The sequence below is a fragment of the Emys orbicularis genome, chromosome 24 (assembly GCF_028017835.1).
Source record: "Emys orbicularis isolate rEmyOrb1 chromosome 24, rEmyOrb1.hap1, whole genome shotgun sequence".
In the NCBI taxonomy this organism is placed as follows: domain Eukaryota; kingdom Metazoa; phylum Chordata; order Testudines; family Emydidae; genus Emys; species Emys orbicularis.
This window is the reverse complement of record NC_088706.1, coordinates 8,142,229-8,213,548: the sequence shown is the minus strand read 5'-3', so window position 1 is coordinate 8,213,548 and position 71,320 is coordinate 8,142,229. Positions and strand designations below refer to the sequence as shown.

Sequence of the window (71,320 nt, the reverse complement as noted above, 5' to 3'; positions counted from 1 at the left end):
AGGGAGCGTTTTCAGTCATCTTCCTGGGGTGGATCCACTTGTTTTAAACTGGCTCAATTCGGAAGCAGGCCTGAATTCCCCCCCACACCCGCCCTAGAAGAAAGAAACCAACCAATGACTCTACCCCAGCCCCAGAATAATCAAAGAACCCGACTAATTTTGCCCAGGATGTAGCATCTTCCTAGCAACCCCCCTTTTAAAACCCAAGCGACGAGGCGAGCAAGGTCATATCTTGTCTGGGCCCCAGTTCCGATGGCGGGAAAATGTCCAGCTGTTGGGCTCACCACACAGCTTTGTGGCTCGAACGCTTGGCTCGCTCCCCACCAGCCGCCGAGCCAAGAGACGATGTGACCTCGCCCTCCTTGTGGCCCGAATAGCCGGGGCCTGACACTGCTGCAAACAACCATTTTAAAGTCAAGTCAAGTCATTTTAAAGTCCCCGCCCTGCCCATCTCCTGCTGAAACTGACAGTGACCCCAGGGATGCTGAAGCAGTGACCCCTCCCCCCCGCCCGCAAGTAGCTCCCGCCTGTAAATGGGCTGCCCTGAAATAGGGGCTCAGTCCGATTCCAGTGTCGCCGCGGGCTCCCCCACCTCGCTCTGTAGGCGTTGTGTCTCCTTTATGATTCCACTAGTGACAGATGGTCAGGGCGGCTGCTCACGCCTGAAGGGAAGCGGGCTGGCGAAGGCCTGGCTGGTTTGCTGGGAGACCTGGGTATTATTATTATTATTATTTTTTTATTATTATTAATCGATGTCCAGGCTGGGGCAGCCACCACTAATGTCAAGTCTGCGCAGGCCGCGTGCCCGTCCCCTGGATTTTCTGTCTGTAAGGAGACGCCAGTTGAAACGCTGCATTTGATTCTTTTCTACTCTTGTTCAGGATTGGTTGCTGACTAAAATGAACTCAATTGTACGTTCCTTTCCATCTATTGTACTGTAATAGAGAAATGGTCATTTTTGCACTAATAGATTGTTTTCTCTCTGACTTCCGGCATCTGCTCCGTTTACTTGTGTCCGACTCTCATTCCCGTGGCCGCTTCCTCGTGACCATTGGCGTTCACGACTCGTACGTGGCTCCGCCCTCACGGGGAGTCGTGGCTCACGCCCTTGTGGCCGGCTCCTGCATCCAGCATTTCTGCTGCAGTCCCCATGGGAGCGCTAGGGACCCTGAGAGCTCCCTGTATAACCAGAGCTTTCCTAGCGCCTCCTGCTGGAAGCTTCTTCACAGACGTTGCTCCCACCCCAGCATCTGCTGGGGGAGGCTATTCTGGAGACGCTCCGAACTCCCGCCTCTCCTTCCACATCTCCCCTAGAACCCCACTCCTGAGAGCGTCGGCCCTGTAATGGGCAAGGGAAATCAAATGCCATAGACCCACATGGCTCGCCCGCCCAGTTCCACCAGTGTAACAGCTTCCATCTCCCCCCCGCCCCCCACCCCTGAAGGAGCAAGGCTGGAGCGCCGCTACCACTCACCGTCCACTAGGGGGCTCCAAAACAGCAGGGGCTCATGCCCCCCCTGCCGCCCCCAGCAGCCCGCGCGGGGAGGGGACACACCACGCTGGATGGTGCAGTGATCAGGGTGTGAGCCGGGGGCTCAGGGGGTCTCCGTTCCAAGCCAGGGCTGCCACAGCCAGTCTGTGTTGTGACCTGGGGCAAGTAACGTAGGCCCTGGTTCCCCATTGGGCCCTGGGGCCCTGTCTCAGAGGGGGGCTGTGCTGCAGGAGAAGGTGGAACGGGGCAATATAAGTACTGGGAGATGCCGGCTGGTCTGTGGCCGAGCCGCCTCCCCTCCCCCCCGCTCTGCAGTGCCTCCTTGTGGTGGGAGGTGGAATAAACCCAGCTAGCAGTAGTCAGCTGATGGACCCTGCTGAATGGACCATGGGGTGGGGTGCGGGTTTCCGCCTCACCCCGGCCTCTTGCTTATTTATTGGGTGACACACTGTGGCCCATCTTTGCTTATTGTCTTAAAGGAGCTTTCCCGGCTCTCAGCGCTCTAAGCCGCTTGCCGGCGCTGGCCAGAAGTGCGAGGTGATGCTGCTGATGCCGGGCTCGAAACACAAAGCAATGACTGTAATCCTCCTTTTGCTCAGCTTACTGCCTGAGCGGCTGCTAATGCTCCCCCACGCAGCATGTTAAGGAGCTGGGACGGACCCGCTGCTTAGCACGGGCCAACCTGTCACCCAGCGGGAACGCGGCAGCATATGGCACCGGCTTAACGAGCCCCCGGGGGCTCAGCTGCGGGCCAGGAGTCAGCAGCCCCACTGCCGGCCCTTCACAAGAGGGGGCTGCGCATGAAGGCAGCAGGGCTGGCCGGAGCACCGAGGCCCAGTGCAGCCAGGCGTGGCTCTGCTAGAGGGCCCACGGGCCATAACTTCTCAACAGGCCGGGGAAGCCTGGTCCTGAGGCACAGGATGGGGAAAGTGACATGTCTATGAGCAAAAAGGAAACTGAGGCCTGACTTTCATTCCACTGCCCCCCCCTTGCCGCCGCCCCCTCAGCCTGGGGCAGAACCCAGGAGCTCTGCCGCCCATCCCCCCGCCCGCTATATGTCGGCCAACGCAAGCGTCGGTTTCTCAGCAGCGCCAGGCCGCTCCCTGCCTCGGCGCTCGGCCCAGCTCATGTTACCCCATGGATGGCTTGGCCCTGACGTTCAGCCTGTGGGCCCCACTCCACCCCCACCAAGGCCCCCTCAGTTGTGTGCTGCGGCTGGCCGCTGCTGGGGTCTTGCGTTCAGCTGACTCCCCCGGAGCGCAGCCACGCTAGCCCCAGTGTGGCAGCGGGCGGCGTAGCACCGGGGAGTGTGTGTGTGGGGGGGGATGCTGGGGGTCTGCCCGGCCCTGGCTGGCTGAGTGCCCCACGCATTGAAAACCTGCATCTGCTCAGCCTCGGCTGGGGGGGGGTGCTGCAGGGAGGGCGTGGCCGGGGGGGGGGGCATTAAACGATGACAATTGACCATCACGATCGCGCCATCGTACCGCTGGGGAAATCGACGCAGCCAACGGCCCCCCGCCCCCATTTCCGCTGGCCCATGCTGCCCTCCCTCCCTGGCCCAGCTCCCCTGCAGCCGCTTGTGCCATCCTCCCTGCTGCTGCTGGGAGCATTCGCACCTTGCCCAGCTCCCCCCGCCCCCTCCCCAGGCTATTTCAGAGCAGCAGTCGGGGAAGGGGACTGGGCCAAGCCCTGCACCCAGAGGGGCCATGCCTGCGGGCACAGCTCAGCCTGGCCTCCGCTAGATAAACGGGGCTGCCTGCAGTGTGGGCTGTTGGGATGAGGCCCCCGAAAACTAAAGCACCTTCGCAGGCGTGAAGGCCCCCAAAGCACGTTCCTGTCCAAGCAGGTTTGCCAGCGCGGCCGAGGTCTGCAGCCACACCCCTCCCCAGACTTGGCTGCATTTTGCTGGCCGCTTGTGCAGTGCTCCGGCCACTTCTTCTCACCCCTCCCCCGGCCCAAAGGTGAGGCCTGGCTGAGAACAGGAAAAACTGGGCGGGTGGGAGTTTGCCATGGGACAGGCCATGCCAGTGCCTGGGGCGGGGGGGGAGGGGTGGAACGGGACACAGCCGTGTCATGCTTACATAACTGTAGACGCACGTAAGCAGGAACGAAGGCCCCGTCACACGCATGGGATTGGGTAACACTTCCTGCATGCCAATCCCCTTGGCCTTTGACCAGCATGTCTGGCCCCCCTCCCACGAGGCGGCCAATGGCAGATGCTGGTGAAAAGCCATCACCCCAGGTGGACCATGCACCAGAGCCCAGCCGGCCCCTGGTTCGCTAGCCTGGCCTCGCATAGGCAATGCTTAAGCCCCGGTGCCTCTGGGCCTGGCAGTTCCGAGCCCCGGCACCTCTGGGCCTGGCAGTTCCGAGCCCCGGCACCTCTGGGCCCGCTGCATCAGTTATGGATGTAAACAGTTGCTTAAGTCCCGGCCCCGCTTTCATTACAAATTAAGCTCTGGGTGTACTGGATCCTGGGGTAGACATGACAGAGGCAAGACTCAGCAATGGCGACTCCGACAATGCGCGGCAGGGTGCGAATGGGCGAGACGGGAGAGGAAAGATAGTCGGATGGTCTGGTGCCAGCCCAGGCCCTGGGAACTCTGGGTTTCGGTCTGTTTGCTGAGTGACCCTGGGCAGGTCGAATAGACCCACGTCCTCAAAGGGATGTAGGCACCTAACTCCCATTGGACCCACTGAGAGTTAGGTGCCTCAATACACTGGAGGAGCCAGGCCATAGGCTCTGTGCCTCGGTCCTGTCCCATGGGGACTACAGCTCTGCCCGCCCTCCTGGGGCCAGGGGAGGAGAGAGGCATTACAGATTAGCAGGTGCAGTGGGGGGAGACGCCCCAGCACCGGGGAGCCCCTGGCTCACATGGCCCTGAGTGCTGCATCGTCAGCCTCGCTCACATGGAGATGAGAGTCTCTAGGACTACAGGGCTGCTGGTGGGACAGTAACTCCCCGAGGCCCCAGCCGAGAGCAGGGCGCTGCACAGACCCCGAACGAGACAGGCCCTGCCCGAGGGATTGAGCCTAAAGGGGGCGGGAGGGGGAGGAAATTGCTCAAGGATCCAGCGCTGGGATTAGAACTCAGCTCTCCTGCGGCCAGCCCTATGCCCAGGTCAGGCGGCCTCCCTCTCGTGGGGCTCAGCTGGTCGGAAGCTGAAGGCCATGCAACTACAGGGCTAGGTTAGGGGAGTCAGAAGCTGGCTCTTTACCGAGAGAAACGGCTCCCCAGGGGAATCGCCGCAGCTCTGCTCCACCTGCACTGCCTGGGCTCTGCCGCTGACCTTAGACAAGTCACTGCCCTGCTCGCTGCCTCAGTTTCCCCACCAGTACCCTGGGACAATGCTACTGACCAGGGAGGTTTGGGGTTTTGGACCGGAAGTGTTTATAGCCTTGTTCTGACTGGATCCCAGGCCTGTGGTGCTGTTCCTTCAGGAGCTTGCCCAGTGGACACGTGGTTAGAATCACAGCTGGCCGTCAGGGTTAACCAGGGCGATTGTGGTAGCAGGGGGTGGGGCTTTGGTTACAGATCTCACCACCTGGGGGAAGCAGGGACAGCTCCACCCAAGACCAGGGACCCTCTCCAGGGGCAATGCCAAATACCCCATGGCAAAGGCTGGTGCACAAAGCAGCGATGGGGGGGGGCTGGTTTGAGACCCAAACTCATCTCCCAAAGGCCCCCACCCCGGTAATGAGGTAAAAGCCCAGTCAACACTGGTTCTCCACTTGCGAGGCAACTCCCTTCTCTTCACGGTCATTATATAATGCCTGCAGCTGTAATCTTCACTCCATGCAGCTGAAGAAGTGGGGTTTTACCCACGAAAGCTTATGCCCAAATAAATCTGTTAGTCTTTAAGGTGCCACCGGACTCCTCGTTGTTTTTGTGGATACAGACTAACACGGCTACCCCCGATACTTGAGGTAAAAGCGGCAATTCTCAGCCTCTGCCCTCACTGCCCCCCCCCCGTCCCCCCATATCGTGAAGCTAGGACCCTCCTTCCATGGAGACAGCTGGGAAGGGCAGGGTAACCACTGCGTGCAAGGACGCCTTAGAGAACAAAACGAGCCCCAAGCCTGCAGAGCGAGGGGGACGCGGGTGAGAAAGCGGGGAACTTTCCCAGGGAAGGGAAGCAGGCGTAGTTGCATGTATAAGACAAAGCCTCCACTATCGGGATGAGCCCAATCTTCTCGGGACATCTGGCCACTCGCTGCAGAGCTCGGCATCAGGACCATCAGCGGGTGGGATCCAGGCATGAGCCGCTAGTTACATAAAAACCAATCGCATCTCCTGCTGCTTTAGTGTAGCACAGCCAGGAGCCAGGTTCGCCCACGCGTTACGGCCCTACCCCCACTCATCTTGGCAAGGGCCACATTTACTCTGCTAGAGATTCAACATTCAAGCCAGGACCCCTCGAGGCAGGAGGGGAGGGATGTGAGCTAGGCACCGGCCCTTCTTTGGTCACAGGCAGGGCACAGGATGTCCGGAGAGGAGCAAGACAGTGGTTACCCCTCTGGGAAAAAGAAGATGAGGTCTTGCGGGAGGAAAATGAAAAATCTGCTCAGCAAAGGGGCAGGAAACTAGCAGCCGAAAGCCTTAGTGGCAGGACATTTTGAAAGAGAATTTCAACTCATCAGCCCCCCTGCAGCCCTCGGCCCGGTACCCGCCCCATGTACATTTGACCCAGGGGCTGAAACGCATTTCCCCAGCAGCCTCAATTCAAAGGGCACGGACCATGTTAAAAGATTAGTTTGTGTCATAAGCTTCCTATTTTTCGAGGCCGCTATAAGATTTTGGGGGCTTAGCCGGGGGGATTAAAACAGCAAAGTCGTCTTTCTTAGCAAGGCTGCTAATGCCACTTAGGGGCTGGGAGCTGCGATTTTCATTAAGGGCGTCAGGAACAATTAGCAGGGGGAAATTAGGGCAGGGTCTTTCTTAAATAAAAATGGAGGCTTATCCAATCAGTCAAATGAATTTCCAATCAAAGCATTGCAACACCCCCGCCCCCCCGTGCAAGAAGGAGATTTGAAGCCCCATATGTGTAAGCAGCTGCGGGGGGGGGGGGGGGGGAGAAGGAATGTACGTGTGCACACTCCTAGAAGTCAGGAAAGAAAAGGAAGCGGCCGTTCCCAGAGGAGTCATTGCACAGTCCCAGGAACAGACTTTCACACTGACGCGTTGCTGCTTGGACAGCGCTTTAATACAAGGCAGTGTGGCGGTGTATTGCCACGCACGGGGGGAGGGGTCGCTCCATTTCACTTCAGCGTCGCGTGGGGCTACGTCTGCACAATGTTTGTGCTGCACGAGACCTTCCCCCTCAAAGAAACCCGCCCGAACGACTTTACAAGCCAGCCGGGGTCAGCGGCGTTAACACAAGGTGTGTGGGGGGGTTGCGGGCTGGGCATCCGCAGGGAAGGGGCCACCTAAACCCAACAAGACAAGGCAGAAGTAGAACGTTACTACCTGGTTCAAACCAAAATGCCACAAAGTCTCATGGGAATTAAGAGCCTACTAGTGATTGTTCTCTGCAGCACGTTAACGAGTGCTGGGCCCAGCCTGGTTGTATATGGCACGGGAAGAGTTGTAGAAATGTAGAGGCGGACAGGATCACAAGAGGTCAACAACTCCAGCCCCCTGCACTAAGGCAGGACCAAGTCAACCTAGACCAGCCCTGACAGGGGTTTGTCCAACCTGCTCTTAAAAACCTCCAGTGACGGGGCTTCCACCACCTCCTTGGGGAGCCTGATCCAGAGCTTCACTCGCCTAGAGTTAGGTTAGAAATTAGGGAAAACTTTCTAACTCTCCCTGGCTGCACATTAAGCCCATTGCTTCTTGTCCTGCCTTCAGTGGTCATGGAGAACAATTGATCACTGTCCTCTTTAGAGCAGCCCTTAACCGATTTGAAGACTTATTAGGCCCCCGCCCAGCCCCCATCATCTTTTCTCAAGACTAAACGTGCCCCATTTATTCTTTCCTCATCAAGTTTTCTAAACCTTCTCTTACTCTCCTCCAGCTTCTCTCTACTTTGTTCACATCTTTATTACAGGGTGGTACCCAGAAGCCGTGCCGAGGAGAGCAGGACAATTACCTCCCATGTCACTACGACACTCCCGTTAATCCATTCCAGGAGGATACCGGCCTTTTTCGCAGCTGTTCGCACATTGGTGACTCACATTCAATTTGTGATCTGCTGGAACCTTTTCAGCAGCACGGCCACCTAGCCAGTTGTGCCCCAGGTTGGATTTTTCCTTCCTACGTGAAGTTCTTTGCACATCAAGGGTAGCTGTGCTTCCATCCCATGTTCCCTTAGTCGAACAAATACACTTCTGTAGATTATAGAGAGGCGGCGGCAGGGGTCTAAATACCTTTTGGCTCCACCTCCAGAGTGGGTTTGCAGCGGCCGGGGTGCAAATTCTGCCCCAGCTTCCTGGCCCTAAATAGGGGAGTGTGGGCCAGGCTAACCCTGGTTCTCAGCAGCTTAGTCTACAAGGAAACATTGAGCGGATCAGTTGCCCAACTGGAAAACGGTTTTGCTTGTGAACCTGAGGGCGCGGCCCAGGAACGGTCATTAGCAACAGGGCTTGAACGTGGGACCTCCGGCTCTACACCGAGGCCCCTCTACTGCCTGCGCTGACACACCCATGTCCGCTCGCCACAGCTGCAGATGGGTCACTAACACCTATCCGCGACCCAGATGTCTCGGGGGGGGGGGGGGGGGAGACAGAGCACCGCCCTCAAGGGATGCAGGTTACATCATGGTGCTAATCCCTGGTACATGACTGCCCTGCATCCGGCCCCAGCCCAGCAGGAGAATGGAGACAACACCCCATTCAGTCCTTGGCCTGTCTCCAGCGGCTGCCCACAAGAGTGGTGTGTGATGCAGACAACTGGTTATCATGCTAATGCCCAGCCCAGCGAGGAGCTGGGGCCAGTCTCCTCCCACCAGCACAGCATGTTACAGTCACCCCCGAAGCATCAGCTACTGAGCCGAGCCACGCTTGAGCCGGGGAGCTAGATGCGAAAGGCTCTGTGCTTCCCTTTACCGCTGGTGGCTGGTAGGCTGAGTTCCTATCCGATTGGCTGCTTTAACAGCAGTGGGGTGCTATGGAGCTGTAGGGCCCCTTCAGTCTTGTGGAGGCCTCTTGTCTTTTGAAATCAAAACCAGGGAGGGACACAGAAAGGAGCAGCCTGGAGGAAACGCTCCGGCCCGTGAGGAAGGGCAGCCCGTCAACATTCAACCTCTAAAGTCACTGGGCAGGTAGGGCCAGGAGCACGGACTGCTACTGCAGCTCCCCCCTGCCTGGCTGTAGGGAGTCAGATGGAGCGGGGCTACTCGGGGGTGGAGTCGCAAGAGGCCCAGGTCACTTCCCTACCTCTACCCTCTTCAAAGGGGGAGGATGGCCAGGCCCCAGGGACCCAAAGGCAGACCACGCTGAGCTGTTCAGGGGCTGCTCCAAAGCAGAGGAGGAAAAAGCACCCAGAGATCTCCGTGCTGGGACGATCCCTGGTGGCACAAGACTCCCTGGGGAAGTGCAGGCTACAGGTACGGAGGAGCCTGCGAGGGGCGATGGAAGTGGGGTCTGTGCCAAGGCCAGCTGAGCTGCTTCTCCTGCAGGCCCTTGGGGGCGCCGGCGGGAAGGTAGGGGTGGCGCTGGGAGGCCGGCGGGTAGAGGGGGAGAAGGGGGAATCCAGGCTGGCAATGCGCCGAAGGGCCGGGGCCAGCAGGGTGCGCGTAAGGAGGGCAGCAGAGGCAGTGACGTCCTGGGCAGCAGCTCAATCCGTAGAAGGCGTACGGGTGGTAATAGCTCAGGTTCACCGCCATCCTGCATGGGGCAAGGAGAGGACAATCAGACAAAGCCCCTGCTCTGAGCCTGGGGCAGATTCCCCCGAGCTGGCTCGGGAAGGGGCAGATCGCGCCTCCCCTGGCGACCGGCTTGCCAGCGCACCAGGGGGGTTGGCCCTGATGGAGGGAAGGTAAGATCACCCCCCCAACCCCCACTCCTCACCAAGGCAGGGCCGCTTCGGTTTGGGGCCAGCAACCCCCTGGGAGGTTCACCTGTCTCAGCTACGTCCCCTACTGCAGCTTCCACCCCAAGGGCACAAGAGTTCATATTGGCCCCCAGGAGGGAACATAAGAACAGCCATACTGGGTAAGACCGAAGGTCCATCTAGCCCAGTATCCTGTCTTATGACAGTGGCCAATGTCTGGTGCCCCAGAGGGACTGAACAGAACAGGTAATCATCAAGTGATCCATCCCATCGCCCATTCCCAGCTTCTGGCAAACAGAGGCTAGGGACACCATCCCTGCCCATCCTGGCTAATCGCCATTTACGGACCTATCCTCCATGAACTTATCTATTCTTTTTTGAACGCTGTTATAGTCTTGGCCTTCACAACATCCTCTGGCAAGGAGTTCCACAGGTTGACTGGAAGTGGGTCTCTCTCCGACATGCCCTGATTTTCCATAGTCCCCATCTCTTCCCATGGGACCCTTATTCTCCCTACCCTAGTATCTTTCACCTGAGTGCCTCTCCGTACACTCTTACCCAACATCAGCCCTCTCTCAGCAGCCGGGGAGGGAGGTGGGTGTTATGCCCATTGTACAGATGAAACTGCGCCCCACATGCTGACTTGTCTAGAAGCTGAACAGCTGAACCAAGGAGTCCTAGCACCCCAGTGCCGGTCCCCTGCCCACGGAAGAGCTGGAGCCCCAGAAGCCAGAAACGAACGAGGCTGCATTTCATTAAATCGCTGAGACCTGCAGGGGTCCTTGGTCTCATGCACCGAGGAACGTTTGGTAAACACGGGAGGCCTGGAGCCCCGGTGCCTTCCCCTGAGACCTCTTCCCGCCTCACCGCAAACCACCACCAGGCCGAGTCTCCCCGGCTGGCTGAAAGGAGACGTGATAGTTTCTTTTCTCCTTCCAAGAGTAGAAGAGTGATTATAGAGCAAGGGTGGAGATGAGGTCACCTGCAGGACCAGGCTCCAGTGAAAGGACAAGGCGGGTAACATTTTGGGTCTGGCAAGGTCAGATTCAGGTCAGCATGAAGGAATAATGGTCTTAGCCCTGAAGGGGGAGTAGTGCCTGCGGGTCATCAGGCTAGAGGTTAAGAGTCCATTAGAGAGGGGGTTACCATGCAGCTGGCTTAGGGATAAGCGGAGGATTTGAGCGCCCGGTGCCGCTAGCCCCGATTCCCCGACCCAGAGCCACCTCTCACCTGCGGATGCGCCTCCGGGCTCGGCGCCGGTGGTAGTCGCCCTTGGAGAAGTCCTCCAGGTTGGCCGGGTGGATGGCCCAGAAGTGCCCTTTGCCGTTGTCGCTTCGCCCGGCCTTGACGAAACATTCGTTCAGGGACAAGTTATGCCTGACGCTGTTGCGCCAGCTCTTCTCCTGCAAAGTCAATGAGTGGGGGAGGCGGGGATGGAGATAAGGCAAGCGGAGGAGGAATGCAGGCAATAAAACCAGTGGCTACATGAGCAGCAAATCCTCCAGATCCCAGACCTGGTTTCATGCTAGGATCTCAGATCATCGGTGGATCCCTCAACCGTCCCATCATGTCCCCAAGCTCTACAGATGGATAAACCAAGTTAGAGGGGGCCCTGCAAAGGACATAAAAAAAAAGAAAGCCCCCCATCCCTGGACTTGAGCCTTACACACTTCTGGCATCTTTCTGATGGATAAAGGAAGTTTTCCCCTCCCCTGGTGTTTTTCCCCCGCTTTAGAAATATCCAGTCCGCTCTTCTCCAGTTTTGCTGGAACAAGGTTGTGGAGGTGCCTGCGATTGCTGGGTGACTCTTTAACAGAGACGTCCCGGCTCCAAATGGTTCATTCAACATTGGAATGAAAAAAAAAAAAAAAAAGTGTCGAAGGACCCGGTCGGAACAAACCGCTTCCCTCTCACAGCTGCTGCAGCTCACAGCCTCTCAGCTCATACGTTGCTTTTGCTAAATCCCCTCTCTCCCCCTGCCAGCAGAAATTCTTCCAGGGACGACCAGCCCTCACTTTGCAATGTGAACAAGCAGATTTTCGTTGTAACTTATGGAAAAAACAAGAGGGAAAAAAATAAAAAAGCAGATGCACCATATTTTTCTGCCTCCTTTGCGGGCCACTTGATTTTAGGGTGACCAGACAGCAACTGTGAAAAATCGGGACGGGGTGGGGGGTAATAGGCACCTATATAAGACAAAGCTCCAAATATTGGGACTGTGCCTATAAAATCAGGACATCTGGTCACTCTACTTGAGTTGGCCCCACATGTTGGTTCCCCCACCCTATTCTAAGCCCTAAACAATACCAGCTCAGGAACCTATGACCCCTCTCCCCTGCACGGGAGCATCACAATTCTCATTGTGTTTGCTCAATCGCTCGGACGACCCGGGGACGGGGACATTTTCCTAGTACAATCATGGTCAGATTGTTTTCAAAAGGTAAGTCTGACCTGGAAAAAAACAACAGAACAACCCCAACCCCACACCACTCAAGGTCCGAAAGCTACGGACTTTCCTGCTCCTGCACCTCTAACCGCTGCCTTCTCCTGCCAGGCCAAAAAGGGCCTTTACAGTCCACCTTGCCTGCCCAGCGGCCCAAGCAATGGAGGTTTAGAGCAGACATTCCATTTGAACGTTTCCTGACCTTTTCCATCCATTGTACCTACAGCGGCTGGAAGGCAAGAGGGGCAGCGTTACCTTCCCCCGCCCTCTCTCGCGGGCGGCAGATCACAAAGAGCAAGTTTGAAAATCGGGCAGAGGCGGCACAACGGCGACGAACAGGATACAGCACCCTTGGGGACTCAGCGAGTTCAGGGCGCCAAGGGGTGAACAGCTGAGAACGTTCCACTCTCCCTCAAAGAGGAGGTTTTCCCTAGTTCTGTCCCACCTCCCTTCGGCTCTGCTGGTCTAATTTCAGAGGCCAGGCGATCTAGTGTCTATTCCTCCCCAGAGAGGGGCACGTTGGTACCGGACAATTAAATCCACCCCCACGTGGCCCCCCCAAAATCCCAGTGGGAAAAAAAAAAAAAAAATCAGACACGCAATGGTTTGTGATTCAGCCGCAGCTGTGCAAGCCCCCACGCCGAGCGACTCAGACGGGGCTGGTGGGTTTTTACGAAAGAAAGTAACCGAGTTCTATAGAATCGCTCTGCTCCCCTTGGGAACGTGCCAGGAGCCAAAATGCAGCCCCCCAAAAGGAGTGACTCTGGAGCTAGAGGGGTTTGGAGAGCCTGAAGCCCAGGGTGCGAATGAACTGGGGACAGCTGGACCCGCTCCAGCCCCCACACCGGCCCAGCAAGCCTACCACCCCAAGAGAGGGGGAAACTCACCTTGTTTTTGAAGTAAGGGTAGTTATCCATGATCCACTGGTAAATATCCGAGAGCAGCAGCTTCTTTTCTGGGGAGGAGAGAATGGCTGTGGAGATGAGGGCAATGTAAGACTGGTTGGGTTTATCCAGCGGATCCAGAGACTCAGGGACCGGCGGGTTCCCCCGAACCACCTCCTCCACCGATTTCTTTTCGGAGGAGCCAGGGGTGTCCTGTGGCCGGCAGCTCCTGGACTCCCGCTCCCCCCTGGCTGGCTTCCCCTTAGCGAAGAGCAGATAATCAATTGTGAAGGAGGCTCCAGGTTGGCGTCTGCTCCCAGCTCCTGCTTCCTCCATGGTCTGGGCAATTCTGGGGGTTTCACCCGAGCTCATCCCCCTCTCCTCCTCCAGCACGAGGAGCAGCTTCCAGTGGGGCCAAGGAAACCCTGCAGGAACCGAGGGGAATGAACCTCCTGAGTGCTGCCTGATAATTAGTGCAGATTACAGGGTTTGCTAATTGTGTTTTCACAAACGGGCTGCCTTTGCAAAGCAGCCTGTTTATCTGGCAAAGCCCCGGGTTTAGCAGGATTTGGCCCGTAAGCCTAATAAATAAAATGATTAATCCGCTCGAGGTGGAGGAATTCTGAGCCAAGCTCTCCAGCCAGGCCAGGGTTCACAAAGAGAAGAGAGCTGCTAGAGCGACGCAAGGGTGGACACAGAAGAGGGCTGGGAGATATTTAAGGAGGGTGGATCTTCTGAGAGACCTTCCTGAAAAACAAAACCTGAAAGACACCAGCACGCTTATTCGCTGGCTCTGTTACCGTAGACGGGCTGCAGATCCATAAGATCAGCATTCTCCCTTGGATGGAAAGGTGTCAAAGGAGAGTTGAGTTGCGGGTGGAGGACCAGTTGTGGCGCTCCATTGCTGAGCAGGGTCAGAAGAAAGTTGACTAGGGAAGTTGATAAAAAGCCAAGGTACCGGCCTGGCTTGAGTGTGCACAACGGGTCTTGTGCTACAGGCTGCTACTTCTGAAGTCAAAGACTCCGAGAGCAATGGGTATTTTTCAGCTGTGAACGAGGAGCACAAGACTGGGAATTCCACGGTGAGGCTCTCTCTGAATTACGTTTCTCATACTGGTCACAGGATAATTGATCACAAAGAATCATAGGATGGATGGAAAGCTTTTGAAGGGAAGAAATGTTCACATCCTCAGCCAGCAACTTAAGAATGAGGCGCTAGCCGGGCAAACCAGCACGACGTATTCAAGCAACAACCCGCTCGTGTTGCATCATCAAGCACTAGCCGCTGTTAGGGCCAGATTTTCAGAGGAGCAAATGGGAGTTCAGTGCCCAACTGGCCCGGCAAATCAATGGAAATTGGGCACTTCACTGCCCTTGCACCCTTAATCTTTGACCCTGAGGACAGGAAGATGGTTGAGATGCTCAATAATTAAAAGCAAAATTGCTCTAAGCCACTGAGGTTATAGCAGCTGCCAATTCTTAAAACTTTCCTGTGGCCACAAGAACACCAATACAAAACCGTTCGAAGGTCTGTCCACTCCATTGTGTGTATTTGTGCATCTAAGATGGCTTGTGCCTCTTATACAATTGAATGATGGGTAGAGCTCTCATCTCAGCCAGCCACTCACTTACTGTGTTCTCATGTTCTTCTAGGCCCGTCTTGCAAAAGAACAATTTCTACCCTTACCCCCCTCCTCACTTTCCCGTTGGAGTGAGTGGCCCACCTGTTTAAGAATAGAACTGAAAGATCACCTCGCTCCACCCTGGCCATGATAAAAAAAAAGACATGTTCCCTTCAGAATAGAGAACAGGTCTTGGTCTGATAGAAGCAGGGCATTTTACCCAATTTTTTCAAGTGCCCATAAAAATTAAACCAATTTAAAATCCCAAGGTATTTTAATATACAGGTTAAAAGAACCAGCTGGCAAGGTTCCCACTTGACCTGTCTAGTCAGCCTTGTGCATGAGACATTAACTCACCTTCCTCCACTGTATGAACCAGCTCAGGACTTAGGGCCTGATTCACATTTAGATGCAAGGTTCTGCCAGACAAACTCGAAGCCGTTTACGCCCAAAGGGAGACCCCTTTGCACCACCAGAACAATATCAGTGTAAGTGAGAAGCGGGCCTTTCCAGTTAGAGGGATTTGCAGAAGTCCCTAAGGGTACATCTATAGATGGGAGGTGTAATTCCCAGCTCAGGCAGACGGACACGTGCCAGCGCTCCTCAAGCCAGCGTGCTGAAATAGCGGGGTGGCCATGGCGGTGGGGGCTAGCCCCTCCCCCCCAAAAGCATGTTCCTAGGATTTTGGATGGGTGACCTAAGCTTCTGCGGCCACCCTACTGTTTTTAGCTGGGTAGCTTGAGCAAAGCTAGTGCACGTGCTGGGAAGCGCCCAGATGTAGCCTGGGGACGTGTCTACACTGCAAGGGAATGCCTGTAGCTGGCCCGTGTCGGCTGACTTAGGCTCACGGGGCTGTACAATTTCAGTGTAGACGTTCGGGCTGGAGCCCAAGCTCTGGGACCCCGCGAGGAGGGAGGGGCCCAGAGTTCAGCCTCCAGCCCACATGTCTACACCACAGTTTTGCAGCCCAAGCGCGAGACAGCTGGCAAGGGCCAGCTGCACGTGTTTAAACGCAGTGTAGACAGACCCGTAGCGACTTAGGAGCACACGAAAGCCAGAGGGATGTGTGCTCGTAAGCCACGGAGGCGCTTTTGAAGATTCCCTCCAAATCTCATGATCTTAGGCCCCAGATAAGCCACTCTTACCCAGCATCCATGTGCTCCTATGGCGAAACAGGAATGTTAAAAACCTCTGTGCAACTTACCAGGTTTCTGTGTGCTAATTTGCACTTTCAAGCTTGCATCAGGGCTTTGGGAAGGTTTTATGCCTGTTCTAGGGAAGGTTTTTAAAGCGGCATGATCGATGGTGCTATAACTGTGTTCCTCGCCAAGTGAAAGGCAGAATGCTCTCTCTATCGCGACAGGGAAAGCTGGGAGAAACCAGAATCTGACTGTTATGTGGGAAGGCTCCCTTATTTGCAGCAGCTAAGACAGCTTGTTATCTGCAGGGAAACAGCCCAACAGAGGCTGCGGTCTCTCCCTGTCTGCGGGTGGATGGGCCAGCGTTCCGAGCGCTTTGCCAATTTCCAGCCCATCAGTTTGTTGGAATCGCTCAGACATTTCAAAGCCAGGATTCAAGACCTGCAGCAGGATTAAGCAGTGCCGCATCTTCCAGGAAGTCCAGTCCTTGGCGTATTTTGCTTTAGACCTCTGTGCTGTTGTTCTCATGCTGGGTTGCCTGTTAGTGGATCTCATGGGCCCAGCTCTCACTGATCCTCAGTCACATTTTGAAGATTAAAGTATCAAAAAAACTCTTCCGGGACAGAAGAGAGTTATTTAAATTACAGTAACACCTAGAGGTCCCAAAGCCCTCGGCCTTGTACTTACACAATGGCCCCCTGCTCCAAAGAGCTTACAATCGAAGTGGGCCAGTCAGACGAAGGGTGGGAGGGGAAAGAGGCAGAGAAAGGAAGTGACTTGACCAAGGTGTGTCAGCAGTTCAGTGGCAGAGCTAGGAAAAGAATCCAGCTCTCCTAAGTCCCAGTTCAGTGGACCATGCTGGTTAAGGTTTGGAAACCTCCAACCTCCCCGGGTCCTGTGTAATTCCTTCCACAATTCTGGCTGCCACGTGCTTTTTGTTTGCGCCCAAGGATAGGCGGTTGCTGATTGCCTATCATTTTGTTTCTTATCCATGCTAAGAGGACACCACTTCTGTTCTGGCGCGGATATTAAATAAACGTGTCAATGTAGAAATCCTAGTTTGGTTCAGTGTCCTATTTTAAGTGGTGATTTGATCATATCTGCAGGGAATGGAGCCAGAGCTCAGTGTGAATGCGGATGGATCATAAGACCTCCAATACAAAAAAATCCTTGAATAGGAGAGAGGAACAAGGGCTGGTCCCAGATTGAAACGGTAAAAGGATCCACGCAAGCTCAGAGCAGCCTTTCCCACTCAGAAGCCCCGTTAATGATACAAGCAGGAATGCGAAATGCAGGACAAAGCAGCCACTTTATTCCTAACGAATTCAGGAGTTCCGGTGGGGGGACATGTGGGAGGTTCATTGCTGTAATTTAACAGATGTACACACACCCCATTTATGAGCAGGAGATGCACACGCTCCTATGGACCAAAACCCCATGTAAACTGAGATTACAGCTATGGTTTAGTAACCAGTCTGTGACACTCTTCTGGCCCATGCATGGAATTGTGTCCACACAGTAATTTATTCCATGGTAACCATACATCCACTAAGCTCGTCCACCCCAGCGCCTCTGAACAGCTGAGCTTTAACTCCGCGCAGTCTGGGAAAATCTAGGCAGCTATTGCCCAGTGCCACGGCCGGGAACAGAGTAGCTGGGGACACGTGCCCAGAGTGGCAGTCCACCAGCGCATTCTAGGACGCCCTGCCTGCCACACTGAGAACTAGGAGGGAGAAGCAGGCAAACTGGTTAAAGGGAGTCTCCTCCACACAGCCAAAAAGGAGGCTGTGACCAATTTGACACCCATGTGTCCGCTTAGGCTGCATGTGGTAAGCTACTACGGTTATGAATATTAACCATGTGTTGCCACAAACCATATCTGGAGTCAGCCACGTCACTAACGAGTTACTAACTCAAAGTTACAGCATAAGAGCTGCAATGTTATATCTTCTCCATTCAGCCCGCTTGGCTCTGCCATCTTCCACTGGAGAGTCACAGATTAAGGGCCAGGATGACCATTATGATCATCTAGCCTGGCCACCTACATGATACTGGCCAGAGAATCCCATCCCGTGACTCCTGCATGAAGCCCTACGTACAGTGGAGCCAGACCATCTCCTTTAGACGTCTGGAGCACCAGATTCTCCCTTGCCCTGTACTTCTCACTGAGTTTAAAAGTCCTAGTAAGTCACCATAGTAACATTCACGCCCACTTCCCCCTGGTGTAATTGACAACGCTGGGTAACAAAGCATCGGGCTCCCAATCTTGACCCCACACAATGAAGAATCCACCATCTCTCCCGCCTGCTCTACACTTAAAAATTAGCTCGACCTAGCTGTGTTGCTCAGTGCTGGGAGAAACGTCTCGCTTGGTGCGCCATCAGAAGGTCGACCTCACCCGTGGTGGAGGCGCAGTTAGGTCAGCAGAAGAATTCTTTCACTCTCAAAGAGGTGGATTAACAACATCAATGGAAAACGCTCTTCCGTCAACCTAGGCAGCGTCCATATTATGGCACTCCAATGGCACAGCTGTGGTGTAGACCTGCCTTCAGTCAGAAGAGGGAGACCCCAAAGTACACAATGGAAAAGGACAAGCTGGGAATTAAATGTAAATCTCTCTTTTTATTTAACAAACACTAGAATTCTGAACGTTGAAGAATGTGTACTGAGGGAAAGAAAAATAATTTTGTTTTGTTCTTTTCCTCTTCTTTACAAAAAAGAAAAAAAAACAGGATATAAGAAAAAAAACATACGTACAGGAGGAGCTGGCCAACTCAAACAGAAAGCAGTAACAGAAGCATGTCTCCAAACAGTGGCTTGGCCTGGAAAATTTAAAAACAATTAAATTAGGATACAAATATTCGAAAAAAACCCTGGACTCTAACACTACCGGGCGGCTGGGGATGCAAGCCGCAAAACTTTATACAGTAAAACAATTTGAGCTCTACCAAGTTTTTAATTTATTTATTTATTGGTTTCAACCTGAAAACATATTGCTTATTTGCAAAAAGAAAAAAGAAAAAAAAAAAGTCTTCCATACAAATAAAGGTTTTTCTGTGGGAAAGGAACTAAAATGGCGGAAGAGTGAACGAGATTGCCCCTTTCCCTCCCGTCCCTCATCCCCTCAATTGCTCTTGGGGGGGGGGGGGAGGGGGGAGGGCTGGGTAATTCCTTCGCCATGTTGTTTTCACAGGCTGGTGCTGCTGCTGAGGAAACGCCAGAGAGGCTTCTTGACAATCCCCCCCCCGCCACCCCCTCAGCCTGACGTGCCCCTGCCACAGTCAGCTTTGCACATGTTCGTTTAGGGGGGAGGGAGGGGAGAAAAGGCAGAATCATTTTCCACCTGCCTCCACTTCAGTTTGCTGGGCCGAATACAGATTTGCAGGAAGGGCCTTTCCCTTCAAACACGCCCGTGCGGGCCAAGGTGATCAGCTCTCGCTCTCATCAGAGGACGCAGAGCACGATAACCCACCACTGCCGGGCCTGGGATTTCTTGAAGCAGCCTAATCTAAGGGACAGCATGCCTCGCTGGAGAAAGCTCTATCCGTACATCGGGCTACGAGTCTCAGTGAGGATTTGGAGAGGGAAGGCTCCGAAAGCCAGGGTCTAGCTTTCTGCTCAATAGCATCTATGGGAGAATATTCTGCTCTCTTCCTACAGGCCTTAGAGTAGGTCCTTAAAAGGGTATTTAAAAAGAGTTCTAATGGAACTTGATGGCTTTTAAGTTGATGGGGTATTTTACATGCATCACTTTTTCTTAAATGCATCAGAAGTGCTTTGGAAAGCACCATCACTTTGGTTCTGTGGTTTAACGTAGCTGCCTCCTTTCCTCCAGGCCCAAGCTTTAGGGGGAGAGGAAATTATAGGAGATGAAATAGGGTCCATGCTGCCCATGCGTCTGTACTTTCACGGATAGTTAGAGAGTACAGTGCGAGCAGACGGGGTGGTGGGGCTGGAAATGAGAGAATGTCCTTTGCCAGTAGCTGGGAAGTCTACACACAGCATGACTGGAAGCTACACACATGGCCTTGGTTGGAGCATCTCTGCTCAGCTGGTGGGGTGGTCCGTTGCATTACTAAGGGCAGTTACTTTGAGTTCCACCCTTCCCTTGTATATGCTCAAGGGGCAAAGTCAACATGCCAACTTCCTTCTAAAGTTTATCCTCATCCACAGACAAGGAAGTCGGCAAGGTCCAAAGCGATGCAGACTTCAGAGGCTTTTAACTAGGAACAGGCAGAGCTGCGTAGGCAATTTAGTTACCAAAAAATCTTTACAAGACAAAAGGAAAAGGTTACCATTTGGAAACTCAAAAGCAACGTTTTGCCATTAAGAGCTTAGCAGTCGCTTTGGGTCTGGGACCAAAGTCTTAACAGAAGTGGAAAAGTCCAGAGGCCATTAATACGTGGTCGCCGTGCTCCACTTAGCCCTTGGCTAAGTCTCCAAACACCATGACATTAATGCGGTCAGCAGTCCCAGTGATGGGCTTTGCACTGTTTCATGACTGAAATAAACCTGAATTGGAGTTACCGAGGTAGTTGACTAGAAACTGAGATTTCCCCACCTGGCATTTTCTTGAAGGCCATACATCCCCTCCACCCCACCTCACGCCTACACAATGCCACATGTCCAGTTGATGGGCGTCAGCTGTCCTGCAGGCCCCTGGCACCGATTCCCAAGACAAAGCCTTCTTTACAAAAGGGAATGCACAGCCCTTTGCGTCTTCAAAAACACCAAGTTATTGCACTTCAAAAATACAACAGATTTGTGGTTCAAGCCCTTCCCGCCCTCCCCATGGCTTCTGCTCAACTAAAAATGATTCACTACGCACAATTTCTACATTATCTTCAGATTAGATTCAAAGGATTCAAAATGTGTCTCTTTACATGAGGTGCAGAGCTGTTGGAGCTCCTAACTAGAACAGTGCGATTCCAATCTTAAGTCTCTCCTTTCATTCCTTCCCCCACCCCTAAAAAACCCTCTAACCTTGCTCGGCTATATAAACCTCCTCCCCCCACCCCAAGTCCCTCTCTTTCCCACCCTAACCCGCCCATTCACATGTCCAGCAAAACTTTAGATAATCAGGAATGGTTATTTAACAAGACAATAAAAATGCACACAGCTTTGGAGATGCACTGGAGTTAGCCATCCTGTAGGTTTTCAGGGGAACTCCAGCGAGTCACACTGTAATGCTGAATGGCACCCGAGGTCAGTTAGCTCTGGATCCTGGCTGCCTGGCTTAAGACACTTTCCTTACTTCGGACTCCGGGTCAGGTTGAGCTGGCAGAGCTCGGGTCAGGCTGTTTAGTGGGGCAGGTTTCCAACCAAGAAGCAGCTCAATGGTTTTATTTTTCGTTTTAATGGTTAACTTGGAATAGGAACGTCAAAAGGAGACCAGGGAGGAAGGGAAGTGAGGCGAAGGAGAAATTCCCCTCCTCTCCAGTTTAGTAAGCACCAGAGTATTCAAGTCTGTCCATTCTGAGATTCAGAGCTACTTCCGCAGTCAGCAGGCAGAAACTAAACCTTTCTCGTAAGAGCAGCGTCGTTTCGGTTGGGGTCCATCATCATCGTCGTCGTCTTCGTCGTCTTCCTCCTCCTCTTCCTCGGATGATGAACTGTCCAGTGTTAAATCCACAACGTCGGCGGTGACCTTGCCGTTCTCTCCATTACCATTGGGAGTGGGCAACAGCCCATTCACATCGGAAGAACCTGGGAAGAAAGGCTTCATTAGAACATCTACAAAACTTCCCCACTAACACTCCTCGGCAGCTCTTTCACCATCATCATCACAGCAAATCCCAGAGGGATGCAGCCTCCTTGCATATCTGAACAGTATTTGGAGAAGGGGCAGATAAAACATTCCTTCTAGGGAGGCTGCGTACGGAAATCCATCTACTTAAGAGACCAGTGGGGTAAGTGAATACTTCCTGAGATGCCCCGGAAGGCCGATACACCCTGGAAGGAAGATGGTTACTTACCTGTACTATAACTGTTGCTCTTTGAAATGTGGGTGCAGACGCATATTCCACTCACATGTGCACATAACCAGAGAACTTTGCTTAGCAGTACCCATCGGGGCAGTGCTCATGCCCTCTGGCCCCCAAAGCCTCTCCCCATAGCTACATATGGGCCGCTCATCCCTGACCCCCCTCAGTTCTTTGCAACCAGAATCCAAGACTGGAGACTCTGATTCAGACATGACAGAGGGCAGGTTGCAGAATATAGGTCTGCACCCACATCTCCAAGAACAGTTACAGGTAAATAACCATCTTTTCTTTCAGTGGCTGCAGATGTATATTTCACTCAGATGACTCTCCAAGCCCTACCTCCTACTGGTACTGCTTGAATCTACTCATACAATGACTACAGAAATGCCTTCCCTAAGTTTGCACCTGACCTAGATGCCACCGCAACAGCATTCTGTTTAGTAAAAGTACGTATGGAAGACCATGCAGCAGCCCTGCAAGTGTCCCATATCGAAACATTGTTGAGAAATGACAGATGTCACTTGGGCTACTTCATAAGCTGTTGTCATGCTTGAAGTTCTCCCACCAGGAAATTGTGCGTGTTGAGACCAGGTGTCCTTTCATCTGATCCGCATAAGAGACAAAAAGCCGATGCAATGATTGAAGTGGTTTAGTCCTTTGCACATAAAATGCAAAGCATCGCCTCCCATTGAACGTATGAAGACACGGATCATCTGAGTGTGGCTTAGTAAAGGATATAGGGTAACTAAATAACCTGCTTATGGTGAAACTGTGAAAATCACTTCGGATAAAAAACTTCAGATGTGGCCGGAAGGACACTGTCTTTGAAGAAATGTGTAGGAGGAAGCCCTGCCATTAGGACCTGCAGTTCACGGACTCTTCTTGTGGATGTTACAGCAATAAGAAAGGCTGTCTTCTGAGAAAGAAAAAGAGACGAAGAGCAAGCTGGTAGCGGCTCAAACGGAGGACACATGAGGGTGGCCTGTACAGTATTAAGGTCTCACAACGGGACCATTTCCTTCACAGGTGCAAACAGACGGACAATACCTTTCAGAAATCTCACCGTCATGGAGTCTGAGAAAACTGACTTCCCCTGGACTGGAGAATGGAATGCCGAGATTGCTGCCAACAAGCTAAGAGGCAGACGGGAGGACTTAGGATGTAACAAGTAATCCCAAAGCATCCTAAGCGTGAGCGAAAATCAGCTGAATTCCTAGATGTTGACCAAATGGGGAAAACTTACTTGGCTAAATTGGTGGTCTTAGTAGATGATTTTCTACTATTAAGTAGGCCCCTCCAAACTGCTTCTGAATACTGCCTTTCCTCTTCATCTAACCATCCATACTGTGAAGGATAGATTGCTCAGTGTAGGATATGCAACTTGGCCATGGTGCTGAGTCAGGAGGTCGGGAAAGAGATGAAGAGATCTGGGAGGTTGGACAGACAGATTGAGAAGGTTAGAGATCCAACCTTGTCTTGACCAAGCTGGCACAATAAGTATCAGTTTGGCAAGGTCCAACTTCAGAGTTTGAGGATAACCTGAGAGATAAGAGGAATAGGGGGAAAGGCGTACATCAGGGCTGATCCCCAATTCAAATGGAAGGCATTGGTTAAAGATCCTGGACTGAGATCAAGAACAAAACTGACGGCATTTTTACTGTCCTTTGTTGCAAATAGGTTTACTGAAGGGATGCCCCATTCCCTGAGGATGGGCCTCACCATGCTCCTTTTCAGAGACCACCTGTGGTTCTCGGAGAAAGTCCTGCTGAGATGGTTGGCCAACTGGTTTTGTGAGGCCGGTAAGTGTGAGGCTGTAAAGCATGATGTCTTTGATGCAAAAGTACCAGAACGCTATTGCGTCCTGGCAAAGCTGGTTGGAACGGGCTCCTCTCTGGTTGTTCAAATGAACCATTGTGGTGGTATGCTCCCCTGATCTGATCCCAAAAGGCAGGACAAGCATCATAAGTGGCTTGAAGCTCCAGTATATGAATATGAAAAGATGCTTCCGTCTCTGACCACAAATCATGAACCTTTAATGTCCCTAGATGCGCTATTATGGAGGCATCATTGACTGGAGTCCTGGTCAGTAGAGGACAGGCAAAGGGAACCTGACATGCATTGTTCTGTTTAGCCCACCACTGTAGCGAGCCCAGTATCTCTGGTGGCAACTCGGGTGATTGTCCTCTTCAGTCATGGTTGAAGTTGGTCTAAGATGCAATCTCACGTGCTGGACCACATAAGTGCACGGGGCCATATGATCTAGTAACTTCAGGTATACGTGGACCATGGTCGAAGGCTGAGATTAGAGGTCCAGAGGCACAAAGGTGTCATATTGTTTGGAATCACTGACATGGGAGAAGAGGGCCTCAAGTTCATAGAGTCTAATAAGGTCCTCATAAAAATCAATGTCTACTTTGCTGTGTTCAAAATCAACCCCAGTTGATCAAAGAGGTACCGTGTGAACTGGAGAGGACTGAGGACTTATTCTTTGGATCTGCCCCTCACTACCCAATTGTCTTGGTACGGGAGGACATGAATTCCCCTCCATTGGGGATAAGCCACTACAACCATCATCATACATTCACTAAAGACACATGGGGCTGATGACAGGCCAAAGTAGAGACCAGCGTACTGATAATGTTGATTGATGACTAGGAAACTTCCTGTGGTCTGGGAAAAATCACCACATGGAAGCAGGCATCCTGAAGATTGAGAGCAGCAAACCAGGCGGCGTGATCCAAAGTGAGGAGAATAGTAGCCAGGGTAACCATGTGGAATTTTATGCATTTGATTTAATTGGTGAGACTGTGGAGACTGAGGATAGGTCTCAAGCCTCCCTTGGACATAGGGAATCAGGAAGTACCAGGAGCAGAATCCCTTTCCCTGATTAAAAGGAACCACCTTCTCTACAGCTCCCAGAGCACAGAGTCTGGACCTGCTGAAGCAGCAGCTCGTGAGATGGGTCCCTGAAAACTGATGGGGTTAAAGATGTGGAAAGGGGAAAATGGACAGAAGTTGGATGGCATAACCTGACCCCACAGTGCTTAGGACCCATCTGTCCGTAGTTATTGCTTCCCATGCACTGCAGAAGTGAGACAGCCCATCCCCGAACGGAGATGTAGTTGAGACGGTCACCACTGGTAAGCTGCTCTCGATATGCAAGTCAAAGACGCTGCCTGCCCAAAGATGGAGGAGGAGGATGGGCTGGTTGGTTAAAATTAGAACCAGGTTTCCTCTGTGATTTATGCCCTTTTCTGAAGAATTCTTGCAGCCTAGCAAGGTAGGATAACAGCTGGAAGTATCAATGCAGACGATATTGCTGGGCTATAGCTGACCCCGCAAAATGATGCCTCTTTGTGGCCTGGGTATAAAATTCCCAATGACTGGAAAGTAGCATGAGTCCTCAAAAGAATGCAATGTATCAGTTTCTTAGAGAGCAAAAACTGACCATAAAAGGTAAGTCCTCTATGCTCCTTTGGACCTCAGGAGCTATGCCAGAATTCCGTAACCTCGAGGCCCTTCTCAAGGTTCCTGCCGAAGCCATAAATCTGGACAAAGCATTTGCCACATCCAATGTTGACTGCAAAGAGGTTTTGGCCACCGAATGGCCTTATGCAATAAATGCCTCAAAACTCTCCCTGGAGGATTCTGATAACTAATCTGTAAACATGGGCACAGTGTCCCAATTCACAAAGTCATATTTAGGTAATATTTTCTGCTGGTTGGCAACTCACATTTGTAATGAAGAGATTGAATAAACTTTCCTCCCCGTCAAGTCCAACCTCTTATACTCCGACTTGAGGAATGGATTTCTCTCTCTCCTGCCATAACTTCTTGTTTTTTACCATCACAACCAGGGAAATAGGAGCTGGATGTGAGAAAACACACTTGCATGGGAACCTTGCCTGGGAACATAATCTCTCTTATCAGTACACTTTGCTGTGGGTGTTAGAGGCATTGGGGGTATTCCACAGATTTGGGAGGCTCTAAGATCACTTCATTTATAATGAGAGCCACTCTCCCTAGGAGCTGAGAACTGAAGGATATCCAGTAACGTAGGTTTGTTCTCCTTAAAAACCTCAGCTTGAATAGCCAAGATCGAGGCCATTCATCTCAAGAGATCTGGATAAGGATTTAAAGTCTTTAGGTACCAGAGATGATGCTATATAGTGCTGGATTCTTCATCTGGTGACAAGGAAGAAGAGGGAAGCAGTGGAAACACAGGACTATAACAAGGGTTCCAGGATGCACCGATTAAGAGGAAGCCAACTCAGTCTATGGCTGAAGCACAAGCAGCTGAGAAGGGGAGAGAACAGGTGAGCTTGCCCTGGACTTAGCAGAAGATTCGGACCTTGCCGAATAAGGAACCGCCCAAGGATTCCAAGTAAGCCACTGGATAGGGTAGGACATTAGTGACCAGTAGAAGCTAGGCCAGGTGTAGTTATCCCTAATGCATGAGTGGTACCAATCCCCATACCACTGGCAATCGCCCAGAAGTTTAAGTGACCTCAGAGTGGGACTGCGAAGGTGAAGAAGATGGAAAGGTCTCCTAACTAGATCCTGAAGACTCTTCATATAGTCTGACTGTAATGGAGGAGCCACTCCAGATGAAGCCAGTAAAGGCCTTGCATCAACTGCAAGACATGGCACTTACAGTCCTGATAAAGGCAACCCACTCCGTATCGAAGCCGGCATTGGTACCAAAACCAGAGTTGATCCCAGACCCAGAGTTAGACTGCGCTGCAATCATTGTCGGTACCGGAGATAGCATCTGCACTGGCAAACCCCTCGGTACAGACCAGGAAGCCAACTGCAACCCTGCCCCATGGGTACGAGGTGCTGCAGACAGAGCCAACAACAGTCTGCAGCCAGTCCCAGTGGTGCCAAGGACACCGAATACTAAGCCACCACTGTAAAATGCTCCTGAACAAGTGGTGAGTCAGGAACAGAAAGGCACAGCAAATCCACTGCTGCCCAATACACTGCCAATATGGAAACCACCCATGACGACAACACTGTTGGGACTGGACTCAATGGATGCCCCACAGGCGGTACCAGAGTTGACTGTACAGTCTCTAACTGGTTTCACATTGGTACTGCAGAGTGGGTTGACAGTCCACCTCTATCCCACATACTGAAAGACTCACAGTGCCGGTCTACACTTCTCTTAGAAAGGGAGGAGGAATCTCTCCAAGTTCTGGAGCGGCTCCAGTCCATTTTGTGAGAGCTTTTCCTCACATTACCAAAGGAAGGAGAACAATCACTGTTGCTCTTGGGCGAGGAATCCAAGTATGACTGTGGAGTCGCAGCCCATACCAGCTCAGGTGCTCTCTGAGGGGCCTGATGATCTGTGGCAGTCCCCTCTGCTGAAGCAGGCCTCATGTTCTGCCTAGTAGGTGCTAATTTAAGTGCAAGGCTCTAAAGGCATTCTCTTCTTGAATTTACAGATGGAGCATCTTTCCTTAATGTGCCCTTCCCCAAGGCACAACAAACATTGAGTGTGTGGGGGTCACTGGTAGGGATAGCTACTCCACATGGTGGACAATGCTTAAAACTCAGGGAAGGTGTCACACCTGGCTAAAAACCAACTACACTGCATTAAACCCAAAGGTACTACTAAACTAACTATTTCTTGTTCCCCCCCCCCCCCAATAAACCCTGCGATAGAGAACATGAGATGAGACACCACACTGAACGCTCCAACTCAAGCCGCGGGCGGGAAGGAACTGAGGGGGATCAGAGCGCTGCCTCCCTTATATAGCCATGGTAGGGGCTATGGCAGCCAGCGGGCATGAGTACCACCCCAACAGGTACTGCCAAGCAGAGTTCTTTGGCTTCAGTGCTTTGGACAAGTGCACACATGAATGGAACACACATCTGCAGCCACTCAAAGAATTAGGGTTTGCTCAGGAAATATCTGCACAAAAATAAGGGACCTTTTCAGTCAGACACGTTACAGAACAATGCAGACCGATTTGTTGGTTAAAACACCACTAATGAAAGGTCCATGAGTGGAGGCAGAACATTTCAGGGTTATTCTATAAGTGAATATATAAAAGATGTTAGTTCCATGCCACTTTGAAGGGATAACCCAGTTTTGCTAAACAACTGATGTGAACGCTAACTAAACCATTAGGGATCTATTCAAAAGGGCTCGAGGACCCCAACCAGAATGATGCCCTCCTTACTGTGCAGTTACTATCTCTGATACTACTTACTCTTTTGTATAGAAAGACGGGGGAACCTATTAGCTGACTTATAGCGGTATTCTGAGCAGAGCTCATGAGGTGTTCGACAACTCTCCAACACTGACCCAGCTTCCCGATTTTGTATCAAGTGATCGGTGTATGTTCTTTACAGTTCATCTTTCAGTGCATTTAAAATCATTAGCCCCACCCACTACACACCCACCTAGTACCAATATTGGACACTGAGGGCTGCAGCTTCTCTCTTTCTCAGCTTTGATTGGACACCAGGATCCATCCACCAGGTATTCTATTTCATCTGCATCCTCGCATTCCGTCAATATTTTTGATAGCAGCCTGGAGAGGAAAGAAGATGCCATCTATTAGCCTTGAGGCAATCAGCAGAGCACCTTTGACGACAGAACGCGAAGATGGATCCTCACCTTAAATGGCCCTAAAGTTTATGTTTGAAGGGAATTTGGTAGTGAAAAGCTGCTACACCCAAGTCCTATTCCCCCCCCCTCCCCCACACACACACCAGGTACTGGCAGTGCCAACATCCCCAGTCCATCCTGACATGGCTTAAACCATGAATCAGAGGGCAGCCTCCATGCTCAATTCAGTCCTTGGTCTCTACCGATGCTGCCCATGGTGTGGGAGAGGACAACTACTGTTATTTATGACAGGTGGTAGTTCTTTGAGGAAGACTTTCCACTAGGAAGTGGGCTGAGATAGCAACTCAGTTATTAGACCACATTTGAACACGATGCAAAAGACTCTGCTCCTCACACCCCATCCTGTAGCCCATCAGATCCCAAAGGCTGAAATTTTAATTACAGTAGAACACATTCCCACCCCCACTGCAAGTGTGAAGTTAGGCCAATAGACAAGTCCCTTGTGCTTCTGCCCAGAAAATATTCTTATGATGCTACATCTATAGTACACTGGGTGACTTATGCACACACATTCAGTTTGTTACATTATGAAAGGACAGAGTAATCCACCAGATTAAGAGAGTCAGGTAGGAAGTGTAGCCTTCCTCTCTTCTTACTCTTTATCAGTCCAGACGCTGGACTTCCCAAGCTAGTGATGAAATCTCCGGGGAAGTATAATGCATGCAATGTCCTCCTGCTAGAGGCTGCATCAGAAAAAGCTTCTGTGTCCAGCCCACACGGTGTTGAAAATACAAAAATGATGGCATAGATCCAGATGGCCACTTTACCCATCTCTAATCACGAGGAGATGGACTTCTAACCAGATTGAGACTACCTCTCTGGTTCATCGTGCCTTAGAGGTTGGGCATTTGCTTTACTATTGTTGAAGTGTTTCTCATCACTGGCCTCATGAGGGTGTTTGTTTAATAGTTATTGGAACAGACCATCTAGAATTCAGATTGTAGAAAGCATCACTCATGCCTAGGCTGTGGAGTTTTTCCCTTTATCAGTACGAGGGTGAACCAACACTTGATTTGTAAAAGTTTGAAGTTTCCTTGAAGTGCGATATCATTCTGAGCACTGCTTTGTCCCGATTGAGTAGGATCTGCTATTTGATTCACGACAGGACCTGGACGGCTCTAGTCTCCTAGCCTAGCAAAAGTGGATACTAGAAATAGAACTTTAAGGATGTAAAATGGTTCAGGGAGGCTTACATGAGATCCATCAACTAGCTTGGTCTTCAGTAGCTTCCTTGGATCTTTACCGGATCAACACAAAGGTTGTGTTCCTTTGCTTGCTGAAACGGACAACATCCAGATCAGAGTCCAACATGGTCCGTTCTAGTTTACTCCTAAAGACTGACTATTACTACCAATTTTACAAAAACTGAACAGGTACAAAGTTCAGCTGTCTAGAGAAATGCCAGATTAATGACAAAGGCATGGATTGGATCGAGTTCATCTTTTCTACATCACTGTTTTCTGCTGTAAAATAAAGAAAAGGAAGCTTTGCCAGTGGAGGTAGCACTACCGGAACACCCTTTCTTCCATAAGCTTTAGTCCTCCATAGCCAGGCTATAAATGAGAAAGGGAAATGGATATTCCTGTTGTATTTACTCCTGGGGGAATTCTGAACACAATATTTTAAAATTCTGCATTTGTCAAAATAATGCAATATAATCACTCTGGTTTCAATTATTTCAGTAGTTTATTTAAACTACAATACAATGGATGGAGCACAGGAGTGGGGAGCATTGGAGGAAGTCCCCAAGCCCCCTTGCCTAATAGTAATGTGGCTAAGTTTGACCCTTTATTTCTAGTTATTAGTCAACAAATATATGCAGCCATATGCTCAGTGTTACATCACAGGCAACTGAGGGCTGGGGAAATCAAACTCACAATTTACATTGGCTACTGACCATCTCCAGAAAGGTCAGTAGCAAACAGTTCATGGAGCACATTTTGATAGGAAATGTTTTCAGTCCAAAAATGTAGACCAGTTCGAATCACGAAAGCACAATAAGCATTTATAAGGCCATACTGTCCTTGACACCAGTGGTTCTCAAAGTCGGGTCGCCGCTTGTTCAGGGAAAGCCCCTGGCGGTCCGGGCCGGTTTGTTTACCTGCCACATCCGCAGGTTCGGCTGATTGCAGCTCCCACTGGCCGCGGTTCGCCGCTCCAGGCCAATGGGGGCTGCGGGAAGGGCGGCCTGCACATCCCTCGGCCCGTGTCGCTTCCCCAGGCCAGTGGGAGCTGCGATCGGCCAAACCTGCAGACACGGCAGGTAAACAAACTGGCCCAGACCGCCAGGGGCTTTCCCTGAACAAGCGGCGGACCGGCTTTGAGAAGCACTGCTTTATACCCTTCTGGCAATGTGAAGGAGCCTTAAAACTTTTGCACCTGTTTTATACACCTGGGGGGGGGGGGGGGGGGGGGAGGAATTCAAAAGACAATGGGAACAATTCATTAAGCAGGTAGGCTGCTACATTCTGCTCTGCCTGAGGGGACAGAGCCTGCCCCATTCCTACCTCCTCAGAAACACCCTGAAGCTCTGCTCCTCCACTCTGTGCTTGCTGCAATAGCGAGCGAGAGGGACAGAAGGTCTCTCTCACTTTCATGACTGCCCAGCTCCCCCCTTCCGGTGGTGATTTACACCTCTACCGGCTGCTCTGGGCACCTGAGCCAACCTGCCTGTGCTGTCAGGAAGGGGCGCATGACCGCTCTTGCAGCTTTCCTGTCAGAAGTCATTTTTCTACGGGGAAGCAAAGAAATCTGCAGGAGACATGAATTCTGCACATGCACAGCGATGCAAAATTCCCCCAGGAGTATGCATTGGTAAGCTTGGCAGAATTTAATAATTTTGATGGATAATCTCAAAGCCTATTTCAGCACCTTCTTCTGTTTTCATCTGTTTAAATTTTCCACAGTTTCAGGAAATTAGGTGGGGTCAAATAATTATTTAATGACAGACATTAAGATTCAAAAAGTTAAATCTTTATGACTTAAAACAAACATCAAAATATACAAAGTAAATATTTTTAAAATCAAACTCTAACAAGTTCTCAAGCATCATTTTTCTTACTTTGCATATCAGTAACTTTAGATTTTTCTTGGTAAATGTTAAAAATTCAATTCTTCCAAGCCTATGTATTGGCCACAGGGCAAAGTGAACAGGTAATCTATGCCTAGGTTGCTTCAGACTGACTGAGGAGGTCACAATAGCCAGAGAAGATCAGGAACTATGAATTTCTTGATGCCCTGAGTACTGTCTGCATGACTAAATCCATGGGAATATATAACCGAGGTTGACGTTCACATATACTCGCTCATCTGCCCTTTGTAGAATTCATCTGAGCTCTTGTGATTGGGTCCATCAGTATATTTGAGAGAATCCCCATTAGGAGGTCTGAGATATCTGAGGGGGGAGTTCGTTTCCCAGAAACCAGGAGCTCTGCACCTCGTTGCCATCACCATTTGTACAATTGTCAGCAATTTCCACACTGAAGCTCAGTAAATAGTCAGGCTGCCTAGCCATTTCCTGACTCCTGTGCTGCCTTGTTCACATAGGAAACAATGGCATTCATCACTTTGTTCCTTCCTTTGCTCTTGGCAGAGTAGGCAGCCAGTTTACTGAGCTCTCCTTTAAGGTGATCAGCATCTAAACCCATGTTCCTGGAGCTATTGGGGATCCTAGTGAGGTCTTTAATTTGTTTAGGCTGGCATCTGTTGCTGGATTAGCTAGTTCAGTGGTTCTGTAGAGGACTCTTGTCCCGGTTCTGCATATGGAGACCATACCTCAATGGTAAGAGGCAGACATTCCTTGGATAGGACTATCCTCTTGATAAGACTCAGTTCCATCTCTCCATGTTTCTTTATATGATCTTCCAATATCACAGTATCAAACCTTGTTCTGAGATGCACAACGGAAGCATATCACCTCCAAGGTGCTGGTCTATTATCAAGCATTAATCTTTGAGCAGCTGACATTCTTAAATGTCTTCAAGGCTAAGGGTTAAGGACTCTCTGACTCAGCCAGTTGCCCAAGTATAGACAGACTGTGAAGCCTTCTCCCTTCCAGGCTGATGTATAAACGGCCACCATGTTTGAGAATGTCTATGGTGCTGTTGCTAGTCCAAAGGTATTGGTACTGGTATGTGGACCCCAACACTGAATATTGCATCTGTAGGACATGCCCCCTCACAGGCCAGTTGTTCTCTTATCAAGTTTTTCAAAGGGCATAGAAACCCCCTACGGTTCACAATCTGAAGGCATGGGCTTTTAGGGATGCCACCCTAATGTTTGGGACCCACAAAAACACACTGGGCAGCACAAGACGACAGAAAGAAAGAACTCTCCTCCAGATATATTAAACACACAGTCTCCACAAGGGGCTAAAAGAAGATGATGGTTTGGGGTTGGCCAGTCTTTAAGGACCTTCCCTAAAATTTGTGGCTTCAGATTCTTGCCCCAGATTGGGGGAAACAAAATGCAGGCCTCCTGCCTCCCAACGTGGACCATAATGCTCTCTTGGACTTGGTTCTCTGGTCTGCCTCCTTCATATGCTGTTTTAACAAAGTGACCCAAACTCGACTGGCTGGATCAGAGCTCAGCGGGGCCCTCTACAAACCTTAGATACTTTTTTTGGAATCCTACTGGCGCACTTACTGTGCTTACTATGTTGTTTGTAAGTGCTGGGGAGTGCTGCCAGACCTCGTAATGTTGTTAGAGATACAATACACAGGATCTTCCATCTGAAAGTCTAAAGCTTACTCACAAAAAGCTCCTCTCAGATAGCAGCACAAACAACTAGTGTGACATAACAAAGATGATTCAATGCTCAACAGCTTGAGGTTCTTTGAACCTACCAAAGTAAGGTTATTGGAGGCAGATACTACTAGAACCATGAACCAACAAGCTCCTTTTATTCATGGAAGAACATTATAAAAGCGTCTTTGTTATACTGTCTCCATCTACAGGCAGGGAAGAGCCTGGATTAGTGCTGAACGATGCAAGACTACAACCCTAAGCTGCTTTGATGAACCCAGACCAAAAGAATCAAAAAGTAAAAATAAAATCATTTCAAGAACACATTAGTAAAAACAGCAGCTTAAAAAGCTAAGCTTACAAGAACCCCAAACCTTTGAAAGTGTGGGTATTCATAAATAAGGTGCCCAACATACCTTCAATATGCCCCTACAGAGATTCCAACCCCGTGTCTTGTTCCTGTTATAGGAACTCATAATATAAAAATCGCCAGCAAAGCTTTTTCTAAGGACTTTAAGGAGTTTGCAGCCTACCGCTACAGATACTATTTGCACAGTTTGCAAGTGGAGTATCCAAAAAAAAAAAAAAGTACCCACAGAGCACTGGTTTATAACTGCATTCATACCTCCATCTTAGATGTGCTAGCTCTGCATCTAATGACCCCTGGATTAATGGTTGGCACATACTTATGACGTGCTGAGAACGGCTTGGGAGGTACTGCAGGATCAGGCCCTTAACGAAGGAGGGGGAGAAGAGTGCGTGCCGAAGGCAGCCTGTCTTGTCAGGAGTGTGTAAAGCAGTTTTATTCTAGGGAGCGTAAATGACAATCAACAATCACTGCATGGAAAAGAGCAAAGCGGCCTAGCTTTTGCGGTCACCGAGATGAAAAATGAAGACGGTTGTATGAGTTTTGGAGCGAGCGGATGAGAAACTACAGAATCAAGAAGCAAAGACTAATGACCGAGTCTCACGCAAACCCACTACCACCAGTAACGGGGAGGTTAGTCCTTTACATGCCCAAGGATCAATTATAGATTTTAAACTTAAAAACAATTTTGAAACGGAGGTGGATCAGCTAGATCCAGCCTTAAAAACCAGAGCACGAGCCCAATGTGGAAGAGGGTGGGGAGGAATAACCAAAGGGGCAGAAGAGGAAGGAGTGTGTGAACTCACCCATCAATTATTAGCTGGTCATAGGGTGCTGGTTTGTCACACACAGGACACATCCAAGTGGGCTTCTTCTCATTCATCTGGAGGTAGAAGACTGCATCGAAGCACTGTAGGTGTGCACAGGTCTCAGCCCGGCATGGGACAGACAGACGCATCTTCACCAGCTACGGGACCAAGAGCAGACAGACCGGTGACCCATCCCACCATTGTATCACTAGATGCTTCCCCTTCCAAAATTGGATACTGGTGCCTTGTGCAAATACACAAGAAACTGCTTCTAGATGTTTTTGGTGAAAAAGATGATTATCCTGTAAAGATGGTTTGGACAGATGAATAGGAGAGCTAATGTTAACGGCCTGGATTGCTGGGCAACAACTTACCGGGCAGATGAGAGAGACTCGAACACCTGTAGTAGCAATTTCACTGTCTGGATCCAAACGCAATTTCTCTTTTACTGTATTCAGGAAGACAAGAGGGGATAAAATTAAAGCAGCCTGTTTTAAACCTGGGAATAACATGTAGTATAAGAGGCAAGCTTTTGCGATTGTCACATGGGGAAAAAAACTGCTGATGCCAGGGGAGGATGCAGTAAATTCTCCACAATATGCAAGCGACTCAGTCAACCATGGAGTACAGGGACAACAGGGTGGGAGATGGTAGTGGGTCACGTCACTGCAACATCAGGGCAGATACTGGACAAGTACCTGGCATTCAAGATAGGGCCACACCCACTTAAAAATCATAGTACAATACAGAGTGACATCACTATAATGGGGCAAGCCCAAGAGATAGCGAGGCAGCAGGACTCCTAGTCCAGCTGACCCTCCCAGTCTCATCTGAGCTGAACAGACTAGCTCTATCCAGACCCCAACGGGGTGCAACTCTGGAGCTGACCAACAAGCTGGGCTGCGGGCATACTGGCCAGTTTCTACACTGCAGCAGGCTGTGTCACGTCTGGGAGATTAACATGTGCAAAGCCAGAGAGCACGCAAGGCAGGAGGTCTGGCCAAAATGCCGTTTTCCAAGGAGGGAATAGGCATATTTGGAAGGAATCGACACATTAGGACAGGTGGTAGGGAGTTCAGTCTCTGCTGAAGCTCACCCATGTAAAAAATCTGATGGGACAGCAGACAGAATCAAGGATGATGCTCTAGCTGGCAGGTGAGATGTGGGGGGCCTACGTGACTGCAGGGGCCACAGGGAGACAACCATTTACGTCTTTTGGAGGGACATCTTTTTAATTAAACAGGTGCTGAATGAACACAGAATACTGTCCCTAAACAAATCACTCCATAAACATTACAAAAGCTGCCCCTAGCGCTGCTGTTCATACAGGTTTATTACATTTCCATCATCATGTCTCTTTGGGTAAGGGTGCATTGCCTTGGCTGTTTCAGACCATCATAAAACACAACTCGATACAGAATCTTTATGCATTTTGAAACAAAAACAGCTCTATGCCGAGATGTTGCTTTACACCTAAAACAACGGCTGGTGGGGTTGTATAGTACTGTTTTATGAGAAAACCAAGCATTAAATTCTGTAAACAGTTAAATTCATTTTCCATCCAGTCCAGGAGATCATGGGAAATGAGAACAACTATATCCTAGGAGCTGTTAACTAGCATTAAGATTTTTTTTTTTTTTTTAAACGAGTGACAAAACTTTGGCTTTCAACTCCACAGTTAGGCATCTAAGTACCAGATTTCAGAAAGTGCTCTTAGAGAGGTCAACAGAAACATATGCAGAGGAAGATAAGTCAGCCCTGGTAAGCAAGTGGAGTTAAAGGGCAGTGTTAGTGGTTAATGAAATAGAGAGGTGACCAGAATCCGAATCTATTGTAGAATGCACTGGTGAGCTATCGTAGCAGGGTTTACAAGATACTTGGATCTGGCAGATTCAGATGCCCACAAAAAATAAAGCCAAAGTGATGGTGTTTCTCATTAGCTCATAACATGCCCAGGGAAACTAAACAAAAGAAAGATGACTCCGGGGTTAAGAATTTAACAAAAGTAATCCACCTCTGCCAGCCAAATGAAGCCAAGGTTTTTATTAAACTATCCCACTGGAGTTAGAGGTGTTGACAAAAATAAGCTTGCGAACAGTAAAGGCAGGAAATCCTGTTTGTAGAATATTTGCATGATGCTTCCAGACTTTGAGGGGATATATTGTAAGTACTAGTTTTGAAAGGAAGAGTCATTCTACTCGGATTACCCACAGTCCTGTTTCACAAAAACTGGGCTCAAAGAGGAATGATGGGATCTGGTTTTATTTACAACACTAACGGCTTGGGGAAATGGGAGTGCAGTCCACAACCACTGCTTCAGATATGCTAGATACATAAGCCTCACAACCACCTGTGACTGCCAAACACTTAGCTGGTTACCATTTTCCTTCCCCTTATGCTCAGATTGCCATAAGCAAAGATGCAACAGTTCTGCAGATGTCCATCAATCACATGGGACCGTTGGTTATTTAGGCACAATTGTGCCAAAGCCACTGCCAGAATGTTGAGTTGGAAGAGATCAGCATGTCCATCTGCACCACACCTGGGCAGGGATGGGAGCGAGGGGCAAGGTACAAAGGTATATTTGGACCCATAGAGAACCCTAAAGATAGTTGTACAAATGGATGTTGGAGTTTGGCTGAACTGTTGCAATGTAATAAGTCTTATCTATAGGATGACCAGATGTCCTGATTTTATAGGGACAATCCTGATATTTGGGGCCTTTTCTTATATAGGCCCCTATTACCCCGCACCCCAATTTTTCACACTTGCTATATGGTCACCCTACTTATCTAGCACTTTTCATCAGTAGATCTCAAAACACTTAAAGGAAGTTAGTACCTTTAGCGCCATTTTATCAATGGGGAAATGGAGGCACAGAGCAGGAAGGGACATGCCCAAGGTTACCCAGGTGGCCAGTGACAGAACTGGGGATAGAACCCAGGCCTCTTGATTCCAAACCCAGTGCTCTATCAACTAGGCAACACTGCGCCTCCTAAAGGAATGTTGAATTCTCTCTTTTCAATATAATCAGTCATCTGTAGCTAGTGACCAGGCTACAAGGACCTGATACATCTGAACATGTGTTTTTCCCTATACATTAAATAGACCTTTTTTGAAATTGTGCCCCTTAAGTGCAGTCTGTGGTTAGTGTAGAATACCACAGCACGATTTTTTTTTATTGTCCTCTTATACAGAATTAAGTGCTACGGTCATTATGTCATAATATAATTTGGAATCACTGAATGACTGGAAGTAAGTTCCTCGGACTATTAGGAACTGACGGTCTGGCCTTGCCTTTGAAAGGTAATTTCCCTAGATTTCCAATAAGGTTCTGCATTTACCCAATACCATGATCTATCTGAATGCGTTCGACCAAGGATCACCTCTTTTCTAAAGATCGATCATCGCATTTGAAAGAGGTGCTGTGAACTCCTGCTCTCAAACACAGGGGGATTGGCAGCAGGGCATTTCCACATAAGAGTTCTTTGCTCCAGAAATTTCCTCTGGAGATCCTGCAAGTGCTCTGGCAACATTCATCCATTCATAATTATTCAGCCGAAGGCAGGAAGCCACTCATCAGAATGACACTGACCCTCAGCATAACTCACCATAATATGACCTGGGAATGAATTCTAAATCCAACTAAATGAGGTCATAATTCATCTGTACAGTCACAAGAAAAAGTGTTGCAAAAATCTCTGCACAGATCTGGGGCAATTTGATAATGTGCCTAATACACAGCTTAGCAAAGTCACTCAAATTTGACAAATGTTTTTATAGAATTGCAGAGAAAGATTCTATAGAATTTGACAATTGTTTCCGCACAAATTTCTAGTAGCCAACTTCAGACTGTCCAGTCTGATGAAGACTGCATGAACTTTAACAACGACATGGACTTACCGAGTGCCTTGCAGAGCTCTGGATGTTTGATTCCAATGGTTTTCAACCTCTGCAGCAATTCTGCGGAGGTCATTTGCCGCACTAAGTATAGGCCCACTGAATAACTCTAAAGAGGAAGGAAAGGGACAGGATGAGGAGAAAGGGCACACTCCACACACATGCTCGTTTATTTCCCAAGTCACGCAGTCATTTACCTTTCCATAATTCCCCCACGTAACCGTGATTCGATTGGTCGCTGCAGACAGGTACATGAGATGCGTGAGGTTAATGGGACGACAGGGCCTTTTAGGTTCCACTCCAGGCTTGTTAGATGGATAGTAGCCCTATAGCAAAGAGAGACATTTTTCCTCTTTATTTTACCAGACACTGCTGTGGATTTTTTCCCTTTTCAGCTACAAGGACATCAGCCTTGAAAAATTCTACTCATGCACAGAGTAACTTTTTTGGATGAGATCTTCAAGTCCTAGTAAAGAGCAGGGAAGTGGACATTGCACTTTCATGGAAGTTTTGCAAGAATACTGTTAATGAACTCTACAAACCAAGTCCATTACACAATGAGCTTCAAAGTCAAAACAATCTACTTTTAGCACTGCAGCTCCCCTTCTGTATTCACCAGAGAATTTCCAGAATAAAACAGAACCATTTAAAATCACACACATTCTTCCTGTGCTGTAAAGTGACACTTCGTGGCTGGGTTGACTTACCGGCACTGAGCAGTAACTATGATTCACTTTTACTGCGATGTTTGGAGGGTACTGATCCTCCTGTGGGGAACTAGTGTCCGTGTAGCAGATTCTGGAAAGAAATGGTGACCTTTAAATGTCTACATCCCATATGCGATTTAAAAGATCTCTATCCTAATAAATACTATTGACTTCAACAGCAGCCAGCTTGGAGTACCACCCAAACTTGTCATCTGGTCAAACCAAACCCATTACACCCAGGAATCTCTACTGAGGACATGATATAGACTTCAAATTCGGCTTCACAGCAGAATGCTATGTAACCAGCAGTTTCTATTAAAGCTATAACTCAAATCATCTGCAGAGAACCAAGAGGGTCAAAGCAGCAGAAAGTTATGTTGTAAGATGCTTGTGCTATCCTTGCAAACAAGGGACTTGCTTAAAGTGATCCGTTATTTTAGTAGCTACTGAACACAGAGCATTGAAACTGTTACCATGTTGTACTATTGATCTCCCTCCCCTAGTTTGCTGCCTCATGGGTTTAATTAATTTCATGGTATTCAGACTTACCTTAGCACAACCTGAACAGATTTCACACCAGCTTGCAACTCCCTGGTAAAACAAAAGACAAACAGACTTTCATTTAACAAAACCTCAGTTTTCTTCTTTATCCAAATCAACAAATAACCTAAAGCTATTACAGATTTTTTTTTTATTTATTTATTTTTTAAATCACTTGTCAGGGTTTGTGATGTTTACTTTTAAAATTTCACTTGTTTTGGAAAATAGGAACAGTCTGGTTAGTTTCATTTTCCAGCTCTCGTGCACTAGACCAAGGTTTTGGTGTTTGGGTTTCCAAAATTGAAGAGAAATTTTTAAAGAAAAATATCTGTCTTCATCAAAATATGAAGAGACTGTGGAAACATTTCCAGGCAGATGAGATTCTGTAAAACATTCCCACCCTCTGCCCCCCACTATGCCTAGGCTGACAATGTCCCTACAACACCCTCTTCATTCGATTAGTAAACTAAAACTGCTCCTTCAAATCAAGGAATCTGAGCATTATGGTACCAACAGAATATTCCTGTTGACACTATTAGCTTTAACGAACAGTATATTAACTGGTTTCCGAAAAGCTGCATAGCAGAATACGGGGTTCTTAATAGAAAGTTTTAGACACAGGCACAAGATGTACTCTAACTTCTGCCCAGATTAAAGTCAGAATTTTAGCCTGGATTTGACAGTGAAAGTGTTTTGCAATCCAATCCTACTTTTAAATTGTTTAAAGTTTTCAGCAGGTTGAGTTCAGCCCGTAGCTTACAGGAAAGGGAGTTACTCTGACAGCTTTAAAGAGTCCATCAGCAGGGACCATATTTAGATACTTCTCGCTGGTGTCAGAGAAGGCAGGACCTGCCCCGAAGGAGCACTGCATCTGATGTCAGGCGCTCACTAGAACCCCTAAAGGGAGTGCATGCGATGTTCTAATCGGACTACAGCTGATGAGAATCCCCTCACAAATGCAAATATTCCTGGCTTTTCCTTTCTCCACAGTTAGCAGTCTTCAGTTAGATCATCCCAAAAGGTCTGCCCATGTCTCTGCTGGCCTTTGAATGGCATTTCCTTGCACTACTTTCATCTATGTAGATCGCCATAGTATTTGAGCACTTAACTTAAAAATAAATATTCAAGAAGGAAGCTCGCCCCGATTTGTGACGTTATTATTATTCGGTTGTTTACGGTGGGAAAGTTGTGTCCGAGTTTTACATTTCACTCAGAAGCCCAAAAGGTTTGTCATCATCCTGCTCTCTCATGGCAGCAGGTTCCAGAGTCACAGGCCAGCTGCAAAGTAAGCTTTACCTCCCGCACTGGTGTCTTTCACTCCTGGGGTTGACAGTTATGTCACCGAAGAGGAACGCAGTTGTCATGGGAAGTCCTAGTGGCAGAGTGCAAGACGGTTGCTCAGGTAGCTATTAGAAGAATCCTTGTGTAATGGCATAAAGTGTATACAGCTTTTAACCTGGGATTCCAAAAAAGATTCTGCAAACAAATTCACGCTGTCGGCTTAAAAGAGACGTTTCAAGACCTCAATAATTGCATGCTGTTTGCCCTGCCTAAACTTACTATTCTAGCCGGGATTTATCGCACTAGCCAGAAGGAAAGTCTGCAGAAACGAAGACAGATTGGACAGTGCCAAAAATGGTTATGGGCCTCATGTTGGGGAAAAGCCTGTCTGCTGGTGTTCTCAAGTGAGCAGTGTTACCAGGCAGAGAACAGAGACCCAATATGGAAGGAAGACAGTTAGGGAAGTTATGCATTTAACAGCGTTTTAAAAATACACAGCACAGAGTACCTGGAATTTCTGATCAGCTCCACTTGTCTTGGCGTCAGTGCAAAAATGCATGGACTCTCCTGAAGTTTCTCGTTATTCTGTGGGACTGAAGAGAAGGAGAAGAAAAAGAGGAGACTTTACACTCCAACGTACATCCAAGTGCTACTGAAATGAGTAGTGTTCTATCCCTCATTTCACTTTCTGTTTAGCAATACACCCACAGTTTGTTTAGAGCTGTAGTAGTTTCTTTGAATTGGCATTGGAGAAGTCGTCGTCTTCTGGGATTAGAGGATGCTCCTATAAAGCCAAAGAGATGCATGAATAGTCCAAAAAAGGGCACCTTGTCATGGCGGGATAATGAAAGGAGAGATTTGTGAGACAAATGTCTTTGCACCATTGATCAAAATGCACTGCTCACTCCTTGCCTGCCTGTTTTGTTACCAGGGCAACTAACATGCTGTGGAATTTGTCCCACCCATTTTTTAATGTGTTCCTTCAACTTCCCAATCAGGCAATAGGTGCATACTTTAAAATAAGAGCACATTATGAGTGGAATCACAGCATGAAGACGATAACTCGGGGGGGAGGAAATGTAAGGACGTGTCAATGCATAACATGAAAGTATTTATAGATGGGACCATTAGACTGGCTGTGGAAAAGGAAAAAAGCAATCTAACATCAGGTGATAAGATAGCATCAGAAGGCTGGCCCCAAAGGGCACAGAAAAGAGGTGTCAACAAATACATTAAGTTAATGGTGCAGTTTTAGGTATGAAATGTAATGATCTGTAGACAGATAAGGAGATACTGTTAGCCACAACCCAGAGTGGACAAAAACTGGATAAAAAAAAGTCAGTTTAATTTTAATAAAAAAATCAAATGAAATACATTTTTTTTTTTAAAGAAAGCTTAATTAAAATAGAAATTATGACAGCTATGTTAAGGCCTAACCTTACTCTAAGGTATTAAAATATCTCACACTGAACAACATTCAAGCCGTACATGTTTGCGGATGAAGTTTTAAAGAAAGCCAAACCACTGCTCTGGTGGAAGTCAGAGTTTAAGACCAGAAGGGACCACCAGATCATCTAGGCTGACCTCCTGGATATTATGCACATCATGGGGAGTCTGAAGGGGGAGCGGGATAGTCCTCCTCTCCCCAGTTGCTGACCAATTTAGAGGCAGCAAATCTCATTGGCTAAGCACTCATTACCTAAAGTGTTAACCAGCAGTGGCCTCTTCTGCAGGTAGAGAGAATATTTTCTTCATTTCAGTTTATTAGACTAGATCAGTTCAAAGACTAGTTCAGGGGTCAGCAACCTTTCAGATGTGGTGTGCTGAGTCTTCATTTATTCACTCTAATTTAAGGTTTTGCGTGCTAGTAATACATTTTAAAGTTTTTAGAAGGTCTCTTTCTATAAGTCTATAATATATAACTAAACTACTGTTGTATGTAAAGTAAATAAGTTTTTTTAAATGTTTAAGAAGCTTCATTTAAAAGTAAATTAAAATGCAGAGCCCCCCGGACAGGAGGCCAGGACCCAGGCAGTGAGTGCCACTGAAAATCAGCTTGCGTGCCGCCTTCGGCACGCGTGCCATAGGTTGCCTACCCCTGGACTAGTTAATTCAAATTTGAAAAACTGATTGGGAGTTGAAAAAGCAGGAAAGCTAGTTTACCTTTTTTGATCTATGAATAAAAACTAGGTGTGAGGATGAGATCTACTAGTTCTAAAATCTTGAAGGACATGGTGACCAGAGATCAACTCACCAACTGCAAATAATACTTCCTTTAATAAATTAGTTTTAAATGCAAATAATTAAACAAAACAAATTTTTAAAAGCTGCCTTAGTGCATTTTTAGTTGAATTCCAATTTCCATGCAAATGTAGCTCGACACAAACCACAAGTAAAAATGAATCTAGTAAATAAATATTTCATTCACCATTTTCTAATGTAATAAGTCAAAATTACAAATCTGAATAAATGTATATGAAGTTCACACAATTGCTTAAATGCGTACAGGGTAGGTATCCTGCTGGTTAGCAAAAAGTTTCCAAATTACAACATTGAGAATTAACCTCTTCAGAAATTAACTAAAAAGTACAAATACAAAACAATTAAAATCAATGAGTCAAATCAAGGTTTCCTGCTTGGTGATTTAAATTACTTTTATTTAAAAATATCAATCAATCCACCCTGCAAGAATCCCTCTTCTTTTCCAAAGCAGCCACGTTTTCCAAAAGCAATGCCTATACCCTGATTTAGAGTACAAACCTCAGCATCAAAGCCATGACCCAAGCAGTCTCCACCCACTTATCCCATCATCACTGTAGGATTCGGTTTTCATGTGAGGTTACAATCCTCTCTCTTCATCAAAGTATCTCCCAGCAGCAAGATATCTAGCATACCACCTACCTCAAAAATACATAAAAGGCCTACTTCTACAACATGCCAAATGGCTTCGGGCAGCCACCACGGGTGAGGTGTCACTCCAAGATTACCTCTTTCCCTTGTCACTCAAATGTAATTGGGCTACTAGGCCAGACGCTGGGGAAGAAAACAAGTATGACTGTTAGGCAACATAGCAGTGCTTTCCTCAGACCACAAATCAGAGACTGAAGCAACAGCAGCCCTAGTCAATACGACTGTGCAACCAGCTCCGTAGGAAAAGCAATATCAGTCAAAGCAAAACCCTCCTTTTCAAGGATAGCCCACTAGCAGCAGAAGGAAAGAGGAAAGGAAACAGAATTAAGAGAACTGAGCCACCTGGGTCCCTTTGATCTTTCTTGATTCCTCTCCATGAAGGAGCTGGGCAACTCATCTTTCTTGACAGAGAGTTAGGCTCATCTCATCCGTAGCCAGTCAACACCTCTACTGGGTGGACCAGAGGAGGCTGCTAGGGACTGATGTGAGTGAAGAACTCTTATATATTCCTGATTCAAAAGAAGCTAGGGGGCGGGAAAAAAAAAAAAAGCGCATACTGGGTGGGTCAGCCCAGTGGTCCATCTACTCCAGTATTCCACCAAGCGTGGCCAGTACCAGATACTTGAGAGGAGAGGAGAGGAGAGGAGAGGGAGAGAGTGTGTGTGTGTGTGGATCTCGACTAGAGGTTGGTTTATGACCTGAAGCATGAGACTGTAGTCCCTTTCAAACTCTTACTGTAAGTATTAAATAACTCATAGATGAATTCCACAGTCTTTTTGCTAAGGCACAACCAAATACATGCTTGGCCAACAGCAAAAAAAGGCACCGTGTAAAACTATTCAATACTTAGAGTTGGGCACTTTTAATCAAAAATGAGTTTCAGCCAAAAGCCTTTTCTGAAAGCGAGCTAAGTTAAGCTTTTCTGATCTGTGCGGCTTTTGTGACTTGCTGGGATGAATTTCTGTTAAAACCCCAGGATAGCAAGATATAAAGAAGTCAATTAATTATGAAGTTTGAGCGAGATCAGCAAATCTCAGACTTTAAGACAAGACATACAACCTCTAACACTCACAAGTACTTGGCATAGCCCTTTAGAATTTTAGTCCAATATAATTATAAAGGATTCTTATTCTGAGAAGCCAACCCACAAGCCACTCTGAGAACAGCTGAGCATGATCACTTAAAGCTCTTAATGTCAGTAGGATCGTTAGTTTTAGGGTTTCCCTACACCAAGCTGTATGTTGCATCAGTGCACCATATTTAATAGCCTGGGAGCCTACTACCTAAGTCACCACCTCTCTTTGTGCGATATATTACCATAGTTGTGGTCAGTGGAGGCAATGCTAGATTCTCCCCCTTCATATAGGAGAGAAGGGGCTGTTGGCATGGGATTCTCTGTAAGAGCTCTGAAGTGTCCTTCCACCCCACAATCCAAAGTAGCCCAGATTTGATAACTTTCACAGTATGGTGCAGTGTCCCTTCATTTCCCCGACCTTTGAAAACACGTATTGACTAATGTAAGGGGATGGTAGTGGAGTTCATACTGGGACTTGGGTGAGAGCCCGTTACATTTTGTTTTTATAATTTTAAATAATTGGCAGGGTTCTCAGGGAATATGGATGGGCGCTTTTTATTCTAACTCCAAGTGAATCAATAAATCCTCCAATTTGTTCACCTCGGAGAACTAGCCCAGAGAGAGAACTGAACCAATGGCTCGAAAATATGCTCTTGGGAGGATTTCTCAGAGGATGTCCAATGCAGGGATGTGTGTTTTGCAATCAAGAGAATGCAGTTGCCTCAGCCAGCACAGATACCTGCAATTAGACACCAGTGGCGGGCCTGTGCCAGCCGACTCAGGCTCGCCGAGCTCCTGCTAAGTGGTTTGTTACATTTCAGGCTCGGGCTGGAGTCCGAGCTCAGGGTGATGGAGCCCAGGCTCCAGCCTGAGCTTGGGCATCTACACTGCAATTAAACAGCCCATTAGACTGAGCCACGCCAGCCTGAGCTGCAGGTTTTTAATTGCAGTGTAGACATACCCCAAGACAGACTGAATAGACACAGGAACTGAGCTTGATCTTCAACAGGGGAGGAAATAATACTGTCAATTTTATTACTCACGGCTAGATAAAAAGCAGCATACAAATTGCCAAGTAGATACCATCAAAAGGTATCAAGCAAACAGATACAGTTTACTCTGACAGTGGCTGGAACACACAGATTATGTAGCCCTCTGTTCCCACAATGACACCAGCAGATCCTCCTAAGGCACTGCCTCCAAGCAAAGACCACAGCACTCTGCATCCACAATAAGCATGCAGGCTGTCACCAGGGCCAAGGGGGGGGGGGGGGAAGAACGGGGGAAGCTGGTACAAATTACCGGGGCCCGGCTTCCCCGGCCCTGTTTAGCCGGTCCACCCTTGCTGGGGGGCCCGAAAAAATTTTTTCACCGGGGCCCGAACCCGCTCTCGGCGGCCCTGGCTGTCACACCTTCTCTCCCCTCGGGAGAACCAGCCAAAATTCCCTACCACACCACATTTCACTATTACCAAACCATGTTCATCTTTGATAAAAACCAAGGCATTTACTGAAAGCCACAGTATGGCTAGGGAAATCTACAAAAACATCCTGTCAGCAAATACTAAGTTTTAGGCCTTGTCTACACACAAAAGCTGTACCGATTCAACTAAACCAGCACAACTACCTTGCGTGGACAATCTTAAACCAATTGAGAAGTGTTCACACAAGGAAGTTGTGTGGATTTAATTCAATCCATTACTAAACTGAATTGGTATAACTTGTATGTTTATGTAGTTACCAAATATGGAATGTTACCTGGTGCACAAAACACTTCAAGTCTCCTTGCCCTAACACCTGAAGCTGTATCTTTGTCTGCAAGCATAGTAATCTGACACTCTCCTGCAGAGAAAAGCATGTCTGCCTAGAGACACAAGGTGGGTGATGTAATAGCTTTTAACTTCTGTTAGTGAGAGACAAGCTTTCGAGCTTACACAGAGCTCTTCTTCAGGTCAGAAGAGCTCTGTGTAAGCTCAAAAGCTTGTCTCGCTAACCAACAGAAGTTGGCCCAATAAAAGATACTACCTCACCCACCTTGTCTCTCTAATACCCTGGGACCCAAACGGCTACACCACTGCATACAACAATGGTAGAGATCAAGTTAAATATAGCCCACCTTTTGATCTCAATGTGATAATTTCAAGGAGGCTTGTTTTCAGCACATATTAGCTTTTGATTAACAAAGATCCTTCCATTTAAAATCAGGGAAATACACAAGTTACAATTCCCTGGTTTCCCTCATCACAGTACATATGCTTAAAATGTCTTCTGTAGCAGGACATTTACCCAGGGCACATTATGATGTCCATGTGAAATGGGTCTTTGATCTCAGATCTGTCTCAGATATTTCTAAGGCATACCACCAGTAGCATTTGAATTTTCTACAGAATAGCTCTCAGGATTAGTCTACACACAGAAGTTGCACTGCTTTAACAAAAGGTGTAAAAGTTAAGATGGTACAGTAAACCAAAGCAACTGATAAGCCTTTAGTCTTCTTTATTCTTTTTTCGGTCTCATCAAGTAGAACTCCATAGACATCTAACTTTGCTTTGGTATTCTTAACTTAATACTCTTGGAGTTAAATTGTCAACATGTCAGTTTCCAAAACACAAACTATTAGTGTGTATTTGTGAGTACAGTTCACTAGCACAGTGATGAGCATTTTTCTTGGGTTAAGATAACCGGAATCTTTTTACTGAGCCAAGTACAAAAGTTAGCCACTGAGATAAACATCACCTCTGCTAATGTTAATGCTAGGAGAGCAAGAGTCCAGAACCAGATCTCAGTAGAGATGCCTACTAGTCTCATTTCCAGTTATCAAAATGAAAGAGTACATCATAGACATTCTGCCATGCTGAAGCAGCCAGGGATCATACACTGGGTTTGCTCCCCATTAATGATACTCAGCAATTGTACTCCTCACCACCACCAATGCCGGACCTCCAGAGTTGGAAAGATGAAGTAGAAATGTAAATACTCTATATTTTAGTGTGGATTCGGAGTGATAAATCAGGATTAAAAAGAGCATCTGTTCCACACCTAGTTGCCCTACACCAAGTTCCACAGATGAAGCACAAATTACACCTATCAAAAGAGAAAAATTTGTCAAACATGCCCAGGGAACAATTTCTAAAACTCTGGTTAAGTCATCACAGCCTTAATGTCTGTACTGCCTTCTTATGCAGACAAATCACGTACATCTGAAGCCTGTATAATATAGTCAATACAGTTTTCTTTTTATACTGGTAAGTAGTCCAGAAGCTAAGAAATATGGAAAATAAGAGTAAATAGGGAAACTCCACAAGGAGTAATAAACATATGGAATAAGTTAACAGGGAAGGCAACTGAAACAGAGAATATAAATAACCTCAAGGGATACCCAGCCTAGTTTGTGAAGGCGGAAGGGAGTGAAGGGTTATGATGAAAAAAGCAGGAAAATGGGATTAAGAAATTATGAAAGTGCAGGCACATAGGGCCAGATGGCTGTTTCCTGTTCCTAAAAATTTATGTTCTCTTGAATTAAAGGGGACAGTTTAAGTATTATCTGATTTGTGTTCTGCCAGGTTTCTCAGAGCCACGTAACATGGTTAAAGAAAGCGCCTTTTATGTCCACATTAGAGAAACCAATCCACACTTCTGCCTAGTGAGGCTATTCAGCAATGGCTGCTTCCCACATGCCTTCAGTTTTCCACTCCACGCAGACACTGCAGCAGTTCATCTAGCTGCATCTTGGTAAGAGATCACTACTTTCATTTATCAACACTGCTTTCATCTCGGCACAGTAGGACCAAGCCTTTCCAGCAATGGGAGATCCTCAAGTTCCATCTTTATTTTGCTCAGAACAAGGTCCATTTTGTAACGAGGCCTGAGGCTACCATGTTTACTCTATGGGCCATTGAAGAGGGGTGTAGTTTGATGGGTCACAAAGCAAAGGGAGCCACAACCATAGCAAAAAGGCCCATTTTGCCTACGCCATACACAAAAAACACGTTACAGCCAGTTACGGCAATGCTCGTTACTACCTAGAACCATAACAACGCTAACCCAGACTCTGGTTATTATGACTCCAAAGTGGAAGGAGCTGCTTCTTTCATCTTCCAAGCTCCTCTAGCTGCTCCTCAAAACACAAGGTATGGTGCATAAAGAACTGCATGACAGGTTTATAAAAGTAAGTGTGTGTGTGTGTGTGTGTGTGTGTGACAATAATAAGTCATCTTTATTTGTGGGAAGCTTGAAGTTTGCCATGATAAAGTATAGAACTAACTGGTAGCAGCATAGAAAGGGCCACTGTTCCAGTTTAGCCTAGTTGTGACAATGACGGAGAAAACAGCTGTTCCCCTAATATACTGCTACATTAGCTGGAGCAAGAACAGATTATGATTCAGTACACAAGGATGCAATATGTTAAAAAGGCAGCACTTTCAGTGAAGGATACAAAAGCTACAGCAAAACAAGACTGGCTTTCAAGTCACTTTGATAAGGGACTGCAGCTCCTGCTTTAAGAAAGGTTAAAAAAGCAACAAAAATTAATCTAGGAATATTCTGAATAAAGAGACACCAACTAAGAGAGAACCCATTGGTTTTCTCTCTCTCTCTCTCTCTCTCTCTCATGTGGCCTCACTGCTCACCAAAAATGCTGCCATCATTTCAAAACGTGCATGCTTTTTCACCGTCCTTTCCCAGATGGAGTTCTGGGCATTAGTATTGTATTTGCATAGGAGAGAGACTCACCTAGCTCTGTTGGCTTCAGCAGTTCATCCAAGGTGGTATAGAAGGGAAGTTTCACCAGCCGAACTTCAGGCTTTACAACTTTGGGTGGTAACCTCCCCAGTCCATTAAGGTATTTCCCATAGAGTGCAGGATAGTCAATGTTAGGTGTGGAAAGAGAAGTCCTAGCACCAGTGCTCCCACGGTCATAGGAAGAATGTATGGAGAGTGCCTCTGGAGGTCGGTGCTGCTGTGGTTGCCCCGGTTCAGAGCTCTTCTTGGCATAGCGAGTCTCATAGAGCTCTTTAATTTTCTTGAAAACTTCAGGGCTACAATCAAACTGGACCAGCTGCAACGCTCTAGTGACCAGCTCGTGTTTAAGTCCACTCTTACTCCGGCCAACAAAGCCCAGTAACATCTGAAGATCTGAGACTCTGAAACTCATCACCATGTTCTAGGAAATAAAGGTAAAAAAATTAAAGTAAAAGATTCTTGGAGCTATAAATAAATCAAGTGACAATTCTCTCCAAAGCCTGTACCCTGGAACTCAAAAGATTAAAATTCACTTGCAAGAGTGACACCAAGCCTTCTGTTTCGCTCACCTGGTTTTCAACTGATTAATGTGCCATGCATTAGACACTTGTTTGTGCAATGGGAATACACAGTAGACCTACTGATCATCATCCAGTATACACAGATAGGAAAGCAGTGACACAAGCTAGTTACTGAATTGCTATCAAAAAATCTGTGATAAATACAAAGTAATCTCATGGTAACAACTGGAAACAGTGCCAATCTCAAGGACACTAAATATCTTCCATCAGGTTGTTGGAAAAGCAAGTGTATTCGGGGTTAACAACTACTTCAGCCCACACCTCACTTCCTTCAATCAGCTCTCCTATGAATAGGACCAGTGCCTGCTTCTGTTACTGCTCTGAGGGAGCACCATGAAACTACCAATTTCAAGGCTGATCCTAAGGTTTTGAACAACACTGAAACTGACCAGTCTTGTCAACTTCACTCTCCTCTGCCTGGGGAAGCTCAGAGGGAACTGGAGCGGTCTGTAGACTCAAAGACAACACAGGATTGATCTATGCTTGGAAGATTGTCTTCATAAGGATAAGAGCGAGAAAATATTAATTAAAATTAATGCTCACATTCTGCAGAGATTGATTGTTAAGGCCCTTCCTCATTGCCAAAAAAAAGCTTCACATACACCCAGGTGAAGAAAGTGTTTTTCGAGCCCTGAAAATACGTTTGAACATTTGCATTTATTCTTGCAGCTTGCTCACTGGTTTGTGAAAAATTCAGGAGAAATTTTCCAGAAAAACACTCCTACATGTCCAGCTGCAGGGGATGGAATCAACACCCACTAGGTGTTTTCCATATTTATTTTCTGATGATATGGAAAAGACATACAGAAATCAGATTAATTTACCAAAATAGGTTGAAAATAATGTTCTTGCTGTTCATTGAAAAAATTGACAAGCCAACTTTTAAAGGAAAATGGCAACTGATTTAAATCCAGACATCTTCATTAACAGTATTTGTGGGGTGTGAAATTAAGCACAGGTCACATCTACACTATGGGGACTATAGTAGCATAGCTATGGCACTCTACCTCTGCCAGCATAACCCTGTAATGTAGACACAGCCTACAGCGACAGAAGGGGTTTTTTGGCCACTGCAGGAACACAACATTCCCGACCGATGGTAGCTAGGTTGATGGAAGCATTTTTCCCTTGACTTAGCTGTGTCTACACTGGAGGTTAGGTGGGCATAAGTATGGCATTCATAGGTGTTGATTTTTCACCTGAGTGCCACAGATATGTCAACCTAAATTTTAAGTGTAGACCAGGCCACAGAAAGAATTAACCTCTTACATTTTATTCTTCCCCTTTCCTGTGAAATCCCATAGGACTTCCTATTTCACTGAAGCGGTCCTAGAATGCATCCCAAATGCATCTGGGTGCAAGGAGACATTTAGTAGTGTGATGTGTTCTGGAATCTCTTCAGTGAGAAAAAGAAGAAAGGGGGGTGGGGGTAGGTGAGAATAGAGCTTTGACAAACCAAGGGAAAATGTTCAGTGGTTAGGGAACTAATCTAGGACTTGGGAGACCCAGATTCAATTCCCTACTCCACCACATGCTCCTGGTGTGACCCTGAGCAAGTCATTCAGTCTCTGTGCATCACTTCTCCATTTGTAAAATGGGGGTAATAGAACTTGTCCATACCCCACAGGGGCATTGTGAGGATAACTACATTACTGATCACATGGTGCCTAGATACTACAGCAAAGGCAGCTGCATAAGCACCCTAGACAAGGGAGTTACACCAGGCGAACAGGAAATTAGGAACAATGAGTACAGGGATATTAGGCATATAAACCAGCGCTTAACTCAATTGCTTTTTGCAGTTTACATTTACCCAGATTTCAGGTCTAGAGATGTTATCAGATTTGAACAATAAAAAGCAAAACAGGCTATTTTGGCACAGAGAAATGTATGTCTAGAACCTCACGCCTCTAACTCAGAGTGAGTGGTATGAATATGCAGTTCTCATTAGCCAGTGAGATTATTCATTTTAAAATGAATATAGGTGTAGGCTTTGGGCAGCAACAAAAGACAGGAAATTGTGTGTTCAAGGAGCATGGAAGATAATGAATTCACTACAGCCAGGCAAGTCTTCAAGATGCTTCCTTTCAGAAGAGTGGTGGGCTTCTACCCACAATAATCAACGAGGAAGGCCTGACACAGGGAGAAGGGGTCAGCTATTGTTTTGCCCACATTTAAAAACAGAGTTCTCTACATTTTACTTCTGCCCTACATCAGCCAGTTCTAGGATTCACAGCATTCACTGGGTCTGCCCTGTCATTCCATTACTTAATGCCTAATCCTGCCAGATGCTGAGCCTCGTCAACCATCACTGAAGTCACTCAGAGGTGTTCAGCATCTGGCAAGAATGGGAACTTTACCATGAAAGCCCTGTTGTGTGCACTGAGAGATTACAGTTCTGCTTCACAGACAGTACACCTGTGATTCCACTCATTGGCAGGCAGGAACTGAAGAGCCCCACTCATGCAGAGAGCAGTATCACATAGCAGAACTGGACTCAATAAAAAGAGAGGCTTGGAATCTGTGCTGCATGTCTTCCCCTCCCTAAAGGGGCTCGTTATGCACAAGATGTTTTGTAAGTATAATACAACTTCATATATTTTAAAAAAACGGCATGTCACTAAACAACCTCCAAATACATCAGACATCACAGAATCCTCTAGTCTATGCAGATTTATAGACATATCAAGATTTTCTCCAGAACATTTAAAGCATTGGATGCCATTCATTATCCACCTCCATATTCACTTCTCTGAAAGCCTCTCCATACCTTCAATTTAGATAATAAAATAAGCCATTTATGCCTCCATGGGAGGGGGGGGGGAGAAGAGTAAAGTTTGCAGATTGCAAACAATCTGACCCACAGGAGACATTTGGACAGTTCACTCACCCCTCACTCCAAAACTATTTCCTAAAATGTCAGTGGAGGAAACCTGCATGTCATCACTTCACACTCACACCCTCAACTGCACTTGCATACTCTTCACTCTGAAGCCCAATGAGCTGAGATTGGAACAGGAAAGGGGGCAGCATGAGGGAGTCACAGAGGAAGGGGAAAATGAGAAGAGTAGAAGTGAGGATGGGAGAACTGCAGGAGGGACCTGAGGCAATGACTACATGGGGGAGGCAATAGTGAGAGAAGATGAAGCAGCAGGTGGGGAGGGAAGCCAAGGTGTGCGGGGAGCAGCATGCCTGTTGTAATGATTTTTTCAGGACAGCTGTAAAAGATGATGTGCTGAAATGGGGGAGTAAGCTGGGGAGCTTCAGGTTCAGTGTTGGGGTGAGAAGACGCTGAGACCGCAGTAGCTGGGGAATCTTAAGCATCAGTCGCAAGGAGCGAAAGTAGGGGACGCATGGGTGGTGGGCAATCTCAGGGGTCAATGGGGGTGACGAGAAGGCCCTGAGGGAATCTCAGGAATCAGGATGGGGATGAGAAGGGGCTGAGGCAGTGAGCTGAGCGAAGTGGTCTCTGGAGTTGGCAGGGGCAGGAAGGCACTGATACTGGTGGGACTGGGGGGGGGGGGGAGAAGAGAGAAGAGGTCTCCAGACTGGAAGGGAAGGTGGTGACACCAGAGGGATGGGGGCTCTCTGGGGCCGTGAGGGGCAGGAAGGCGCTGACACAGGCGGGGTGGGAGAGGGTCTCAGGGTCGGGAAGGGGCTGACACTGGGGTCTCCAGGGTCAGCTATAAAATGGCAGGATGGCCCTGATGCCAGGGAGGGGGATTAAGGAGACGCCTCTGGGGAAGGTTATTGGCGGGGGGGGGGGGGGAGGAGGCAGGAAGGCACTGTCACCAGGAGATAGGGGGTCTCCAGGGACAGGACGGCAGAGATAGGACTGCGATGCAGGGGGGGGGCGTGTCTCCGGGATCTGGACGGCGGGGGGGGGGGGGAGAAGAGAGGAAGATGATCGGGACGGGACGGTGCTGACGGGAGAGGGGAGAGGAGGTGATCGGGAAGGGACGGCGCTGACGCCGAGGGATGGGGAGGCGAGTGAGGGCTCAGACCGGCAGAGGCGGGGCTGGTCGGGGCCCAGGCTAGCGGGCGAGGGCCCTGGCGGGGGAGCGGCGAGCAGGTCCCCGCGGGGGGCCGGCGGAGGAGGCAGGAGCCGGGGGCGGCTCCCGCAGGGAGGTTCCAGGGGCTCTCGCGGTCCAGGGGTAACGGGGGCGCCGCCCCCGGCCGTGTCGCTGTCGCCCCCAACCCCGTGCCCCCGCCGCGGCCCCACCCCTCGCGCCCCCCCCCCGGGGGGAGGCCGCTCACTCACTTTCGCCTCCACCAGCTCCGCCGCCATCTTGGCTTCCAGCGTCCACCGGCGCGCCGGGAGCCGCCGCCGCCGAGTCACGTGACCATCAAGGTGGGGCGGCGCGAGGGAGGACCGGGGAACCAATCACATCGCGCTCCGCCCCCTTCAGCCAGCCGGCGCGAGCGCACTGCCGGCCGCTCGCGCCCCGCCTCTGACCCCGTTCCAGCCGCCTCTGGGCTCTTAAAGCGACAGAGCCGCAGGACACGCCAAGCCCGGCATGGCCCGTGGGGGACGACGGGGCGCTGCCAATCACCGCTCTCCCCGGGGGGCCTGGGCCCCCACCAAGCCCAGGGCCCACGCGTGCCAGGCCCCCTCCGGATGCGGGTGGAGCCAGGGCCTGGGGGCGGTGTAATGTAACGGGGTTTAATTAATTAATCATTAAGCAAACCCAGCGGTGTAACAATGGCCATTAATTGGCATGCAATGCAGACAGCATTATGAGCACGAGCCCGTCAATCAATCGCGGCGACTGGTGTCCGGTCCATTGATTGCCAAATAACTCATCGCAGCTTGGGGGGGAGGGGGTGATAGAACCCCGATGGGAGCTAATTAATAACGCTGGCATGTCATTAATGCAATGTGTAGTTTCAATTGACTCCCCGGGCACATCTAGGTGTTGCCCAGGCGAGGTGTCCCTTGGACTCCACTGAGAATCCTGCTCCGGTGAGTAAGGTATGTAGGCAGGGGGGGCTGGGACAATTTGCATGGGGGGGGCTGAGAGACATTGAATCAAACTGCAAACCCTGCATATGATGGAAACCACTTCAAGCCAGGGTAGGGTGACCAGATAGCAAATGTGAAAAATCGAGACAGTGGGTGGGGGGTAATAGGAGCCTATATAAGAAAAAGCCCCCAAAATCAGGACTGTCCCTATAAAATCGGGACATCTGGTCACTCTAAGCTAGGGGGTGCTGCTTCCCCCCCCCCCCAGCACCCTTAGTTCCAGCACCTATGGATGCAGGAGCAGGCCCATTGTTTCGAACCATGGGCCAGATCTCCCTTCAGGGAGATTTTACGTGCTCCTATCCAGGACTGCCCAGAGGATTCAGGGGGCCTGGGGTCTTCAGCGGTGGGGGTCCTTCCGCTCCGGGTCTTCGGGGCACTTCGGCGGCAGGTCCCAGAGCGAGTGAATGACCCGCCGCCGAACTGCCGCCGAAGACCCGGAGCAGAAGAAGCTCCGGGTCTTCGCTCCGCGTGTGTTCGGCAGCACTGAAGGACCTGCCACTGAAGACCCGCCGAAAAGTCTCGTGGGGGCCCCTGAGGGGTCTGGGGCGAATTGCCCCCCCTCTGGGCGGCCCTGCTCCTATCAGGGGTTGGGGTTTGCCCCTTCCCATTGAAAAGGCTGGGGGCTAATCCCTCAAACATGGCAAATTCCTAGGGAGGCCAGAGTCCTCCTCAAGGAGCTCTTACGTGTTCTCAATGCCAGTTCCATGGTAGAGTGGCTCCTTGGAAGCCATGCTACTAAGGCAGCGGTTCTCAAACTTCTGTACTGGTGACCCCTTTCACATAGCAAGCCTCTGCGTACGACAACCCCCCCTTATGAATTAAAAACACATTTTTATATATTTAACACCATTATAAATGCTGGAGGCAAAGCAGGGTTTGGGGTGGAGGCTGACAGCTCACGACCCCCCATGTAATAACCTCACGACCCCTGGTTTGAGAACCCCTGTACTAAGGAATCAGCCTGCCTGTGGAATCGGACTTGGCTAGACTAGTACAGTCCTGGAGCTACCTTACTCAATGGAGCTGGTGGGAAGATGAGGAACTTCCAGGCAGGCTCACCCACTTCACCACACCTTCCCATCCAGTATCCTCTGGCTCCTACCACTGCCTGGACCCCAGACTTGTGGAGTGGGTTCCGCGGGGTCTGATGGAGGGAAGGGAAAGTGCTGCAGGGGTAGCTGATATCCCATCTCCTATAGGGAAGAGGGATATTTGTACATGGAGCGTCTCCTTTGCACATGGATCAGAGGGGTTTGATCCAACTCACTGTTAGGGGCTATGTTATAGTATAACAATAATGATACACCCACTTTAGGTGGGACAGCCTATAATGGAATGTACTTTGTAAGGACCCCCCCAGGCCAGTGCTACCCTGTTACAGGATGGAACAATGCCTGTGAAACCAAAGACAAGGTCACTCCGGGGGAGGAAATAGTTTTAGGGAGTTCAGGGTGTGGGAAAAACCATGACTGCTAATTCTATTTAGGTCCCAAGGCCTGAGTCCCCAAGCAAGTTCCATGAGCTAGAACCCACCTCACCCCCAGTGAAGAAGAGTCAAGCCGTTCTGAGGAATGGGGCAGTGGGGAGTAAATCTCCTATTTCAATAAGGAGGTTGGGGTGGTGGGGAACAGAGGACATACCTCATTGCTGTGACTAGGCTAGGGCTTGGCGATGCATACATTTGTTAATCCTGTTTGGCTGGAGAAAGGCCATGTCTATACCTACAGGCACTACAGAGGCCCAGCTACTGGCGCATTAGCTAGGCCGCTGTAGCCCTGTAGTGTAAACGCAGACTGCAGTGACAGAAGGTGTTTTTCTGTCGATGTAGGTAATCCACCTCCTCAAGCAACGGTTGCTAGGTTGATGGAACCATTCTTCCGTCGGCCTAACTATGTTTTATGTGTAGATCAGGCTAAAGTTTACTGCAGAACTGGATTATATATTGCCAGATTAAGAAATCCCTTTTGAGTGCCTCTGAAATGTTCTTTCTGGCCTTTTTTTTGGAAAACAAACAAACAGCCTTCCCCGCCAGACACACGTACCCATCCTAGCAAAATAAAATAGAAAAACCTCTGTGAAACCAAAAAAACCACTCTACAAAACAAACAAACCTTTCAGGCTTCCCTGACCCATCACAGAGAAACATAAAAGGACACAAGCTCAAATTTGTTTTCCTATGCAAGTCACCCTTTAAGAAACTGTCTACTGAACAGTGAGCAGTTTTCAAACTTGTATATGTGTTGCAGCCGCTTTTGATTCAAACTTTGTTGTGCCAGTCCTAGGCGTTCAACAATCATAAGTCAAAATATCACAAGAGTGGCTTAAAAATCATGGGATTTCAAAAAATTATATATTTGTTCTTTTAATTTCCCTTCTGGTTTCTAACCTTTCTACTCAAATCATGATTTTACGCTTTTTTCACAATCGCAAGGGCTAGGAACTTAATTTTTTTTTTAAATGAGAGCGCTAAGAGCTGGTCTAAGATACAAAGTTAGATTGGCTCAACTACATGGCTCAGGGCTGTGAAAAACTGAATGTCCTGTGCAATGTAATTAAAGCCAACCTGAGACCCGGTGTAGACACTGCTAGGATTTCTCCTATCAGCCTAACTATCACCTCTTGGAGAGGTGGATTCACTACCTCAATGGAAGAACCCCTTCTGTAGCTGTAGGGTCTGTCTACACTGCAGCACAGCTGCAGCGTGGAAGCTCTGCGGTTGTAGTGTTTCTAGTGTAGACATACCCTGAGATATTCATGGAATCACTTGCTTCCAGGAGCTGGGGCTTTAAGAAAGTCACCAAATGTCATGAGACCTGGTCATAAAGTTGCAAGCGTTGGCAACCATGCAAACTAGACAAAAGACACTAGTGCTCCTTGGCCAAGATTTTCAAAAATAGGTGCCTAAAGTTAGACTTCTAGGTCCATATTTCGACACCTCAATAAGTGACCCGGTTTTCAAAAGTGCCGAGCACCCAGCAGCTCCCACTGAAATCTTTTGAAAATCAGGTTATAGTCATAGGCCCTGATTCTGCAAAGTCTTCATGCATATGGTTAACATTATGTGAGGAGTCCTGCAGTGGGTTTACTAACAGTGTATAAAGTTAACCAAAAGCATAAGCATGTCTGTGCTCCAGCTCAGCTCCATTGGTGGCAGCGTAACAGGGGCCCTCTGGCTGCTACCACCATTGAAAGCACTTTGACCATTAGATCTGCTCTGTGGAGAGGGTGAAGAAGCCTGTAGTTACCAGGAAAGGGATTATCTAGCACTGTGACGGGGTGTATACACCCTGCTTAGCAAACAGCAGGAAGGAGGTTAACTCTTTCACTCGCTTTTTCTCCCCGAAGGACCACAGCTGCAGGGAGCCACTCCCCTAGGAAAATCCCTTGGCGCTCAGGGATTGCTGGGGATCCAGGGGGGCAGGGCTAGCCCCAGTTGTAGAGAACGGTCATCCTTCTGGACACTACAAGACAGATGTGTTTGGAGGACTCTGGGCTCGGCCTGCACTAGGGGTACATCTACACCACAAATTCCAGTGTAACTGTAGTACAGGTAGGCACACCCGCGCTAGCTTGAATTTAGCCAGCGCAGCTACCACTAGTGACAAAGACGTGGTGGCATGGACCCTCGGACGGGCTAGCACAACCCACGTACATACCCAGAGTCCTCAGTGGGCCGTACAGAGGTGGCTAGAGCCCATATGGAACCCCACCGCCTTGTCGTCACTACTATTCTTACCTGTGTACGCTGAATTAAAGCTAGTGTAGTTATGCCTCCCTACGCTGCAATCCCACCTTAATTTGCAGTGTAGATGTGCCCTAAGACGTCAGTTCTTTGTCGGGCTGCTTCATGAACCTATCTGAGCACATGAGCTGTGCAAAGCCACTCCTTTGTTGATTTGGTTGAGAGACCTGGGCAAAAGGAAGCCCCTTTCCAAACGTTTCGGTGTTGGTAACTCCCTTAGCTGTCTGTGAGCGTTGTCCTGGCTCTGTAAAGCCTGAGGCATTTAGGGTGAAGGGGGTGCTCAAAAAAACAGATAGATAGATTAGGGCTGTTGATTAATCGCAGTTAAATCACGCCATTAACTCAAAAAAATTAATCATGATTAATCACACTTTTAATCGCATTGTTAAACAATAATAGAATCCCAATTGAAATTTATTTAATATTTGTGGATGTTTTTCTACATTTTCAAATATGTTGATTTAAATTACAACACCGAATACAAAGTATACAGTGCTCACTTCATATTATTATTTTTGATTACAAATATTTCCTCTGTAAAAATGATAAACAAAAGAAATAGGATTTTTCAGTTCACCTTATTCATGTACTGAAGTGCAATCTCTTTATCATGAAAGTGCAATTTACAAATGTAGATGTTGTTTGTTTGTTACATAACTGCACTCAAAACAAAACAATGTAAAACTTTAGAGCCTACAAGTCCACTCAGTCCTACTTCTTGTTCAGCCAATCGCTCAGACAAGCAAGTTTGTTTACATTTATGGGAGATAATGCTGCCTGCTTCTTATTTACAATGTCACCTGAAAGTGAGAACAGGTATTCGCATGGCACTTTGTAGCCGGCATTGCAAGGTATTTACGTGACAGATATGCTAAACATTTGTATACCCCTTCATGCTTTGGCCAACATTCCAGATGACATGCTTCCATGCTGATGATGCTCGTTAAAAAAAATGTGTTAATTAAATTTGTGACTAAACTCCTTGGTGGAGAATTGCATGTCTCCTGCTCTGTTTTACCTGCATTCTGACATATATTTCATGTTATAGCAGTCTCGGATGATGACCCATCACACGTTGTTCATTTTAAGAACACTTTCACTGCAGATCTGACAAAACACAAAGAAGGTACCAATGTGAGATTTCTAAAGATAGCTACAGCACTCAACCCAAGGTTTAAGAATCTGAAGTGCCTTCCAAAATCTGAGAGGGAGGAGGTGTGGAACATGCTTTCAAAAGAGTTAAAAGAGCAACACTCTGATGCGGAAGCTACAGAACCTAAACCACAAAAAAAGAAAATCAACCTTCTGCTTGTGGCATCTGACTTAGATAATGAAAATGAACATGCATCGGTCCGCACTGCTTTGGATCGTTATCGAGCAGAACCCGTCATCAGCATGGACGCATGTCTTCTGGAATGGTGGTTAAAGCATGAAGGGACATATGAATCTTTAGTGCATCTGGAACATAAATATCTTGTGACGCCTGCTACAACAGTGCCATGCGAATGCCTGTTCTTACTTGCAGGTAACATTGTAAACAAGAAGCGGGCAGCATTATCTCGTGTAAATGTAAACAAACTTGTTTGAGCAATTGGCTGAACAAGAAGTAGGACTGAGTGGACTTATAGGCTCCAAAGTTTTACATTGTTTTATTTTTGGGTGCAGTTATTTATTTGTACATAATTCTACATTTGTAATTTCAACTTTCATGATAAAGAGATTGCAAGACAGTACTTGTATTAGATGAATTGAAAAATACTATTTGTTTTTTTTACAGTGCAAATATTTGTAATAAAAAATAATATAAAGTGAGCACTGTACACTTTGTATTCCGTGTTGTAATTGAAATCAATATATTTGAATATGTAGAAAAGATCCCAAACTATTTAAATAAATGGTATTCTATTATTGTTTAGCAGTACGACAACTATTGCCTTATATTATGGATTTTAAACCTCTCATTAACTCTTCACCATTTACCTTCCCTGTTTACATCAGACAGATTTTCAAAGGAGCTCAGCTCCCATTTACACACCAAAAGAAGTGGCCAGATTTTTCAAACGCAGGTTGGGTCCTGCTGAGTACTTGAGAAGCTGGCCCCGAGAGCCTTTCATGGATGGGAAACTGATGACAGAGTGATAAGTGCCACTCCTCTCTAATCCTTTTCATTTTCCGCCTCTTATGCATTAGCATCAGGCTGCAAAGTCTGGCTTGCAAACACCCTGGAAATATTTCTGTTCCCTTTAGGGCTTCTGCGCTCTGCCACTTTTGTTCCAGCTGTAAATTTGGGGTCTAAATCTAGTAGATTGCATTTAATGCTAATAGCTTCTGGACTCAGGGCAGGTCTATCCAGAAGCGCTGCATAAGGAGACCCTGTGGAACTGAGCTCTGTGGCACGCAGGGGTTATATACCTTATGTACAGGTTCCAGGCAGCCTGGCTCCGTGCATGGTGGGAATGCACTTTCAGGGAGAGGGGCCACGGGGGTGGGATTTGCCTATAAAAGCCCAATTCTTCAGTCCTCATGCAAACAACATTGCCATTGACTTCAAAACTAGCGGCCTGCGTGTGCACCTAGGATCAGACGGCTAGTGCTGCTCTCCCATCAACGTAGGAATTCTTCCCTCGACCTTGGGCTGTCTTCGTGGGGCGGGAGATGTCAGCTTAATCAGGAGTGTCGATTTTTCATGCCTCTGAGCAACGTAGCTGGGTCAAACTAACTTTTTAGCGTAGACCAGGCCTGCACTACCTGGGAATTACACCTCCCAGCTGCAGTGTAGACACAGGAGAATAAGCTCCCCAACATGCAAAGGGAGTGCATGTAATCAGTGCTGCTGGGGAAGAAAGAAATTTCCAAGAGACTTTCGCACATTGACAACAGCTACAAATATTCACTGAAGACAATTAGACAATTTCCCTGACAGGCCAGTGTGTTAATCAGGCCAATGGTGGCCAACTTAAATTCTGGCAAAATCCAGGGTTTGTGCTAAAAATGCAAACAGTTACCGTAGCAACTGCACCAGCTGATAGCGCCTCATGTCACAGGGAGAAAGCACACCCCCAGACAGACTCAATGGGGCAAAGCAATCCATGGCATAATGCCACGGAAGCCACCGGAGTTCCACTAGGAGTGAATTTGGCCCTTTCTCGCCCATATGCGCTGCCAACCGCTGTCTGTGATCGTTCTTAAGTAAGCTGGGGGAGGAGGTGTGAGGAATTAAGCAGGAGACTGCTGACTGGCAAGGCAGTTGTGAAACAAAGTGACTTTGTTGTGCTCCAACTTTTATTATGGCAGTTTATTGAAGTCTGCGAAAAAGAGGAATACAGTTCTTATCCCATAATGCTGTTTATCCTGATAGAAAATAAATAAAGGAGAGGGAATATATCTATCCTCTAAAGAAGGAGAAAGCGAGAGTCGGGCCGCCTGGATTCTATCCTGCCACTAACTCACCATGTGACCTTGGGCAAGTTACTTAATTGCTCTCTGCCTCAGTTTCCCCATCTGTGAAATTGGGACAAGGCGACTTCCCTACTGCACAATCAACATGACTGTTTTTCCTCTCACACCAGGTCGACACGGCTGTAACTCCGCTGCCTTCAATGAAGTTACTTCTGACTTATATCTGTGTGAGAGAAGAATCTGAAGATGTGTTTGAAGCACTCTGAGATCCTGTGAAGGAAGCTGCTCATGGGGCAGAGTAAAGCATGAGGTGGAGCAGGATAGATAGCTGATATTTAGGTCATGTCTACATGCCCTAGTGTAGATGACGCTACTATCAGCCTAGCCATGTCTACACTTGGGGTTAGGTTGTTTTAATTTTTCACATCCCTGAGTACCTAACTTTTAAGTATAGACCAGGCCTTAGGGGTCATAAGGGTGTATTTTCTGAGTCATACTTTGATTTTTAGATGCACTTTCAACAGGAAACAAACCATCCAGAGTAAGCTAATTGCAGAATGGTTAAATACTGAGCAAGGTGCAACTTCTGAAAGGTTCTGGATGAGGAGTGAATTTCTCACCTGGAGGGTGCGAATCCCCAGACCATCCCCTGCTACAACTGGGCTTGCAAAAAAATTACCATCCAGCCTGAGGCAAGCAGGTGGGCTCAGCTCAGTGCCAGACTATACTGCCCCACCCTCAAAGCACTCCACTCCCCTGTGCACTTTGGGATCCTGATTTGATCCAGCCGACTTCACTGGGTTGGCCTCGCTCTACCCCTCTCTCAGCTCCTCCTTTCATCTAGCAACAACCTTCTCTCTGTGCCTTCATGGCATTTCACCGTTGTTGTGAGAGCCTTCCCCTCTGCAGCTCCTGCCACCTGTCCCTCTTCCAGAGGTGAATGTGCTTTAAGGGGAGCCTGCCTTTTTAAGGTTTCTGCAGTTAGTCTCAGTCTGTGAAGGGAACAGAGCCAGGACCCCACCCTGCCACGAAGCAGGATGAGCTTGCATCCTTCAGGGCCCAGTGCAAGATGCATTTGTTTGCACAGTCCTCTCATCCATGCTAGTAAGGAATAGATAGGCCAGCACTGGCTCTTCTGGAGAAAAAGCCAGATCACTTAAGGGAGCTGGGTAAAACCATGGTGATATGGAGATCATTAGATGCTATGTTTCATTTTATCGGTGCTTAGACACCCTAGCGATGAGCCCGCTGAAAGCGCCTAACTAGACAGATATGGGCCACCCATTCCTCCACCTGCAATGAGCTGACCATTCTGCCAAAGCGGGAGGAGTTCTGCAGCGTGCGTTTCAAGGAGACATTTTAAAAGCCTCCCTCGCTGCCAGGCGCAGGCCGAAATCTCCCCCCTATGAAGATCTTCGCACAGGTGATGCCTGCGAGAATCGAAGCGCACGACAGAGCCATATACAGAGGCCCCCAATTGCCAGGTTTCAGTGGAGGCTCTAAAAATAATTCTCTTTAGCACATGATTTATACAGCGCTGCAGAGCAGCCCTGCTCTCCCCTCTTGGCATGCCAGCAAACACATGAGCCAGCTAAAGCAGCACCTCTGGGAGCTCTTGGCTTGCAGTAGAACCTCCCTTCCTGTAGGTGTAGCTGCTGCCCCCTCCTCTTGCGGGCAGTACATGCGCAGCACAGGCTCCCTGCAGAGGTTTTCAATTTCCCTTCCCCGCCCCCTCCTTCAATATTTAATGCAGGCCTCTGAGGCTTCCCCACCTGCCCCCCTCCCACCACCTTGGTATTTTGGTTATAAGCACAGAAATAATGGAGCTAATGCAGCAGTAAACATACAAAAAACAAAATATAGAGGCCAAAAAAATCCGGGGAGGTTAATATCAGAAAGGAACACAAGGTGCTGAATTATTCCAGCTTCTGTTGAATTGGAAGCATCTGAGAGCAGCAGCACTGTAGGGGGCAATAGTTTCAAGGAGAATAAGGGTTCTAAGATTCAGCCTGCAAATTAAAAGCAACCCCCAGCAATCGGTAGTGCTATATTTTCACGAACTCTTTAGATGTATATTTAGGGTGATAAATCAAAGGCTTTTCCTTTGATTTACTGCGAAGGACTGGACCAAGCTGGGGCCCAATCCGGAAAACCTTCACTCACGCAGCCGTTTCTTAGGCTTCAATGGGACAGCTCACGCAGGATTACTTGCTTGCCTCGGGAATTGCAAGATCAGGTCTCGGTTTCCAGCTGATCAAACGTTAACACAGTGAGCTAAAGGTTAGTGCTTCAAGAAACGGTGGCGCTTTTTAAAAAACACCCTTATTTGCATCTTGCTTTTAAGAACAAGACTAGAGAGCCTCCAATGAGCAAAGCACAGGTGCAAACCTGTTACTTAATCAGGGCTCCACATGGAGTCCGCCCATGCAGAGCTCATTGCAGGATCAGGGCCAAAGCAAGAAATAATGTATACAGGCTATAGTCTGGAGCTGTTATGAATCATCTCAGGCTGCACTCAATTTGCAAATTAATTCAGAGGTCCTGATTCTCATCTGCTTTATGCTGGGGTAACTCAAGTCAATGGTACCGCTGCAAAATTGATGAAACTGAGCAGAGAATCTCAGTTTCCTTTAGGGAAAGGGAGGTATTATTACCTACACCTTTCATGAAAGGAAGTGAACTGCCCAAAGAATGCAAAAGCAGATATTTTAATCTGCTTATTCCTTATTATGTTATTTTATTTAACGTATACATTTTAGTTATGTACTTTGTAGGAATCAAGATACATTGACAGCTCTACAACTTTAACGTTTCACGCTTCAACGTGCCTTGTGTGGTCGCTCTAAAAAAACCAGCTCCACGAGGGGCGTAGCTACCAGCGGTGCACTGTTTACACTGGCACTTTACTGCGCTGCAACTTGCTGCGCTCAAGGGGCGTGTTTTTTCACCCCTGAGCGAGAAAGTTGCAGCGCTGTTAATTGCCAGTGTAGACAAGCCCTAGTCATAACTTGTTTTCACCAAAGTATACTGGGAATTCCCTTAGAACCCAATTCTCCTTCCAGTTTTAATAAATGGCAAAATTCCCATTGACTTTAACGAGAGCTGTATCTGACCCTTGGTTATAATTTATTATACAAGAGTCTGAACAAAAATTAACTGATGTATAAGAAGCCAAACTACTACAGTCCTATCTAATCATCCTGGTGAAGTGAGTCATATAGCGATAACATCATCAGTAATTAATTTTTTTGCTTAGAGGATTATATTCATTTGCTTAATTCCATTTAATCACGTTGTGTCAAACAGAACCAACATCCAGGACTTGCTTGTATTCTTGATAAATGTTTTAAGCAGAATGCACTTTCATTCAGTATGTAGTGGTTTTACTAGCATATTTTACATGTATCCTATAAAATGTGGCCCCAGTCCTGAAAAGGGATTTGAGTGGACACATCCTCATGCCTTGCTGGAATCCCACTGATTTCAATAGACCACCAGGCAGGGCCCTTTGTGGGATCATATATCTGTGACCCATAACTAGAGGAACAGCTGCAGAGGATCTGTGGTCCAGTCCTGCACCTTAGCCCTAGGTTGTGAGTGTGACGCAGATCAGAACTCCCCATACCACCCTGCACTAAAAATGAAGTTGATTTCGCCCACAGAGTAGGGCACGTTAGGGACAACTATTAAGGGACTCCCAGTTCCCCAAAGAGCTTGCAAATATGAAATGCGTTACTTATGTATATGCATCAAACCCGCAATATCTAATACCATCCGTCATCAGTCTTACCCACGTTTTATTCTTCGTTTACTTTAATTTTAAAAGTGGAGAGCTGGTTATTCCCTGTTGTATTGCTTTGAATCATAAATGGAATGATAGAACATGTTAAAGATTAAACAGCCCAAGTCTCCGCCTGTGTAGCGTTTATAACAGCCCCAGGGCCTTTGCCCTGTGGGAGACTTGAGTGGACTGGCGACTGGGGCTCCTCCTATGTACAGCCACGTGGTTGCAGCATGTCCCTTCTTAGTTAAAGGCCCTTCGGACCATAGAGATCCCTTAAGGGCATGGGGGAAATAGAGAGGCTCTGGCGCATGCGCCTAGAGCATCCCGCTGTCCCCGCCTCTACGCCGGCTCCGGCCTATAAGAGGGCTAGTCGTTGACGTCAGCTTTCTCTTCCGCCCGCTCTGTCCCCGCCAGCGAGACAGGGCCGCAGCCGCCGCCATTACCGGTCCCCTCCTTTCCTCCGCTCCCGGAGAATCCGCCGCCATCCGCAACCATGGTGAGCCATCCGCGCCGCGAGGGCGGCTGGGGGGACGCGGGGGGCCCGGACGCAGGCGGGACGCTGGTTATGGCCGCCCCCTGGCCGGTATCGATCGACGGGGCGGCCTGGGAAGTGGGGGTGGGGCGGCGGCGGCCTGTGCGGGGGGGTGGGGGGGCTAGACCCGTAAACCCCCCCCCCCATACCTGGGAACTGCGGGGCCCGGAGCCGGGTAGGGGGAGGAGGGTGTCCGTCCCTTTCCTGGGTGTGGCTTGTGCCAACCAGGGCAGTGCTCCCTAGTGGGGAATGGGGGGTGCCCGGAGTGCCCCTTCTCTAGGGTAGATCTGGCCCGATGGAGCGGGCTGTGCTGCCCCTGTTAAAGGACTCCCCGTCCCCAGGGGAGTTGTGCGCCCCTCTCGCAGTGGGGCGGTTGCTCAGCGGGGTCTGCTAGCCTCCCCCTTGGGGGTGTGGGGGGTGATCTGTGCCCTGGCCAAGTGGACACAGACCATCCCTCTCTTCTGCAAGGTGTGGATGCGCCATTGGGGAGGGGGTAGGAGGCTCTGGGGCCTGCTGGCTCTACCCAGCCTCCTTGCAGAGCGCCGGTGGTAGGCGTGAGCGTGCCCTTGTACGCCCAGTGGCTGTGTAGGTTGCTCCATGATGCTGATCGGCCTCCTCCCCAAAGAGACAGGCGGGCAGGCTCCCCAGCCCCATTCTCCTGTCAAGGGGTTTGTTTGGTGGAGCCCTGAAGCTGTGGTGCGGCTGGGAGTGATGTGGCGGGGTGGGGGAAGGCAAGTGCCAGGATGAGGTTTCTGGTCTCTCCTCTCTGGTCAAAAGGAGGTACTGCAGGCCGGGGGGAGGGCGAAGATTTCCTGCAATGAGGTAGTAGCGATCTTATGTAACTCTGCAGTCTGGAGTAAAAGCCTAGCTTGGATGCTTGGGTTGTGAAAGAGTGAGCTGATGCGGCAAATGCTCTGAGTGGGCTTATTTTGTGAGCTATCAGGATAGCTGTGTGGGGTATGGGTAGGAGTACAGGTGTGAATTGTGAGTGACGGTGATCTTAAGACTGGGTTACAGGGGAACTTATTGACTGTAAGAGCCTATGAGGCTGTGGCATTGTTGCCCCAAGGCAATTGTAAAAGCCACTGGTTGGGGCATTCAGCTAGATGGCAATGCACTGGAAAACTCTGCTTTCTCTGAGTTGCCCTGTAATGTCTGCCGAGCAATCGGTTAAAGCGTGACTAAGCTTGGCACTGCTATGTTTGGATTCCTGGAAGAACTCTCCCCTGATCATATAACCTTCTCTTCAAGGTGAACTTCACAGTAGACCAGATTCGGGCCATTATGGACAAAAAGGCCAATATCCGAAACATGTCTGTGATTGCCCATGTGGACCATGGCAAATCCACTTTGACTGACTCCCTGGTATGCAAAGCTGGTATCATTGCTTCTGCCCGTGCTGGTGAAACTCGTTTCACTGACACGAGAAAAGATGAGCAGGAAAGGTGCATCACTATCAAGTCAACGTAAGTCGTTTCCCTTCAAGCATTCTGGTGTTCAGTTGCTTCTCTTCCTTGAGTCATGGTCTGATCACAGGACTGGGACCCAGGAACTCCTGGGTTCTAGTTCTGTTTCTGATACTAAGCTGGGGGAAGAAGAAACTACTTAATAAAGTGCTTTGGTTGTCACCAGAGGCTTACTTCCCTGCAACCTAGGGCATTGTGAGTGTTGCCTAAATGTAGTAGGACAGGGGTTCTCAAACTGGGGGTCGGGACCCCTCAGGGGGTCGTGAGGTTATTACATGAGGGGGACGTTAGCTCTCAGCCTCTCCCCCAAGCCCTGCTTTGCCTGCAGCATTTATAATAGTGTTAAATAAATCTATAAAAAAGTGTTCCTAATTTATAAGGGGGGGGTCACACTCCAAGGCTTGCTATGTGAAAGGAGTCACCAGTACAAAAGTTTGAGAACCCCACTGCGGTAGGAGTACTAAATACTGGCTTGTACATGGTGCATCAATTACTATCTCTATCTTGGTAGTCAAAACAGTAAATGAAAACTTTCATGCAATCATAAGTTAAAATGTTCCCTGTTAGTATCTACTTACGTTAACTGGTATCCCTGGAGCTGGTTTGTTTAATGCATTTCTTTAGTCAGCAACTTAATGGTCTCTAACAACAACTTTTATCAGGAGTATGCCTAAGAGCTACCCGAGCTAAATGTGTTATAAATGCATTGGCAAAAATAGAATGCATTAAAGATGAGTATTATCATGTAGCACTTCTTTTGTGTATCTTTATTTTTCAGAGCTATCTCTCTCTTCTACGAGCTGTCTGAAAATGACTTGGCCTTCATCAAGCAGAGCAAGGATGGTTCTGGTTTCCTGATCAACTTGATTGACTCTCCTGGACACGTAGACTTCTCTTCTGAAGTCACAGCTGCTCTCCGTGTCACTGATGGTGCCCTGGTCGTCGTAGACTGTGTCTCTGGTGAGAACTGGTAGCACATTTAAATGCATGTTATATAGACATGGCATGCTAGTCCTGCAGCAGTAATCACCAAGCTTCTGCCTCCTCCAGGTGTGTGTGTACAGACAGAAACTGTGCTGCGACAGGCCATTGCTGAGAGGATCAAGCCTGTCCTGATGATGAACAAGATGGACAGAGCACTGCTGGAGCTGCAGTTGGAGCCAGAAGAGCTGTACCAGACCTTCCAGCGTATTGTGGAGAATGTCAATGTCATCATTTCTACCTATGGGGAAGGAGAGGGTGGCCCCATGGGAAACATCATGGTAAGGAGAGGAATCAAGGGGCTGTATTCCAAGTGAACAACTGTCCAGAGCTTGCCTTCAGGTGTTTTGAAAGACATCCTTCCTCTTTGAAGCAAGGAGCAGTTTCTTGTATTCCTCTGGAGGTTACATTGTTGATCCAGAAGAATGTTTACTATAACACAGTATGGGTAGTTGGCTTGAAATACAATTGACTTATAGTCATGCTTCAGTTTGGATGCACTGAATTACAGGTTTAATGGTACTGCTATCTGACCTACTTAGTGTCAAACCATCCCTCAAATTCCTGATCAAACTGAGACCCTCATCGGCTACCCTCTTCCACTTGATCAGGTCTTGTATCTCACGCTTCTCCTTATGCTGGTATAGGCGGCCTCCACTTTCAAGTAGAACGTTCTAGGCACTCATGCTCCTCAGCTGTGCCTTGGAGGGTGATACCATGGATTCATAGACAATTATAGGAATTGCATTGCCTTTGAGTGGACTAGCACACAGTCGTATCAAAATTTCCATCAGTTTGCCAAGATCTCTTTCCAATCTGGGTCTCGAGTATTCTACTCAGCAGCCAGTCATGAGGCATTTCAACCAGTTAATAGCCAGTAGCTTTTGTTTGGCCAAGTCTAGCTCTTGCACCCAAAGCACTTCACCTTCCTTATGTTTAATGAAACCACACTTGAAAGTGTGTAGCGGAGCTAGGATGCTAGGAGCTAGGATGCCTGCTATTCATCCACTGGGAAGGGAAGGGTACCCTAATCAAATCACTCAGCATAGTCAGACAACATCTCTGGATCACTAATCCGTGCAGGTAGCTGGTGAAGGCCTGAAGACATTCAGTTAACCACCTGTGTTTTGCTATCTGATTCTCACTACTAAAGCTGAAATTGAGGCATGAACCAAGTTGGGCTCCTAGAACTTGTTTTAGTGTGTGTTTTTTGAGGCAGAGCTGCAGGACCTCAAATGTCTTCTAGTCAATAGCAACCTCCCCTGCTGAATAATCTTTCCTATGTGCAGCTAAACTAACCCTTCAGAGGAGGTGATTAGCTCACAGCACTATGGAAGGCAGGGTTTGCTTATCAGTGGAGCTGCCACAGTTTTGGGGGCGGGGGGGGGGGGGGGGGTCAATACAAAGTTCACCTCAACACTACTCTTCTGACCTCTTTCAGATTGACCCTGTGCTAGGTACAGTTGGCTTTGGTTCTGGCCTGCACGGCTGGGCTTTCACCCTGAAACAGTTTGCTGAGATGTATGTTGCGAAGTTTGCTGCAAAGGGTGATGGGCAACTGAGTGCTGCTGAGCGTGCCAAGAAGGTAGAGGACATGATGAAGAAGCTGTGGGGAGACAGGTAAGTGATCTGAGCTCATGGTTCTACTAGTGCTGCTGATTTCTGAGCTTGGGCTTGCCCTATCTAGGATTACCTGAGCTATACCTTGAAACAGCTAGCTGGAGCAGTGATCCCATAACTAGAGATGGCAGAGCACAGAGGTGGTCTGTAAACTCAGACCAGGCAGTGGTGGGGAATACCTGTATAACACAGCTGTGTAGATCTCCAGAACGGGGGAATACTTGAACTCTCCTGGGCTGGGAGTAAGGAAGCAACAGTATGGTAGCACCCAAAGGAAGGAATTCTAATTAGGGTGGATGGCTTATTGTGCTGACTGCTTTAAAGTCCCTCCCATGAAGGACTTGCAATCTAGATCCAATCAGACAAATATTAGGGGATGGGATCGGGAATACACCGTACAGGCAGATCTGTCTCAGTTTTGTGTTTGACGCAAGTGACTGAAAGTGCATCAGGTCTCAGGAAGGTAGAGGTGAACTCCTCTCAAAACAGGTCTTTGACTTGATAACCCTTCCCTCCCATCTTGAAAGGCCAGCAGGATAAGCAGTGCTAATTAAACAAGATGGAAAAACCAATCCCCTCTGATTTTGATTTTTCTAGATATTTTGATCCTGCTTCTGGCAAGTTCAGCAAATCTGCTACCAACCCTGATGGAAAGAAACTGCCCAGGACTTTCTGCCAGCTGATCCTAGACCCCATCTTCAAGGTAACTACCGTGGTACTACATCTCCTCTTAACTGGCAGTGGTCTGTGCCTCCTTTGTGTGCATGATGATGGAAAAATTTCTTCACTTTGACCTGACTTGACTGTTTGAAGAAATTTAAATATCTGACACAAACACAGCTGAGCCATGCAGTAAGGGCTGGGAGAGTTACTGCTCTCTAGACAAGAAGCTGTTTATAAACCATGTATCTGATCAGCTGA

At 48.2% G+C, this 71,320-nt stretch overlaps 2 protein-coding genes across 2 annotated transcripts in view; one reads left to right on the top strand and one right to left on the bottom strand.

Moving 5' to 3' along the window:
- Positions 1–20,950: 20,950 nt before the first annotated feature.
- On the bottom strand, positions 20,951–54,187 carry PIAS4 (protein inhibitor of activated STAT 4). The gene is made up of 11 exons (XM_065422107.1): positions 54,111–54,187; positions 49,260–49,689; positions 41,053–41,137; positions 39,273–39,314; positions 38,724–38,814; positions 38,214–38,342; positions 38,020–38,125; positions 34,491–34,564; positions 34,114–34,274; positions 27,969–28,099; positions 20,951–21,279 (listed from the first exon to the last, which is right to left on the bottom strand). Exons 1-11 carry the CDS (start codon positions 54,135–54,137, stop codon positions 21,074–21,076), a joined length of 1,482 nt encoding a protein of 493 aa, XP_065278179.1. The 5' UTR covers positions 54,138–54,187; the 3' UTR covers positions 20,951–21,073.
- Positions 54,188–66,188: 12,001 nt separating this feature from the next.
- EEF2 (eukaryotic translation elongation factor 2) overlaps positions 66,189–71,320 on the top strand; it is an 11,623-nt gene continuing 6,491 nt past the window's right edge. Inside the window, exons 1-6 of the mRNA XM_065422213.1 lie at positions 66,189–66,296; positions 67,584–67,798; positions 68,577–68,758; positions 68,849–69,060; positions 70,221–70,399; positions 70,997–71,102. Coding sequence (XP_065278285.1) covers positions 66,294–66,296; positions 67,584–67,798; positions 68,577–68,758; positions 68,849–69,060; positions 70,221–70,399; positions 70,997–71,102 — 897 coding nt within the window. The 5' untranslated portion in view covers positions 66,189–66,293. The remainder of the gene's footprint in view (positions 66,297–67,583; positions 67,799–68,576; positions 68,759–68,848; positions 69,061–70,220; positions 70,400–70,996; positions 71,103–71,320) is intronic.

Excerpts from the sequence above, each read along its gene's own strand:
- PIAS4 (XM_065422107.1), bottom strand. The coding sequence starts at position 54,137 with ATGGCGGCGGAGCTGGTGGAGGCGAAA. Across the intron at positions 38,343-38,723 it reads ATAGTTACTGCTCAGTGCCG|GGCTACTATCCATCTAACAA; the intron begins GTAAGTCAACCC and ends TCTTTGCTATAG. Across the intron at positions 34,275-34,490 it reads GAGTCTCTCTCATCTGCCCG|CTGGTGAAGATGCGTCTGTC; the intron begins GTAAGTTGTTGC and ends TTGGTCCCGTAG.